The sequence below is a fragment of the Oryctolagus cuniculus genome, chromosome 10 (assembly GCF_964237555.1).
Source record: "Oryctolagus cuniculus chromosome 10, mOryCun1.1, whole genome shotgun sequence".
NCBI lineage: Eukaryota > Metazoa > Chordata > Mammalia > Lagomorpha > Leporidae > Oryctolagus > Oryctolagus cuniculus.
The window spans coordinates 112,988,519-113,050,286 of NC_091441.1; the positions used below are offsets into that span (position 1 = coordinate 112,988,519).

Genomic DNA, 61,768 nt, shown 5'->3' on the forward strand with positions numbered 1-61,768 from the left:
CTCCACTCGTACCCCGCACACTCTCTCTGCGCTCGGCGGCTTCCACAAATCATGGCCTAGCTCACGTTTCTGCTACCGGTTTAGTTTTCAGTCTAAGTTCCCCGGGCTAACCTGACGAATTCCAACCTAGCTTACATCTCCGCTTCCGGTTTAGTTTTTCGCCTTTTGCTCCCCGGGCTGACTTGATGGATCCCAACCTAGCTTACGTCTCCACTTCGGCCTACCCCCACGGCTTCACTTTCCCTAGCTTATATTTTTCTCTACCCAGTACTTTTCCAACAATATTTCTCTCTCATTTCTCCTAGCTTCTCCCCACAGTCCGTATCCGAGTCTATGTTTCTTCTAGCTTTCACTTTCACTTTCAACCTTAGATTTCTCCTAGCTTCTCCCCATAGTCTGTATCCGAGTCTATGCCTAGGCTTTCACTAGCTTCTTCCGGCACTTTTTCCATCCGGCTTTTCCCTAGGCTCTTCCCTATTCTCTCTCTCCAGTATTTGCCCGCTTCTTCCCTCCTAGGTTTCATATCCGAGTCACGGCACCATTATGTCACTCCCCCATTCGCTGAGGAACGACACCAGACCCTGCGCTGTTCTTTTGTCCAGCCCTTCCCGGGTTAGCTGCCGTTTGTTCCCTCACTCATGGAGGAATGACGCCATCCTGGGTTAGCTGCCGGCCCCCCGCCTCCGCAGAGGGGCGGCACCCCCCACCGCTTTCCCTGCTTCCACGGAGGAGCAGCACACCGCCGGCCGGCTCTCTCGGGGGCTGCTCAGATGTTCCTCAGATGTTCCCCGGTGCATGTTGTCTCTCTCTTCCTTTATAGTCCTCTTCCACCAATCCTTGCTCTGCTGCCCACACGCCGAGCACGCTGCTCTCCTCCAATCAGGAGCAGGATCAACTCCTGCAGTTTATCAGTGGAATTGGTGAGGCAGCTGCGTAGAAGTTGTTTGGTCTCTCTCAGCGCCATATTGTGGGAGATCAGATGCATAGAACAAGTCTTAATTCCAATAACTTAGTCTAGTCTCAGTTGCTCCCCACAGCCAACTGAATCCAACTACACATCAGAAAGATCATTCGCCTGGACCAAGTAGGATGTATCCCTGGTATGCATGGATGGTTCAACATTCAAAAATCAATCAATGTGATACATCACATTAACAAATTGAGAAACAAAAATCATATGATTATCTCAATAGATGCAGAGAAAGCATTTGATAAAATACAACACCCTTTCATGATGAAAACTGTAAGCAAATTGGATTTAGAAGGAACATTCATCAACACAATTAAGGCAATTGATGACAAACCCATGGCCAGCATTATATTGAATGGAGAAAAGTTGGAGGCATTTCCATTGAAAACTTGCACCAGACAGGGATACCCACTCTCACCATTGCTATTCAATATAGTCCTAGAAGTTTTAGCAGAGCCATCAGGCAACAAAAAGAAATTAAAGAGATACAAATGGGAAAGGAGGAAGTTAAACTATACCTATTTGCAGATGACATGATACTATATATAGGGGATCCAATAGATCCCTCTAAGAGACTATTGGAACTCATAGAAGAATCAACAAACAACAAATGCTGGCGAGGAGGTGGGGAAAAGAGCACCCTAGCCCACTGTGGGTGGGAATGTAAACTGGTAAAGCCACTGTGGAAAACAGTATGGAGATACCTCAAAGACCTGAATACAGACCTGCCGTGTGACCCAGCCATTCCACTACTAGGATTTACCCAAGGGAAATGAAATCAGTAAACAAAAGTACTATTTGCACCACCATGTTTATTGCAGCTCAATTCACAATAGCTAAGACATAGAAGCAACCTAAATGTCCATCAACCAAAGATTGGATAAAGAAATTGTGGGATATGTACACTATGGAATACTACACAGCAGTAAAAAAGGATGAAATCTGGTGCTTTGCAACAAAATGGAGCAAGCTGGAAAACCTCACACTTAGTGAAATAACCCAGCCCCAAAGAGACAAACATCATATGTTCTCCCTGATTCAGGAGAATTAACAGCCCAGCTAAAATTAAAGCTATAGAAGCGAAATAGTCACTTTCAGAACTAACGTCCTCAAGAATCCTTGACCTGATTGTTGAGAGACAGTCAACCATTGTACTTTTTACTGTGTATATCCTCTTCATTTTGTTTTGTCGTTTTCTCTGTTTTCTCTCTCTCTCTCTCATCTCTCTACTTCACACTATATGCTGAACTCTCTAACACAGAGTTAACTACATGTATTTTAAAGCAATTGGAAAAAGATCTCAGTTAAAAACAAGGGAGGGAATAAGAGATGGAGGAGGTAGTCTAAAACTGTAAAGCAGTATGGTTCTGCATACAGGCATACAGACTTACCTCTCAGGGTACACCCCAAGAACTAGTCATGGGGCTCCAAACCCATAAGGATCGGTGGTATAAACACCATCTTCACCATTACAGTGATCAACTTAAATGTTAAAAGCAACAGATAGACTGGTTTAAATTTAAAAGGGATGACATAAATAACATCAAATACCTGGTAAAAATAATGGAATTGAAGGGGGGCACAGTCAGCCTGGCAGACTCCCAGAATGACTTTCGTGGTGGATGGCACTCTGACCTCAGAGTCAGCCCATGGGGCTTCCTGGTTGGGCTGAAGGGCCTGCAGGAGCATCCTGAGCACGGAAAGACAAGATTCTGGGGGTGGGAGGAACCTACACGAAGGATCTCTTTAAGACCTCGGGAGGTGGGGAAGGTAATCGGGGAAGGGGACGCTCTTCTCTGAGGGGAGGGGAGAACATCCTCTTTGCTTATGGCTGTGTCCAGGTGACGATGGAGTCTGTGATCACAGGGGGCCTCCGTGGCCCTGGTGGCCCACGGCCGGAGCCTCGGATGATCGCCAGCGTCATAGAACAAGAGTGTTAATTGTTAAATGAACAACAGTAGTCACTGTGCACTTGCTCCTCAGGTAGGACCTCTGTCCCTATTGAACTACAAAATGAGAATTGACTGTAAATTCTCTCCCCAAACTGTACTCTATATGTTGTGTGTGGGTGTGGAGGCAAATTGTTGAAATCTATGATTAGCATAGAGATGGTCCTCTATATATTAAGTCATATTAAAAAGGATCCATAATGAAGAAGGAGATGGGAGAGGGAATGGGAGGCAGGAAGGGAGTGGGGTGGGAGGCATGGGGGAAAGAACCACTCTATTCCTAAATTTGTATTTATGTAAAAATGCATTTATTAAATAAAAAAAAAACACAGGATTTTACATTTTTCTATGCAGGAAATTCCTGAGTTGGAACTGGAAAACCTTATTCCCTTTCAATACTACTGGTCAGGAAATGATACAGTTAGATGTATTCAGGAGTTCCCACCCACGGGAGCTCCCTTGGAGAGAACAGAGGCCCTGACTCCAAACCCCCAGCTGTCTCCACGCTGTGCAGACCACACACAATTCTATCAGTGGAGTACACGCTCCACCTCTGTGTGCTGTGAATTCAGGAGAGGAGTAGCACAGCTGCTCCAGGCAGCCATCACTTCACACACTCAGCATCCTGCCATTATCCATGCCACAGGCAATGCTGTGACCACGGTACCATCCAATGGGCATGGAACTTCTGAGAGATGCTCAGATCCATATGTAAGTGCCAGGAGAGCAGTGGAGGGTGTGCCAAAATGGGTGCTCATGGCCTTGTGCGTAGACAGAGCTCCAGCTTACAGGAGGTGCTAAGTGATGAATAAAGTAATTGGCTCCCTGACATCCATGTGGGAGACTGGGCTGAATTCCAGACACCTGGCTTCAGACTGCCCCAGCCCTGGCTGTTGTGGGCATCTGGGGAATGAACCAGTGGATAGAAAATCTATTTCTGTCTCTCTGTCTCTCTCCCTTTCAAATAAAAACAAAAAACATTTCTGACAATAAAACCACCATTTAAATTGATTTCACTTTTATGTGGAATGTAATAAAGTTGAAATGAGCAAAGAATAGAATAGTAGGATGGTTGCTGGGGATAGCATGGGGTTGACATGGGGAGCTGCTGGTCAGAGGGAAAGATTTCATTCTAAGTTGAGTACAACCTAGGGATCGCTATACAGCACGGTGGCCATGATTAACACTGTATCATACATTTGAATTGGGTGAGAGAATAGATCCTCAAGATTATCAACACACATAGAAGCAAACAAAGTTCTTCAAAAACTTCACAAAAACCCATGTTATGATTTTAAAAACTAGGCAAGGATTTAAAAAATGTTTTTGCACCCATAAAAATTTATCTTTCAGTTCCATTTTCCCACAATCTTTTTGAAGTACCATCATATGTGAATGAGGGGAAGTGTCAACAGGTTTGATTATGGTACCTACTTTACAATGCTTGTCTATCTTTGTGTACATAAAATCTACATGATATATCTTCAAATTATACTGTCATATCAATTATCTCACAAAGCTGGAGGATGGTACAAAGTAACAGAATGTTTATATTGCTGAGGGTGGGTGAAGTAAACTATTTTGTTTGCATTTTATATGTTTAAAATTTTCTATTATTATTATGGAGATATTAACAAAATGTTAATATGAAGAAACATTTTCATAAAAGAAGAAAACTCAAGAGTGACTTTTCTTTTGTCCAAGGCATACCATTGGACTTTCCTTGGACAATAGAGAAAGGTACTGGTGAAGAAATTAAGGGGAAAAATAAGGATGTTCACATAGAAAAGGAAAGAGTTAAGGGCTGGCACTGTGGCACAGTGGGTTAATCTTCCACCTGCAGTGCTGGCATGCCATATGGGCGCCGGTTCTGGTCCTGGCTGCTCCACTTCCTATCCAGCTCTTTATGATGGCCTGGGGAAGCAGTGGAAGATGGCCCAAATCCTTGGGCACCTGCACCCTCATGGGAGACCGGGAAGAAGCACCTGGCTCCTGCCTTCGGATATTGGCACAATTCCGGACATTGCGGCCCGTTGGGGAGTGAACCAACGGACGAAAGACCTCTCTCTCTGTCTCTCCCTCTCACTGTCTGTAACTCTACCTCTCAAATAAATAAATAAAATCTTTAAAAAAAGAAAAGGAAAGAGTTAAATTGTCACCATTTGCAGATGATATGACCTCAAATATAGAAAACCCTAAGGACTCGGCCAAAAGGAGTTAAAATTAATAAACACATTCAGCCAGGCATGGAAAGCCAAGACACTCTGGCAAAAGATCTCTGCGAGTGAGATCCCAGTGGAAAGAACAGGTCATCAAAGAAGGAGGTACCTTTCTCTGAAGGGAGGAGAGAACCTCCACTTTGACTATGACCTTGTCTAAACAAGATAAGAGTCGGAGAACTCAGAGGGCTTCCATAGCCTTGGAAACTCATGACTGGAGCATAGGGAGATTACTGATGCCATAGACAGGAGTGTCAATTGGTAAAGTCAACAACAGGAGTCACTGTGCACTTACTCCTCATGTAGGATCTCTATCCTTAATGTGCTGTACATTGAGATTTAATGCTATAACGAGTACTCAAACAATATATTTCACTTTGTGTTTCTATGGGGGTGCAAACTGTTGAAATCCTTACTTAATGCATACTAAACTGATCCTCTGTAAAAAAAAAAAAAAAAAAAAAAAAAAAAAAAAAAAAGAAATTATCAATTCCCAACTTTACTCTCACTGGGATTAAACATGACAATAGGTCTGATCTGATTTCATCATTTAAAAAAAATCATCTATTATTTTTCACTTTATGTTTCTGTGTGGGAGCAAACTGTTGAAATCCTTACTTAATGTATACTAAGCTGATCTTCTGTATATTAAGATAATCGAAAATGAATCTTTATGTGAATGGAAGGGGAGAGGGAGTGGGAAAGGGGAGGGTTGTGGGTGGGAGGGACGGTATGGGGGGGAAGCCATTGTAATCCATAAGTCGTACTTTGGAAAATTATATGCATTAAATAAAAGTTTAAAAAAAAAACAAAAAACAAAAAAAAATAAACACATTCAGCAAAGTTGCAAAATATGAAGTCACTTACAAAAATCAATAGCACTATTATACATCAACAGCAAGTTATCTGAAAAAGAAATCAAGGAAGCAATGCCATTTGTAGTAACTACAAAAACAACACAATAAAGTACATTTACTCAAGGAAGAAAATGATCTCTACAATGAAAACTATAAAGCACTGAAGAAAGAAACAGAAGATGATGTAAAGACATAAAAGATTTTCCATGTGGATAGAATGGAAAAGTAATTATCAGTACAATGTCCATACCACACAAACTGATTGTTACAGGATCTTTGCAATCCCCATCAAAATACCAATGATATTTTTCAGAGAACCAGACACAACTACTGAATTCTTACAGAAGCATCAAAGATCCCAATAGCCAATGCAATTTTGAACAAGAAGGACAAAATTGACCATAGAGTAGATTGCAAAGCTACAATAATTAAAACAGTACAAAAACAGACAAGTGGAACAGTGGAACAGAATACAGACCCTACAATTGAACATAAGCACCTGAAGCGAACTGATCTTTTCACAAAGGTGCTAAAAATATACTTTGGCAAAATAACAGTCTTTTCAATAAATAATGTTGGGAAATCGGATATCCAGATACAGATAATGTCAGACCCTATTCCTCACGATGGAAAACATTAGCATAAAATGGATCAAAGATATACATGTAACACCTGACACTTGGAGCTACATGGAAACAACAGAGGAAATTTTACAGGACATTGGAATGGGCAAGGATTTGTTAGATCAGACCCTGGAAGAATGGGAAAAAAGGCAATAGTATTTCATCAAACTAAAGAGCTTTATGGGGCCAGCGCTGTGGCGTAGTGGGTAAAGCCACCACCTGCAGTGCTGGCATTCCATATGGCCACCAGTTCAAGTCCTGGATGCTCCACTTCCAATCCAGCTCTCTGCTGTGGCCTGGGAAAGCAGAAGAAGATGGCCCAAGTCCTTGGGTCCCTGCACCCATGTGGGAGACCCGGAAGAAGCCTCTGGCTTTGGATGGGTGCAGCTCCGGCCATTGCAGCCAACTGGGGAGTGAACCAGCAGATGGAAGACCTCTCCCTCTCCCTCTCTACCTCTCTTTCCCTCTGTGTGTTAACTCTGCCTTTCGAATAAATAGATAAATCTTTAAAAAATGGGAGAAGATATTTTTAAAGCATTCACATGACAAAGGATTAATAACCATAATCTCTAATGCCCGATGGCAAAACAGCCAAATAATCCAATTTTAAAATGGGCAGTAGCTATAAAGAGGCCTTGTTCAAAGGAAGGTATGTGAATTGCCAGGTTAACAGAATTTCTTAACATCACTAATCAACAGGGAAATGGAAATAAAAACCATCACAGATAACACCTAACTCCTGTTACACTGGCTGCTATCAACAACACAAAGATTACAAGTGCTGGCAAGAATGTGGGGAGAAGAGAACCATTGTATACTGATGAGACTGTTCAGCCACTATGGGAAATAGTATGAACTTGCCTCAGAAAACTAAAAATGGAACTGCCAGATGACCCAGCAACTCCACCTCCAGGCACATATCCAAGGAAAAGGGAACCACTGTCGAAGAAACACCAACATGCCCCCGTTTATTACAGCCATCTTCATAGCAGCCAGGATATGGAAACTGACGTATGGATAAGGAAAACGTCCTTGTACACACTGTAGTGCTATTCAGTCAAACAAAGCTCAAAGTTTATCAATGGCAACAAGCGGATGGGACTAGAGACCACTCTGTTAAATAAAATAAGCCAATCACAAGAAGATAATTTCCATACCACTTCACCTGTATCTGGAATTGAAAAACAGCTTAGCTCCTAACAGCTGAAGTATAATGTGGCGACAAGAGGCTGGGGAGAACAGAGGTGAGGGGACAGGCTGCAGAATAGGTGCTAACTACAGTTAGATAGGAATGAGCACTGTGCTGTTCTATTCTCAGAGGGTTTCTACAAGAGAATTTCAAACAATTTTCACCACGAAGAATTGATCAGAGGTTTCTACATCTCCTTCAGTCTGAGAAAGAGTTTAATTTTAAACTAAGAACTTGAACATCACAGCATATACCACTAATGACACATGGAAACCAGGTGCGGCATGTGAGTGGATCCAGGGACAAAGTTGCCCCTCACATTCCAGGGCGAGGTCCCTCAGCCCCTGGGAACTCATGGAGGACACCAGGCGTCTCAGCCTGAGGCAGGGTCACTGCACAGTGTGGAGTGGGTTGGGACTCTGGTGCTCTCAGGATCAAGATCAGAGAACTAGATGTTGTTTACCCAGCCAGAACCCTTCTGCCCCTCACACAGGTGTCAGGGAACTCAGAGAAAAGTTTTGAGCTCAGCTCTCCCCAGACTGCCATTATCCAGGAGAGAGTAAGGGCAAATGCAGAGACAGGTGACCTGTTCCACAGGGAACCGCGTGTCCCATGTCCCCTGCGGCATCTTGTCAGGTTTGTGCAGACACTACAATGAGATCCTGCAGAGAGATGAGCTCAGGAAGCCTTCCCTTAAAACCCTGCAGGTTCCTCTCAGGTGCATGGACTCCCTCAGCTGTCGTCCTGGGTAAGTGGCTCTTTACTCCACAGATGGGCCATCAGGGCGGGTGGGTTCCTAGGCAGGGTGTGATGGGGGACAGATTGTTACTACAGTGAGGTTTGTGGCAGCCTCAGAAGAGACTGGGCTCCAACAGTCCTCCACAGCTCAGGGGTGTTCTCTGTGTAGTACAGTTGGGAAATCTTTTAGGATATTTTGGTCTTTTGACAAGTCATAAAATAGTACATTTTTCATATAAAACTCAACTAGTTAATTTTAGTTTCCTATTCATTTCTTTGGATGAAGCGACTTTCATTGGTTTGATAGATCAACCCCATGTGGGTGCAGGGGCTCAAGGACTTGGGCCACCCTCCTCTGCTTTTCCAGGCTATTAAGAGGCAGCTTGATAGGAAATTCAACAGTCCAAACTCAAACCAGCACCCATACAGGATGCTGGCATTGCAGGCAGCAGCTTAACCTATTATGTGACAATACCAGCCCCTTATAAAATAATTTAAACTCAATGAAGTAAACAACGCTGCTGCTATAAACACCACCATGTACAGTTAACCCTCCCCTTCCTACACAATGTCTCCCAGTATTTTCCTACAAAAATATTTCTAGTCTGGGCTTCAACATCACACATTTCCAATTGCGTGAGTCAGCTCCTAAGCCATGAGCAAATTCCCAACTCCAGGATGCAGTAATGATGCTGAACTTACATGAAAATTAAAGAAATGGTGGTAGGGATCTCTCTCCCTCTCTCCAAATGATGGAAGAACATAATCTCAGAAATATGTCTCCAAATGTCTGTCTTTATCCATTAAAAAAAATCTCTCCTTCTGTGGCTAACAAATATTCAAGAAACCTTACATTAGGAGGAGATTCTAGAATAAGATGAATTTCATATGCCTTGATCCCTATGGTTGAGTTTTACACTTTTTTATGCCAAACTTCATGTATTGATGATGCAAGATATACCATGCCTGTACACGTGTCATGCACTTAATAGAAGAGATCAATGTGAAATAATCTCCTGTTACTCAGATGCAAAGACTGCACTGTGATGACAGCTGCCAGCGGCATCCGTTTAGGCAGGAAGTCCAGCCACTCTCACGTCTTTGTTCAATGGACCAGGGAAGCTGGTCTGATAGGATTTTCTTGTTAGTATCTGTGACTTATCGTCCTTGTTTGTTATGATGCAGCCCCTCTGGACTTTCCTGGACTTGGCTTTGGAATGGTAACTACTCACTCTTGAGTGTTCTCAGACTACATGTAAAATTATTAGTTCTACAAATACCCAAGTGTAGGGAGGCACCATGAGCTGTACTGTACAATCATTCCACCTTGTGACACCAGTATATAATTCCCATCTAGACTGCTTGAGGAACAGCTGAGGCCCACTTACCTAAACACTCCTCAAGTTTTTTCTTCATTCTCCCAGAATTCATGTATCTCACTGCATCTCTGCACATGGCACTAACATCCACCTGCCTGTGCTGACTCTGCCAGCTCTTTTTCCATAGTTCCCTTCATTGTGTTCCAGCCAGGGTTATGCCAAAAGATTGAACCTGTGGCTCAAAATAGTTATAGATCTTAATATACATCCCTTGGGTATGGTCAGTTTCACCTCTTGGATCACATTTTTATCAACCGTGATGGGGAAACTGACCTACGTGGAAATGACCAACCAAAGAATGCACTTTCATGTATCTAAGCACATCACAACATGCTGGGCAGAAACCCCAGTACTCACACATCATGTCAGCCCTAAGAGATGACACAAAATGCTCACGCTACAGAACACATGACAGAGCTGGTATGTCCTCTCTTCCTCCCTTCACCTGGTGTCTGTCTACCCACAAGGTCATAAGCACCCAAGGCTGTAATGGGTTCTGCTGAAGGTGTTCCTCCCTACACTTCCCTCCTGACTGACGGTGGTGCACTGATCGTGGTGTTTTCCACTGTCTCTGGCCCTCTTGATGGTGCCATGTAGCATAGGACTGGCTGTGACTTGGGTCCGTGCAGCACACAGCTGTCTGAAGTGAGTGCTGTCTTGATCAGGTGGTAGGAGGAGTCTTCACAGTGTTCATTTGCTCCTGGCTGAACTCAGCCTGCAGCATCAGATCTAAGAGCTCCTGGAGGTCAGTGCTCAAGCAGATGCTGATTTCTCTCAGACACTTCTTAGTCCTGTTCTCTCATTCTCCTAACCTTCCCACTCAGCCCTTCCTTCCTCTCCTGTGATACCAACAGTCCTCATGAGACCTCTTTAAGATCCTCAAATTGTAAGCACTGTGATCTTTTGACATGTGTTAGCATCTCCAGTCTCTCTGAGGGCCGTCTGCTTTCTCCAGTGTGGAGAAGGTGACTTGGGGGCTTGGTCCATCAGCAGAGTCAGGTGCCACCTCGCACTGTCACTCCTCGGAGCTGTATCTGAGAGGGTCTCCTGGCTCCTCCTGCTGTCTTATGATCTCCTAGTCTGTGCTGTGCTTGTCAGCAGTGTGTGTGAAGAGCATGGCTGGGGAGGACATGCTAAGAGAAGAGCACTGCTTCTAACTTTTCAGAATGCTTTATAGTAAAATATCAGCAAAGAAATAGCTAACCTCTTAATTTCTATTTCTTTATTTCTAACATGCACACATATAAATATAAAACGTACAGAAATGGTGTCTGCATTCCACTGGTGGCATGGCGTGTGCTCAGCAAGTGGAGCTAGCGGGGTGAGTGGACTCGACTTTGGGCATCTCTCCTGATCCTCACAGCAGCCACTCTCAACGGGTGCCCTTCAGTGTGCCACCTGTGTGGTTTTCCTTGATCACCATCCTGAGAAAAAGGGAAAGTTTTCCAGCTCCTTCTTGGGCATTTCCCCTTCAGTGCTTCTGAAGAAGGTTCCACCAAACATGAGGCTTCCTGATCTGACCCCGAGTTCAAGGCATCGCACTTCCCGCCTTTCCTGACAACCCTCTGAGAAACACTGCACATACGTGGTCCCACCCATAACTTATCAAAGGTAAGACATGGTACTTCATCAGTTTATACTGTTATGTATTTGTGCTTAGGAGATTCCATTTTATTTTAAAATCTCAATTAAAGCAAAGCCTGCACATGAGAACTTCAAAAAATTCATGGAAAATGTAATTAAAAGCTAAGTTTATATTGGCACAAAACATTTTTGAAATATATGCATAGTGTTTTCATAATATGCATTTAAATGAAAAATTCAGACTCTCCATATACACAAACTTCAAATCTTTTCACAAAATGATTCTATTTTTTGACTTGATGTTCCCATATACTTCATTAACAGGCAAGAAATCACATGTATTTCAAACAATCTTAAAAATAGAAATTTACAATTCTAATTTTTATTTCAATCTCTTGAAGTGTTGTCTATACTCTTGAACAATGGTTTTCCTACTTGATGAATTATTTGGTTGAAATTAGAAGTATGTCATTTTAAAAATTAAAAGAAAAATAAGAGGAGGAGGGAGGGCAGGAATGGGGAGGAATTTGGGAAGTAGCATTATGCTCATAAAACTATATATCAAATGGATGAAATGTGTTCCTTTCCTATAAAGTTTGATATTATATATATGCATATATATACATATTTATGTTCAATGTTCTGTTGTTAAAGCATTATCAGTCCTATCTCCTAGCTTAGGTGAAACAGATGCACAGTAGAGGGCTGAGTGTCGCTGTAAGTACAGGAAATACAGAGCCAGCTGCTCAGTGCTGCTTGATTAATGGTCACACAGGACACGTAACATGCAGAGATGGATGGACCACAAGACAAACACTTCTGTTCTGTCTCGAGCACATCACATGATCAAACCTTATCTTCCTAAGCGTATGAACAGAGTTGTCATTTATTTGATCAATATTTTGAGAAAAGGTCAACATTTAAAAACACTACTATGGCATTTCTCTTGAGGAAAATTGGCAATTTTCCAAGACTATCCCAGATAATTTTTTTTTAAATATTTGTTTATTTGAAAGTCGGAGTTAGGACAGAAAGACAGAGGTCTTCCATTAAGTGGTCATCCCAAGTGGGTGCAGTGGCCGGGGCTGAGCCATGCCAGAGTCAGGAGCTTCATCTGGGTTTCCCGCATGGATGACGGGGGCCCAAGCACCTGGGCAATGCCTGTCACTTTTCTCAGGCCATTAGCTGGGAGCAGGATTGGAAATGGAGCAGTGAGGATACAAACCAGCATCCACATGTGATGCTGGGGACACAGGCAATGACAAAACCTGCTACACCACAGCACCAACCCTGTCTGTATTCTTAAATGCTAAAGGCAATGGGGCTGAAACAGTTCAGCTTCTCCTTAGCAAGTCATAGAATCACAACACTCTGATTTGCTGTGGATGAAATTCAGTCTGACACTCCTGATTATCTGATGATTAATATGTGGAAATGTATTACTGGATTATTTGTTTCTGAGTTATATGCTGCATATTTATAAGTAGATAGCTACATTTATTGTGGAAATAGCCCACACGTAGGTCATAACTGAGTTCTCCAGCGTAAATTAAACACTTAAGTCGCATACACCTCTTGACAGGGGAAGACAGGAAGGCTCAGGCCTCATGGAGAACACATTCCTGGTGGAGGAGGAGGATCTGTCTAATCATTTCTGTAGAAAGGAATCAGCCATCTACATTACTATGAACATATCCACTGCAGTTTCCACAAGCCAGGAATGCAGAGGGAAGGAACCATGGAACAGAGGGTGTTCAGCGCCTGCTACTCTGGTGCTCACGTCCTCCTGCCCCTCTAGGCATGGACAGGGCTGGCAAATTAGGAGAGGACGGCGCTCTGTCAAGGGAGCTCATGAGGAAAAACTCACAGGGACAGCCGTGGCTGCAGTTCCTGCAGAGACCACTGTCCCCCAGCCAGTACACCTGCTCATACATTTGCACACACAGCATCTCTAGTAAGTGACATGCCTACCTATAGTTACAAATGAGCTAACTGGGGCTCATGTGTTAATTGACAGCTAATGGTCACACATTTAGTAAACGTCAGATCATAGATTTAAATTCAGAGTTTATATCAACAAACATTAGGTCTCTTACATATTAAGAGAATTTCTCGGGGCCAGCACCGTGGTGTAGCGGGTACAGCTGCTGCCTGTGGCACCAGCATCCCATATGGGTTTCAGTTCGAGTCCCAGCTGCTCCACTTCTGATTCAGCTCACTGCTATGGCCTGAAAAAGCAGCACAAGACAGCCCAAGAGCTTGGGCCCTGCACCCACGGGGAAGACCAGGAGGAAGCTCCTGGCTCCTGGTTTAGGATCAGTTGAACTCCAGCCTTTGTGGCCATCTGGGGATTCAACTAGCAGATGGAAGACCCCTCTGTGTGTGCGTGTGTGTGTGTGTGTGTCTCCTTCTCTGTAACACTTTCAAAATAGTTTTAAGAGAAAGAAAATTTCTCTGGATATAAACCAAAATAAACATAGCAGTGACATAAGAGAATACTACATGGATATATACTTGACACTTAATACATATGGGGTCTAATAACTGCGTTCCTAAAATTCTCATTAGAATTCACCAGAAATTACAGCACTCTTACTACGTAGCCAGAATTTTTATCAGATTTTGCATATTCAAAGGGAAAAATTCATCATCCCTGACTTTGAAAAAGTAAAATAAGGTAAAGCTCAGGAAACAATTTTCACATACTGATCATTTTACTGTCCAGGTCCTGTGGGAGCCCAGCAATGGGATGCAGTACCCAACCAAGACTGGCAGGTGTGCAGCTGGGAACAGAGTGGCTTCCAGGAGAGGGTGGGGGGGTGCAGTATTCCCAGGTTAAGAGGGTGCACTGGGATTCAGCCACACAACTTCATGAAGGAGTGGCTGTGGCTTAGACTGATAAATGAGGTAAAATGTGTGATAAATGATATTTCTTACTTTGTCCTCAGACATTAACTGTATGAATTTCTCACCAAAAAGATGAGTCAAAACATTGTACTTTCCAGTATCGCTGCTGCACGAAATGCTGTTTTCTCGGAAGTCAGCATTGGGATCACAGACAACGCCTTCCTTCTTCTCTTCCACATCCTCTGGTTCTTTCTCAAGCACAGGCCCAGGCCCACTGACCTGACCATAGGACACCTGGCCCTCATCCACCTGGTGATGCTGATCACTGTGGGGGTCATAGCCACAGACATTTTTGAGTCTCAGGAGTTATGGGATGACATCACATGTAAAGCTGTCATCTACTTGCACCAGGTGACACGGGGCCTCTCCTTGGGTACCACCTGCCTGCTGAGTGTCCTCCAGGCCATCACCCTCAGCCCCAGGAGCTCCTGGTTGGCAAATTTCAAGCACACAGCATCACACCACATCATTTGTGGATTTCTCTTCCTATGGGTCTTCAATTTGTCCATCAGTGCTCGTCTCCTAATCTCCACTGTTGCCACCAAAAATCGTACATCCCACAGTCTTATGTCTGTCACTAAATCCTGCTCTCTCTTGTCCCTGAGTCACGTGTTCAGACACACATTCTCTATGTTGGGGATCTTCAGGGATGTCTCCCTTGTAGGGCTCATGGCCGTCTCAAGTGGGTACATGGTGACTCTCCTGTGCAGGCACAAGAGGCGGTCCCAGCATCTTCACAGCACCAGCCTCTCTCCAAGAGCCTCCCCAGAGCACAGGGCCACCCAGACCATCCTGCTGCTCCTGGGTTTCTTTGTGCTCATCTACTTGATGGACTGCATGGTGTCTTTCTTCTCAGGGATATGGTTGAACAGTGACCCAGTTCTCCTGTGCATCCATTTGTTGGTGGGCAATGGTTATGCCACCCTTGGTCCCTTGGTGTTAATCAGCAGTGAGAAACGAATGATCACCATTTTCAAATGTGTATCTCAGAAGGAGAATAGTGTTCACTTGTTCAGGAATAAACAACATGTCTTTAGATGAGCAAATACTTTGACTTCAAAATCAATTATGATTGCCTGCATAGTATTCTCTCTGGATTCACTGAAATATTGGATGTAAGAATTTTTATTTTCAACTACCTATGTTGGCACATGTTCACAAGTAAATAATGGATCATTTAACCCTTCAATAACTCTTGGGCAAACCCAAGGACCCAATTCAAATCAGACACTTAATAACTGGACCTTGTACTGAGTTTCAAACTTTAGGTAACAAAACAGAGGTGAGTTTTTGGACTGAAGTGGTGTCTAAGGAGATGCATGGGGACAGGATATTGAAGAGACACAGGGAACACTGTGGAGGTGATGGTGGGTACAGTATCACCTCTGGCTTATGTGTTCAGATTTATCATTCACATGCTTTAAACATGCACACGTTACCTCATGTCACTCACACCTCAGGAAAGCTAATACAAGAGAAAGTTGAACTACACACAAAACCAGTGAAGAGATGCACTTTGTCATCCAAAATTTATTAAGAAAATCCAGAACCAAAGTCACTAACTCCATTAAATGTTTACAGAAGGATTTACAACGTCAGTTCACTCATCGGTCTGTCTTCCAATGATTACAAAATTCCAAGCACTGCACGCTCACTAAAAGGAACAGGTTTATTTGTCTCATGGGATTGGAGTTTTGAGAGCCTTTCACCAGCATCAGCTCAATGCTGGTGAGGGCCAAATACTGGATGGTAGCACAGTGGTCTGAATACACACAGGAGGCAGACAAAAAGTGGTGAAACAGGGAGCCACAGAAACCTGGGGGCTGCTCCTGTACTGTCATTATCACTCACTCCCCCTAGAACAAGTCACTCACTTACAGAGACCCTTCCAAGGGCAGCACTCACCATGACTCAATGACCTCCCCTGAGAGCCTACCACCTCTTACATCCACACACTAAGGATCAACGTCTGACACATCAATCTTTGAAGAATACACATCAGCTACATACAAACCACAGCACCAATCCTTCACACACTTTTCCAAAAAGTTTCAAATAATGGGAAGGGATACTCTACAGTTCACTCTATGAAACTGATTATGTCATGTCCCTGATTCCAAAAGACAAACATATTTCTAGAGAAAATCCACAGATGTAACTATTTTCAACACATTACTATCAAATCAAATACAGCAGCATGTTAAAAGGAAAATACGCCATGACCAAATGGAATTTATCTCAGCAATGCAAGGATGGTTCTACATGAAAAATCAGATGAGGCAATAACTCACAAAGATAGAATGGGATACAACCACATAGCTACTTCAAAAGATTCAAAAAACTTCTCAAACTCAACACATCCCCTTTTTTTTATTTATTTATTTGGGAGCTAGAGTTAGAGAGAAGGAGAGACACAGGGAAAGTTCTTCCATCCACTAGTTCACTCCCTAAATGGCTGCAAAGACTGGAACTGTGCCGATCCGAAGCAAGGAGCTTCTTTCAGGTCTCCCATGTAGGTGCAGGGGCCCAAGGACTTGGGCCATCTTCTACTGCTTTCCAGGCCACAGCAGAGAGCTGAATCAGAAGTGGACAGTAGCTGGGACATGAACCGGCACTGATATGGAATGCCGGCAGAGCAGGCGGAGACTTAGCCTATCATGCTATAGCGCCAAGCCCCACATTTTGTATATTAAAAGACCACTTGACAAACTAGGAATAAAAAGGAACTCATTTACTGACAGGAGCCATACAAAGAAAATTACAGTTAACAAAGTACTTGTGAAAGACTGAAAGATTTCCTCATAAGATCATAAATATGAACAAGGCAACAATGTTAACTTTCGCCACTTCTCTTCCACATTGTTCTAGAAGACTTAGGATATTTATGCAAGGAAAAGAAACAAAATTCACAGGGACTGAAAGGCCTCACCAGATGCCTGGAGCAATGGGGCTGCCCAAACTTGAACTGTGAACCTACAAACTATGAGCTGAAATAAATCTCCTTCCCTTCTAAGATGCCCCTCTCCAGTATTTTGGTTGCAGTAATGAACAGTTGCAAGCATACCCAAATCCTCAGAGCACAGGCTACAGCACTGTGATGTCATATTGACAAAGGGGTCACAGTTGGAACCCATCCAACCCCCAGAGCACTGAACCCCATGTAAATGTTCATCCTGGGGTCAGCACTGTGGCATAGTGGGTAAAGCTGGGTCGGCACTGTGGCATAGTGGGTAAAGCTGACACCTGCAGTGCCGGCATCCCATATGGGCACCAGTTCAAGTCCCAGCTGCTCCACTTCTGATCGAGCTCTCTGCTCTGGCCTGGAAAAGCAGTTGAAGATGGCTAATGTCCTTGGTCCCCTGCACCCATGTGGGAGACCTGGAAGAAGCTCCTGGCTCCTGGTTTCAGATCTGTGCAGTTCTGTCCGTTGCGGCTACCTGGAAGGTGGACCAGTGGATGGAAGATATCTTTCTCTCTCTTTCTCTCTTTCTTTAACTCTGGTTGTCAAATAAATAACTAAATCTTAAAAAAAAAAAAAGTCCATCCCTAGGACCCCACTGATATTCCATCCCAGTAATAGGAAGTACTTCAGCTTGACAAACCAAGCTAGGACCAGAGGTAGCAGGGAATCTATCACCTTATTACAAGCAGTGCCATTCACTATGTGGGCAGCTGGTTTGCAGGCACAAGGAAAAGTCTACATCTAGAACTTTACAACCTGCATTGACAGCCTCTCCAGTCTTGGAGCCATCCCCCTACAACACCCACCCTCTCACTTCACCATGGACCCTCCTCAACTAGGGCCAGATCTACAGTGGCCTCCTTTTACAGCCCCCTCTACTTGGGTTGAACTGGGAAATCCTCTAACATTGATGAATGAAACAGTGCACTTCTAAAGGATACATGAGTCAGGGAACCACATAGGAAATTAGAGAAATGTTTTAAGGGAGTGAGAACGGAAACACACATTTCACAATGTGTGTGATTAAGCTCAAGCACTGCCTATAGGGAAAAGTATAATATTAATGGTATTATAAGAAAGAGTGGTCCCCAGTTATGATTTTCTACTTTCAGAAAATAAAAAAGAACAAATTAAGAAAATCTTAAATAAAATGATAACGTTCTAGCTAGGGTCAATAACGTAGAAGAAGGGCCCAGATCATCAGTTAGGAGTACAGAGGAGATATCACTATAAAGGACACATTGCCATAATCTTTAAAAGAATGCAAGAAAATATTAGCAAAGTATGCAAATGATAAAGGATTTATTTCCATAATCTATGAAGAGCTCAAGAAACTCAACAACAAAATAAACAATCCAATCAAGAAGCAGGAAAGGACTTGAACATTTTTCAAGAAAGGAAACTCAAATGGCCAACAGACACATGAAAAATGCTCAGAATCACTAGCCATCAGGGAGATGCAAATCAAAACCACGATGAGGTTTCACCTCACCCAGTTAGAACAGCTTTCATACAGAAATCAACAAGCAACAAATGCTGGTGAGGATATGGGGAAAAAGGTACCCTCATCCAATGTTGGTGGGAATGTAAACCGGTGCAGCCACTGTGGAAGACAGGATGGAGATACCTCAAAAATCTGAATACAGACCCACCAAATGAACCAGCCATGCCACTCCTGGGGATTGATCCTAAGGAAATGAAACCAGCGTATGAAACAGTGATCTGTACCATCATGTTTACTGCAGCTCAGTTCACAATAGCTGAGACATGGAATCAACCCAGATGTCCATCAGCTGAAGACTGGGTAAAGAAATATGCATTATGTACACCATGGAATACTACACAGCAGTAAAAAATGAAATTCTGTCATTTGCAACAAAATGGATGCAAATAGAAACCATTATACTTAGTGAAATAAGCCAGGCACAAAAAGACAAATGCCCTATGTTTTTGTTTTTTCTTCTATATTCTTCTATATTTGTTGACCTCTCTACTTAGTGTAGGGTTAATCTTATGAATATAAAGTTAACTGAAATAGATCTTTGTAAAAAATAAGAATGGAAATGGGAGAGGAAGGAGAGGGTGGGTTGGAGGGAAGAGGGGAGGGAGGAAGAATCACTACATTCCTAAATCTGTATATATGAAATGCATCAAGTTTGTATTCCTTAAATAGAAATTTTTAAAAAGATAATTAAGAATTTAACAAATATCACTTAATCTAGAAAAAAATGCTTTTAAAAAAATTTCTACTGAAATAGCAGGATATCCACTTGATATACAAAATGAACTCAAAGTGGATCCTAAGCTTACAAATATCTCAAAACTGAAAGTATAAATCTAGAGGGAAACAGTAAATCTTCATGATGTGGGGTTAAGCAAAGCCTCTTACACACAACACAAAACGTAGGAATGACTAAAGACATGGATAAATTGGACTTAAAATGAAAAACTTTGTGCTTTAATGGAGTTACCAAAACAGTAAAAAGAACCCAAGGTATGGTGGAAAACATTTCCATATCATACGTCTGATGAGGTACTTGTACTTCTGGTACATGAAGAAGAGTGTTTATGAATCAACACAATGACCATAAACCAGCTTCAAAAATGGGCGGAGAATCTCAGTCTACTATTACTGCTGAAATATGACTCCACAGACGACTGGGTGGAAGAAGCCTTTTTTTACTCACGTTCCTGAAAATGCAATTTCCAGGAGAGGACTATGTCAGAAGATTTAGTGTGTGCTTCATGTACAGGCATCTTCTCACCATGTCATGTGGCAGAAGGGCTGAGGGAGTTCTCTGGGGTGCCTTTTATAAGGATACTAACCCCATTCATGATGGCTTCACCTTAACGACCTATTAAGGTAACAAAAACTCCTACCATCACACTGTGGTTAGGGTGTCAATATACAAATTTGGGGGAGCAGAGATCTTCCGTCTATAGCGATTGCTGGCGCACCCAATTTTGCTTCGGGCCCCGGTGTGCTGGGGCCCCTCTCTTGTTTTTTGACTCTTGGGGAATGGGGTTTCCTGCTGTATCAGTCTTAGAATAACAGTCACTGGCCCAATGATTACCTTTCCCACATTTAGGGAATAATCCTGGCTGCCGTTTGTTGGGCTTGTGTTGTCTACATTCCTTTTTTACATGTCCGGGTTTGCCGCAAGCAAAACATTTGCGGTCACTCGCTCTACTGGCCTTAGCCATTGCCATAGCAGCATGAGCCCCAGAGGCAACATCATCCATGATATCTCTGCAAATTTTCATAAAGGTAGGGATGTCCTTATGTTGCCAAGGCCTTAGCGCGGAGCGACATGTCTTATTAGCATTTTCATATGCCAGTCATCTCAGCAAGGGTGCGGCCTCTTCAGGAGACTCAAACAGATTGCCCGCAGCTTCATAAAGGTGGTTAATAAAATCTGCATAAGGCTCAGTCGGTCCTAGTATTATCTTAGTAAGACTGTGTTTAACTTCCCTTTTTTTGGCACTACCTTCCAGGCCCTCAAGGCTATATCTCTTATTTGTTGTAATACCTCCCGGGGACACCGAGCTTGCACCGCTTCTGCATGGAATGCTCCCTCTCCGTTTAACATGTCCTCATTCCAGGCAGGTTGTCCATCAGCTCGGTTTTGCGCCGCCTGAGTACGAGCTAGTTCCCTATAAGCGGCTGACCATAAGAGATAATCTCCCCCTGAAAGGACTGCCTTGCAGACATTTCTCCAATCTTCAGGGACTAGGCCCTGAGTGCCTAAGGTTCCTAGGATAGCTTTGGTGAAGTTAGCATGTGGCCCGTAGAGAGTCACTGCCTTTTGTAGCTCTTTTAATGCTGTAAAGTCGACCGGAGTCCACCCGCGATTTCCTTGGCGGTCTTCGGTCACTGGAAAGATCTGATGGGGGTTAAAGAACTCTGCCCAATTTGGTTTCAGGCGCCACGGTGGGTTGGGAGTTGATTCCCCAGTATTTATAAGAAAAGCGGCTTCATCGTCATTAAGAGCACTTTCATTTTCAAGTCTTTGCCTTCTAGTCTGTTTCTCCGGCCCAGACTCTAAAACTATGGGCCTCATCTCGCTGGAAGCATTGCCGGCAAAACAGCAACAGTGCATAGGATGAGGGGGTGGTTCGTAAGGAGGAGCGGAGGGCATTAAGGGCAACTCCGGGTATAGTGGAGGCAATTCCAGTGTCTGTGGATGTTTTGCTTTTGGTTGGGCTCCTCCACTTGCTTTCATCCTTTGTTCCTCTATATTGTCTCCTTTTTCGCTACTATCATGGGAGTCTTCGCTGAGCTCCTCCAGTAGTTCAGAGCCTTCATCTAAGAGTTCCCCAACCTGGTCATCCTCTGACTGACCGTAAGGCAGTATCTATCAGATACCACAAGCGGATCACTCCCTCCTCGACTCCAGTGTTTCGCAATTCACGTCCCACCCATCTCCACCAAACCTGTGATAAATCTCCTTCTTCAACAAACCAAGGGCAAGTTTTATATAGTATCCTAGTAAAATTGCACACAGCTACACTCTTTACGGGTGTCCCCGTTGCCTTTAAAAGGCGGCTAATCAATAGGTGCATTTTCGTGGTGGACTGTGTGTTCCCCATTGTACCGCGGTATTCCTAGGCTTTTTCCCCTAGACTCCCATCTATAGACTTTTTTTTTCTTACCTTCTTTCCGCGTCGCAGCGATCCAAGTCACGGCACCAGTTGCAGGCGTGCACCTTCCAGATAGGTTAACACCGGCAAGACCTCAGAGACACCAGACGCGTTTATCGGCTTTTCAGCTTCCACTTTATTTCTCAGCAGACTCGGGCTACGTGTCGCGTACGCCCGCCATCTTCGCCTCCTCCAACCCTCTTATATATCTCTCTCCCACCGTCCACCTGTTTATATATGATATGCGGAAAACATGTTAATCTTCAAATCATTGATGTAGTCCCTACTAAAAATTCTCTTCCCAATACTGGCTTCGGACTAGTGATTGGACGAGCCACCAATTTTCAGCGTGGACTCCAAATTCAGCCAGCAATAGTAACTTTCCCCACATGCAAACCTAAAGTTATCGTTCAAGCCACCTTAGGTGCAGCTATCGTAGATAATGACAGACCCCTAGCACAACTACTGTGCTGGGAAAAATTAGAGATCAGAGAGTTAAACAAGGAAGTAATTTTGCAGCACTCTCCTTATCATTGGAAAACAGACCACTTTGGCCTCTTGTCATTCAGGGAAAAACAATACAAGGCTTGTTAGATACTGGGGCTGATGTAAGTATTATAGCCGCAGATGACTGGCCTCCCCCTTGGCCAACACAAGAGTCAGAGAATACACTGGTAGGGTTGGGTACTACCCATGCTCCGCCTAGGAGTGCCAGCATCCTCACTTGGACCGACAATGAAGGCCATTCTGGACAGTTCCAACCATATATCTGTAAGCTGCCAGTTACCCTGTGGGGACGAGATGTCCTACAGGAATTAAGACTTACCTTGACTAATGAAAAGGGAAAACAACAAGGATCACAGGCTGCATGGAACATCACGACATGAATGGGATATAAAGGTGGAGGCCTGGGAGCTAGGGAACAGGGTATTACAACACCCATTAGTCCAAAAGGAGAAAAGGATAGGCATGGACTGGGTTTCCAGGAGGGGCCACCGCACGGCAGCCAGTCCCTATAACTTGGCTCTCCTCTAAGCCAGTGTGGATTTCGCAGTGGCCCCTTACAGGAGAAAAATTGACTGCTGTAAAAACCTTAGTAGAGGAACAATTAGGGGCAGGACATCTTCAGCCATCTACTTCTCCTTGGAATACTCCTATCTTTGTGATTAAAAAGAAATCAGGTAAATATCACCTACTTCATGATTTAAGAGCTATAAATAAACAAATGCAACCTATGGGAGCCACCCAACCCGGCCTCCCCGTTTTAGCCATGCTACCTAGAGAATGGAAACTAATAGTAGTTTATATAAATGATTGTTTTTTCTCTATCCCCCTAGCCAAGGAAGATAGACAACGTTTTGCCTTTACAATTCCCTCTGTAAATCATATAGGACCCAATGCTCATTTTGAATGGACGGTATTGCCACAAGGAATGACTAATAGTCCCACATTATGTCAAATATATGTTGCTAAGGCTATTGCACCTGTAAGAAAATTATTTCCACAAATGACAATAGTACACTACATGGATGATATCATATTGGCTGCTCTCAACCAGGAAGAATTAGATAAAGCCTTCTTTGCGTTAGAGCAATCCCTAAACAATTATAATCTTATCTTATCCCCTGAAAAGATTCAACGAGTTCCTGCAGTACAATATTTAGGACTATGGATTACCCCTACCACAGTAAAGCCTCTTGATTTTAATATCTCCACTCATCATGTTAAAACCTTAAATGACTTACAAAAATTGTGTGGAAATTTAAACTGGATTCGGCCTTATTGTAAAATGACTACTAAAGAAATGCACCCTTTTTTCCAACTTCTGGAAGGCGATGCATGCCTAAATTCACCCAGACAACTTACAAAGGAGGCAAAAGCAGTATTAAAAAATTTTGAACAGCACCTTAAAAGCACCACTATGCAGCGGTGTGACCCCACTATGCCCTTAAGTATTTTGGTGTTCATACAAAGTCATTATCCCTATGCTTTACTCTGGCAAGAAGGACCATTGTTGTTTATATACCCACATAACCATATGCCCAGATCTATTACCTCCTATGCGGAGGCTATGGGAAATTTAGTTTTACAAGCCATCCACCGAGTCGTAGAAATTGCAGGGAGAAGACCACAGTCCTGCATTCTTCCGTTAGAGTCTGTAGTCATTCAGGAACGGGCTAAGGAAACTTGGTAATGGTCCCACATCACCATCACCCTTGACATAAGTGTAGATAACCATTATCCCAATCATCCCTTTATTAGATTTTGTGACACGGTACCCTTACACTATTTTAAAAGAGTTTATTCTAATCCTATTCCCAAAGCACCCATAGCTTTTACTGATGGAGCAAAAGGAGGTACCAGGGTGGCTATTTTACAAGGTCAGGTGCATCATGCAGTTACTGCATCTCCCTCACCTCAACATGCAGAGCTAGCTGTAGTGGCTAAGTTATTAAATATGGTTGAGGGTCCTCTTAATATCGTTTCTGATAGCTTATATGTTGTTAATGCTGTTAAGAGGCTAGGCTCCCCTTCGTTAATATCCAAAAGTTCTACAGTGTTTCCTTATTTTGAGCTTGTTCAGCACACTTTATTTAAGAGATCGGATCCCATTTTTATCACCCATATTAGAGCACATACCTCCCTGCCAGGTCCTCTCACCATGGGAAATGCCCTTGCCGATCAACATTCCCGCTTCCTTTTAGCTTGCACTGCCATGGAACAGGCAACAGAATATCACAAACTTTGGCACATTAATAGTAAGACCTTAAGTATGAGGTTTAATATCCCTATTCGTAAAGCTAAATCTATTGTCCAAAATTGTGAAAAATGTGTTATCATCAGCCTGTTACTATGCCCATTGGAGCTAATCCCCGGGGCCTTTATCCATGTCACATTTGGCAAATGGATGTAATGCATATCCCTGCCTTTGGCAAGCTATCCTGTGTCCATGTTACGGTGGATACTTACTCAGGAGTAGTTATGGCTACTGCCACCGCCAAAGAGTCTGCCTCCCATGTAATGCAACATATGTTACAATGTTTTGCTTCTTGGGGAATTCCTAATATAATAAAAACTGATAATGGACCTGCTTATACCTCTAAGGCTTTTGCTGAGTTTTTAGCAACTTTTCATATCTCTCATTTAACCGGCATCCCATATAACCCTACTGGACAAGCCATTGTGGACCACACTAATCTGTATCTGAAAAATTTTGTATTAAAACAAAAAGGGGGAATAGGGGCACTATCCTGTTCCCCTAAAGACATTCTCAACCTCGCCTTACTTACCATAATTTTTTTAAATAAAAAAGCTGATGGTCTCACCCCAGCAGAACGTCATGTAATCTCTGAACAGACCCCCAATAGTAATAAACCCCATGAACCGACAGAAGCTCAGCCACCCATTAGAAAAATGATTATGTGGAAAGACCCACAAGATAACAAATGGAAAGGCCCATACCCATTAATAAGAAGGGTACGAGGCGCTGTTTGTTTTCTCCCACAGGAAGAAAAAAAATCCAATCTGGACTCCAGAAAGACAGACAAGAACAATAGAGTGGCAAGATGATCATGATCCTACTCCTACTAATAATGACGCCACTGTCACTGACGATGGCCAAGCTGGATGAGTATTGGGGTCTCTTGAGAGCCCTACCTCTCCCTCTACCTGTTTCTAATTCCTCTAACCTTCTGCCAGTTGTGTATTTGCATAACCTACCATAGGTGAAAGATTCGGAGTGCCTTACAACAGTCTTGTCAATTCTTCCCATCAGGGCCAGGTTAACTTATCCATCCACCTTTTGGGAGCACTATGCTTCCATAAGCCCAAGTATGGCGCAGATCTTTGTGGTTATAATCATACCAGCTTTCCTACGCCATGTATTAATTTGGCCACTTATTCCATGGGAGATGTTATCAACTGGAATGAGTCAGGTAGTTCGTATACAGCCAATATTACAGGGGAACTTATAGCCTTTTGATCTGAGTCGCTACCTCTCAGGTGCCAGGAGTGTCACAGACCATTTGCTCCTTACCCTCCTACCAATCCACTTCCTTCTTGCACTCCTCAGGTGCCCCCAATTCTCCAGATGCCTGTCCACCTCTAATCAATTCCCTGTTGCTCCTTAATGTTAATTTCTTTGCACCTTCTTGATTTGCCTTTTCATCACCCAACGAAACCCATGTATCATCCCCTGTTTGCCTTCAGCCTCCCTTCTTTTGGTATCGCTGTAATGCTACTAATAATACTTGCACTACAGGAGTTATTTCCTCATGTGTTAAAGGAAAATTAAATGAAGCGGAAACACTGGTGGTTGTGCGGATTCCTATTTGGGTTCCTGTACCAGTTGCGGTGTCTGAGAAGGACTTCTCTATGGCTGTTTGACACAGGAGAGACTTTGGAGTCACCACAGTCATCGTTGCAGTAATTGCGGCATTATCAGCTGGTGCAGCCGCTATTGGCATGGCCGTGAGCCAACCCTCCACACTGTCCACACTTGATAGCATCACAAGATCTACCACCCAGGAACTAGATAATATACTGCTATTCAGCTGTTAACGAACGGATTTATTGCAAGATCAGGCCTGGTTGGCATACTCTGTGTTATTCGATCTACTGCAGTTTGTGTTACCGCCTACCCCTACAACCACTTTTCATTTGCCACTAATCAGTCCCATCTCTTGGGTAGCATGTTAAATGGTAGTTGGAATCCAATTAAACAATGGGCCGCTATTATAGGGTTGGCTCTTGTTGTGCTTATAACAGGATCAATTATTGTTCGGATCTTGCAAGGGCTGTTCAGGAGTCAGCGTAATACGCAAATGGTGGTTAAACAAGCCATGCTAACATTCAATAACCAGTACCCCATGCAAAATGGACAGATTCAGGTGTGGCTGAATCTGCTGGACCGGTAGTCAAAGACGGGTAAGTTCTGAGAGGTCTTCAAGGCAACCTAAGACAGGGCATGAACGCTTCCTCCACACCTCATGTTCATGTGCCAATGACGGGTAAGCCCGATAGATGCTCTTGGTCACCTAAGACAGGCACGGTACCACTCCATTTTGCAAAGAAATAAGGGGGAGGTGTCGGGGAACGGGACAGCCTGGCCAGCTGTGCCCCTCCCGACATGTACAAGCTCGAGAAGTTTAGTGCTGGGCTTTTTCCACCCTGCCCGTTGCTAACCGCAAGATCCTGTTTTGACTTTAAGCATCCTGTTATTGCATGTTTCCCACATTTACTAAGTTTTGTTTCTTGCTGATTTGGTAACATGTTTTCCACATATCATATATAAACAGGTGGATGGTGGGAGGGAGATATATAAGAGGGTTGGAGGAGGCGAAGACAGCGGGCGTACGCGACACATATTCGAGTCTGCTGAGAAATAAAGTGGAAGCTGAAAAGCCAATAAACACATCTGGTGTCTCCGAGGTCTCACGGGCATTAACCTATCCGGAAGGTGCACGCCCGCAATGCACACTATCAAAGAAACAATGCATGTATTTCAAAATAGTCTTTGCCAAACCAAACCTAATTCCATTTTTTGTGACCTTTTAGAAGTATGTATACACACACAAACAAATACACTCACAGACATACACAAAGAAACAGTGCCATTTGCAACAACATGATTGAACCTACGGGACATTATATTAAGTCAGCCAGATACAGAAACTAAAAAAATTAAAAACACCATCCAGGTACAGGCATCTAGCACTGTAGTTAAGACACAGCTAAGGATGCTCAGAGTGCAGACAGCAGTGTCTGGATTTGAGTCCTTGCTCTGCTTCCCATGCCCCTATTAGGAGATGTAAGTGACGGACCAAGTAGTCGGGTCCCTGCCACCCATATGGGAGACCTAGGTTGAGTTCTGTGGGGAGCAACTGGGAGCAACTCGGACTAGACTAAGTTACTGGAATTAAGACTTATTCTATGCATCTGCTCTCCCACAATATGGCGCTGGGAGAGGAGGAAACAGCTTCTACACAGCTGCCTCCAGTTCAACCAATAAACAGCAGGACCTGCTTCTGATTGCAGGAGAGCAGCGTACTCGGCATGTGGGTAGCAGAGTTGGGATTGGTGGAAGAGGACTATAAAGGAGGAGAGAGACAACATGCACCAGGAACATCTATCTGAAGGAACACCTGTGCAGCCCCCGAGAGAGCCGGCCGGTGGTGTGCCGCTCCCCTGCGGAAGTGGGGAAAGTGGCAGGGGGCCCGCCCCTCCACGGAGGTGGAGGGACGGTAGCCAACCCGGGAAGAACCAGCAGCAAACCCGGGAAGGGCCGAGCAGACAAAAGAACAGCGCAGGGTCCTGTGTCGTTCCTCCACGAAGACGGGGAGCGACATAATGGTGCCGTGACTTGGATATGAAGCCTAGGCAGGGTTTAGTGTCATTCCTCCACGAAGAGGGGGAGCGACAAGTTCCAAACACCCGGTTTCAAACTGGCAAAGTTCTAGCCATTGTGGGCTAGGAGTGAACCCTTTCAAATAAAAAATTTTTAAAAACCACCATTTTGAGTGATTTCACTTTTATGTGGAATAAAACTGAACTGAGAAAAGCAAATAGAAGGATGGTTGCTGGAGGCAGCAGTGGTGCTGACCTGGGCAGATGCTGGTCCAAGGGTACACATTTCGTTCTACAATGACTAAGTTCCAGAGATCGCTACACATGGGCACTATGGCTAACACTACATCGTATACGTGAAACTGGGTCACAGTACATCTTCAAGATCCTTACTACACATACAAGGAAATTATGAGAGTTCTTCAAGAACTTCATGGAAAAGCATGTTATGATTTTAAAAACTACGCAAGGATTTCAAAAAGGTCTTTGCACAAACACGAACTTATCTTTGATTCCCATTTTCCCCACAATCTTTTTAAAGTACCATTATTTGTGAGTGGAGGGAGGTATTGACAGGTTTGATTACAGTACCCATTTTACAATGTATGTGTGTATAAAATGTACATAATATGTTCATATTGTACAGTTTTAATTTGTCAATTATACCACAAAGCCAGAGGGTGGTGAAAAGTAGAAGTATGTTTATATTGCTGAGGGTGGGAAACTGAGTATAAAAGTGAATTAAACTATTTTGTATGTATTGTATGTTTTAAATTTTTCATAGTATGTTATGATGAAATGTTAACAAAGTGTTAATATGAAGAAAAATTTTCTTAAAAGAAGATAACTCGAGTGATTTTTCCTCTGTCCAATGCATACCACTGGACTTGCCCTGGACAAAACCAGAATGATACTGATGAAGAAACTAGGCCAGCACTGCGGCTCACTAGGCTAATCCTCCACCTAGCGGTGTCGGCACGCCAGGTTCTAGTCCCAGTCGGGGTGCCAGATTCTGTCCCGGTTGCCCCTCTTCCAGTCCAACTCTCTGCTGTGGCCCAGGAAGGCAGTGGAGGATGGCCCAAGTCCTTGGGCCCTGCACCCCATGGGAGACCAGGAGAAGCACCTAGCTCCTGCCTTTGGATCAGCGTGGTGCACCAGCTGCAGTGTGCCAGCCGTGGCGGCCATTGGAGGGTGAACCAACAGCAATAGGAAGACCTTTCTCTCTGTCTCTCTCTCTCACTATCCACTCTGCCTGTCGAAAGAAAGAAAGAAAGAAAGAAAGAAAGAAAGAAAGAAAGAAAGAAAGAAAGAAAGAAAGAAAGAAAGAAAGAAAGAAAGAAAGAAACTAGGCAAAGCAAAGAAATAAAGGGTGCCCACATTGGATAATTTGACATGGGAGTCAAGTTATCACTACTTGCAGATGACACAATGTTATATAAAGAAAAATTGACATATTGGGATTTGATTATTGTTTATACTCTTGAGGAACACTGGTCTTTCTACTTACTATGTATTGAATTCTTTATTTAGTGAAAGATTAATTTTGTGATTATAAATTGAAAAATTCATCGCAAGAATTAAAAGAATAGAAAAAGGAGGAGGATGGAGTACTTGACATCAGTTCCCTTCATATAAATAATATATAAATGGTGAAATTCATTTTGAAAAAAAATAAAGAAAACTGGAAAGACTCTACAAAAAGAGTTAAATAAGCAAATTTAGTAAAGTTACAGGATATGAAGTCAACATACAAAACCCAACAGCATTGTTATGTGCCAATGGCCAAATATTTGAAAAAAATTAAGTAATGCATTTACCATAATGATAAAAATAAAACATGTTTAATTAAGGGAATTAAAGCTCTTTACAATGGAAATTATAAAACACTAAAGAATGAATTGAAGAAGAAGAAGACACAAATCAAAGATTTTCCATGTAGGTGGATTGGAACAATAAGTATCATTAAAATGTCCATACTATCCAAACTGATTTAAGAGACTGATATTTTGATGGAGGATTGTGTTCAATGACATTTTTTAAAGAACTAGAAAAAAACAATTTCAAAATCGGCACTGTGGTGCAGTGGGTTAATGCTCTGGCCAAAGCACCGGCATCCCATATGGGTGCTCCACTTCCAGTACAGCTCTCTGCTATGGCCTGGGAAAGCAGTAGAAGATGGTCCAAGTCCTTGGGCCCCTGCACCCATGTGGGAGACCTGGAAGAAGCTCCTGGCTCCTGGCTTTGGATCAGTCCAGCTCCAGCCATTGCAGCCAATTGAGGAGTGAACCAGTGGATAGAAGACCTCTCTCTCTCTCTCTCTCTCTCCTCTCTCTCTGTGTAACTCTGACTTTAAATAAATAAATCTTTAAAAAGAAAAAGAAAAAACAATTACTAAATTAGTACAGAAAGACCTTGATATCCAAGTAATACTGACAAAAAGAACAAAGCAGAGGCATGTCATCACTACCTGGCCATATAATATATAATATATAATATATAATATACTGTAAAGCCACAGTAATTAAAACAGCACAAAAACAGACCAGTGGAACAGAATACAGACCCTACAATTGATAATACACTTGTAGAGCAATTGCTCTTTGACACTGGTGGTAAACACATGCTTATGCTTTGCTGTTAGGATTACCATTTCAATAAATGGTGTTGGCAAACTGGATAATGCAGATAATGCAACTAGACCCTATTCTTTCTATGTGCAAAAACTAGCAAATGCAGATCAAAGATCTAGATGTTAGAACTGGCACTTTCAAACGACTAGCAGAAAACACAGAAATTGATTTCAGGCCGCAAAATGAACACTCAAAAGGGTAAGAAGACAAAGAACAGAATGGGAGAAGATATTTTCAAGGTATATCTCTGGGGGCCGGCGCCGCGGCTCACTAGGCTAATCCTCCGCCTAGCAGCGCCGGCACACCGGGTTCTAGTCCCGGTCAGGGCGCCGGATTCTGTCCCAGTTGCCCCTCTTCCAGGCCAGCTCTCTGCTGTGGCCAGGGAGTGCAGTGGAGGATGGCCCAGGTGCTTGGGCCCTGCACCCCATGGGAGACCAGGAAAAGCACCTGGCTCCTGGCTCCTGCCATCGGATCAGCGCGGTGTGCCGGCCGCAGCACGCCGGCCGCAGCGGCCATTGGAGGGTGAACCAACGGCAAAGGAAGACCTTTCTCTCTGTCTCTCTCTCTCACTGTCCACTCTGCCTGTTAAAAAAAAAAAAGGTATATTATCTCTGACAAGCAGGTGATAACCATCATCTCTAAATCTCAACAGCAAGATAGCCAAGTGATAAAAATTTGAAACAGAAAATTGCTATAAAGGGATATTTTTCAAAGAAACACATATACATAACCAGGTACATAAAATGCTCTACATCAATAAGCACCTGGGAAATGTCAATCAAGACAATAATGAAATAGCAGCTCAATCCAGTTACACTGGCTACTATCAGGAAGACCAAAGATAACCAGTCCTGGCAAGGAGTTAGGCAACAGGGAACCACTGCATACTGCTGGATGTTTTGATTTGTGCAGACAGTGTGGGAAACAGTATGGAAGTCCCTCTAAAAACTAACTACCAGATGATCCAACAATCCCTCCACTGAGCATATATCCAAACGGAAGGAATTCAGCCTGTTGAAGAGACATTTGCACTATCCCGTTCATTACAGCAATCTGTACAACAGCCATGATAAACAACTTACATGTCCATCAACTGATGAAAGAGTCAAGAAAACATTTGTTTACAACGGAATGTTATTCAAACATAAGAAGAGCTGGTTGATGGATCCCACCAACAGCCCAAGTGAGCCTGGGATACTTGGGGCCACTGCAGATTCAGTGCACTTCTGTGGTCATCAAAGAAGGATGTACTAGTCTTTGAATGGAGGAAGAGCTTCCACTTTTCTTATGGTCCTGTCTAAATACAGAAGGATTTTGCATTCAAAATGCTTCCTTAGCCTAAGAAGCTCATGTCAAGAGCCGCAGGTGATCACTAATGTTACACACAAGGGTGTTTATTGTTCAATTAACAACAGAAGTCACTGTGCACTGACTTCCCATGCAGGACATCTGTGCTCAAAGAGTTGGATTATGAGAGTTAATACTAAAACTTGCTCACAAATATTTACCTTGTTTTAAAGTGTTGAGAATTTTTGTATGTCTCATAAGCTACAGTAATGTCTAAGTGGTCGCCAAAGAATACCATTCTTTAGTTCTTCAATATTAATTAAGTTTCTCAAAAAATTATACAAATTAAACCTCAGAAAGGTTAACTTTTATTGAATTAAAAAGTAGGGTTTTTTCCTTACTGTAAAAATAATCCTTTTGGTGTTCTATTGCACCGTAGGGTAACAATAGTTAACAATAAATACTGTGTTTTTCTAAACAGCTAAAAGACTTTTTAATGTTAACACTACAAAGAATACTTGAAAATATGAAGTGATGGATGCTAATTATCTTAATTTTATCATTAAAATGTATGCATGTATCAACATATTACATTGTACACCATAAGTATTTGTTGATAAGTACAAATAATACTAATAAAATAAGTACTAATAAAAAAGCACCCCTGTTAAAAACAGACTCGGCTGTCTGCTTCACAGACAAGCTGGGTGAGAAACAGCATCCTCCTGGGCATTCTACTTTTATTTTATCGAAGTGCTCAACAGTCAGAAATGTTTGTCCTTTTAAGTAGTTTCCTTCCTAGTGAATTTAGTAACAATGAATACAGATTTGCTGCAGGCCTAATTGTGTGACTCCTCTACTTTGGGAGAACCGCTCTGCAGCATGGGCTCCCAACACTGCTCCATCATCACTCTGCTCATCTTCCTTGCCCCAGGGGGCTGAGGGCATGGATTTCTCAGTGCATCAGCCAGAGTGCACGGGTCCCTGTCTGTGCAGAGGTGCGAGCTACATCTCCTGAAGGGTCTGGACCATCGCCAGACAGGGGCTGAATATTTGTTATCACACGTGGGGACACAGGAGAGATCTCGAGAATAAAAACAATGAAATGGGCTCCAGAGGAGTTGGCTACCTTCACCCATGGTCATAAGAGGAATTTTTCTTTCTCATTTAATCTGAGACAGAGCTTGAAACTTTAAACTAAGCTTGGGCATCATAGAGTACGTGAATAATGCCACGTGGAAGCCAGGTGCAGTGTGAGGCAGTGGATGCAGGGACCAGTCCCCCTCACACTGTAGGGAGAGGGCCTTGGCGCCACTGAGAGCTCACGGATGGCACCCGGGCTCTCAAACAGAGCACGGCACTGCACAGTGTGGAGTGGGTTGGGACTAAGGTGCTCTCTGGATACAACTGGGAGAGCTCAGTGTTGTTGACGGGGGGGGTTGGGGCGGGGGGCTCTTCTGAACCTCACTCAAGTGCCAGGGAACTCTAAGTAAAGTTTGGAGCAAAGCTCTCCCCAGATCACAGTTACCCAGGAGAGAATGGAAGAACATGCAAAGACAGGTGACAGGTTCCACTGGGGACTCCATGCTCTGTGCTTTTCAGTGGGATCTGTCACCTTTCCCCAGACACCACAATGACAATCCAGAGAGAGATGAGCTGAGTCTTTTCCTTAAAACCTTGCAGGTTGCTCTCGGGTGCAAGGAATCCCCCAGCTGTCGTCCTGGGTAAGTGGCTCTTTATTCCATGGACGGGCAATCAGGGCGGGTGCAGAGTGTAAGGAAGCAAACTGGGACTAAGGTGAGGTTTGTAGCAGCCTCAGAAGAGACAGGGCTCCAACAGTCCTCCACAGCTCAGGAGTGCTCTCTGTGCAACACCATGGGGAAATGGTCTTCTCGCAGTACTTGGTCTTTTAATTAGGTAACTCATAAAAATTTTTTCACATAAAACAGGTAACTGATCAATTTTAGTTTCCCGTTCACTGTTTTGGATGAAATAATTCTCATTTGCTTGATATTTCAACTCTTACTCACTTAATCATTTTCTAATCACTGTTGACTAAAATGCGACTCATTCATAACCACACGTTATGAATTTTAATTGTTTTCATTTATTATCTTTGCTAATTGCATCTTTATCAGAGTGCTTGAACCATTATTTTAAAATACTTTTTAGATTTTTTTCATAAAATGAGAATGGATTTCTTGTATTTCATAGAAAATTCTAATGAGATAATTGACTTTATGCTTAATGTCTACCACTCACCATAATATTCGAGAAGTACAAAGACCACTGTTCCACTGGAGTATACACAAGGGATAGAAGTACTTCTAATATCTTTTTTAATAAATACTGTAACCCTTCAGAAGGAAAGGGGATCTCTGTTCATAGCCACGCAGTGAGCAGGAAATGCTCCCCTTCCTCCACAACGTCCACCCCCATTCTCTCATGAAGACCTCCCTTGTGCTGGCTTCAACTTCACACATTTCAGACTGGAGGAGTCAGCTCTTAGGGAGTGAGCAAAATTCCAATCTGGAAGAGAGGGAAATGAGGCTGAAATGACACTGAACACAGGAAAATGAAATGGGATGGGACTTTACCCTTCCTATCTTCTAGTGACAGAAGAATAGGACCTCAGAAATATACATCCAACTGCTTTACATCCATTAGAAAATAAATTCTCCAGAAACCTTTTAGGATGTTCTAGAACAAAATAAATGTCATATACCCTAATGTTTAAGCTTAGATTTATGCTTTTGCCCCCTAATTTGAGTATTGAAGAGAGAAGATTATGTCGTGCAGGCCTGCATATATCCTAACACATAAATGTGGAACAATCACTCTTTCTTGTCAGCGAGCTCCTAACCAGTCCATGCTGTGCAGGTCAGGAGTGTGGGAGGAGTCACGGCTGGGGAGGATTTGCTAAGAGTGTTGCTTTAAGCTTCTTTTATGAAATGTTCACATGTTTCAGAATAATTTCTAATAAAATAACAGCACAAAAATAGCCAATATAAAAAAAGGAATACAGAGCTCATCACCTAACACATGCACATCAATATAAAAAGTGGACTCTGGTCTTCAGCTGCCTCTCTGGTCCCCAACAGGAGCCACTATCAGTGGGTGCCCTGAGTGTGAACAGCTCTGTGGTTTTCCTTCATCACCATTCTGTCTAAAGGAGGAGAACTTTCCCAGCTCCTTCTGAGGAATTTCCCCTGTAGAAAAACAGACTTCTCCAGTGGCTCTGAAGGTGGCTCCACCTAAAATGGGATTTCCTGATCTGATCCCAAGTTCCTGCCTTTTCTCACACATGCCCCTGAGAAACACTGAACATCTGGAGCCCACACACTCACAACCTAGCTGAGGTAAACATACTACTAAATTAGTTTTATAACACCATGTATTCACAAAGTTCAATTTAGTTTTAAAATGTGAAGTAAAGCAAACTTGCACCAGAGAACTTCAAAAATTCATGGAAAATGGAATAAAAAGGTAAGTTTATTTTAATGCAAAAGTCTAGGTATATTTTTTCATATTTGTATGAATGAAAAATTAAAAGACCCTTCATATGCAAGGATTTTTAAATTTTTCTGAAAAATGGGCATCACAGAATTCTATAAAGTTCTCATATGTTTCAAAAAAGTAACAGAAGTTTACTTTCCATTTTATTTATTTTTATCAGAACTTTAGTTTTTACCTCAATCTTTTAAAGAGTTGTAATGTTACTTTATGTCCATTAAATGTCATTATGCTAAAATACTGTAATATTTCTGAACTTATGTGAAATAAATACACAAGAAATGGGTACGTGTCCCTTTAGACACAGGAAAGACAGTGAAGACTGTTCAGAGCTGTCTGCTTAATGCTGGTACAGGACCTATAAAATGCAGAGACAGGTAGATGAAGAGGCATGTATTATCCTGCTTTCACCTGAGCCTACAACAGGATCAAACGTTATCTTGTCAAATCTATCAATGCAACAGACTATGCCATATTTCATCAATACTTTACCTTTTAAAATGCCACTATGGAATTTCTGTTGTAGAGAACTGCAGATGTTCCAAAGTTCAGACCAAGTTCCCACATGGTCTCTGGATTCTTAAACGCTCAACAGCAATGGAGCTTAAACACTTCAGTTTCTCCTTAACAACTCAAATTATGGAACCACAAAGCTACCTGAGGACGCAATTCAAACTGATATCCTTGATTTTCAGATGATAAATACATGAAACCACGTTACTGGAATTTTACTGCGATGTTATAAACCTCATATTGATAGCTTTTGAATAAAAGTTAATAGCTATGTTGCATGGGGATGCATCCCCCAAGTAGGTCAGACCAAGTTCTCCAGCATAAACTTTACACTTAGGTCACATGCACTTTCCAACCTAACGGAGACAAAGTCCCAGGCTCCCATGTAGAACAACCTTCTTTGTAGAGGAAGAGGAAGTGTCCCACCCTTATTTCTATACAAAGGTATCATCCATCTACTTAGACTATGAACATACACACCGTCATTTCCACAAGCCAGGAATGGACAGAGAAGGAACAGAGGGTGTTCAGCGCCTGCTACTCTGGTGCTCACTTCCCCCTGCTCCTCCAGGCAGGGATGGAGCTGGCACATTGGGAGAGGAGGGCGCTCTCTCAAGGTGAGCTCAGGAGGAAAACCTCACAGGGACAGCAGTGGCTGCAGTTTCTGCAGAGACCACTGTCCCCCAGGCCCTACACCTGTTCACACGTCTACCCAATACCCTCACACACACAGAAGCTCTAACAAGTAACATGCTTACCTCTAGTTACACACAATTGGGGCTCAGACGTGTTAATCTACAGCTGAAGGTCACAGTAAATATCAGATCACAAACTTAAATGCAGAGTTCACACAAACAAATATTTAGTCTCTTAGGTAAGTTTTAAGAATATTTGTCTAAAAATAAATCAATATAAATTGTTAGACAACCATATGCATGGATACACAAATGACACTTATTGTATATAGGGGTCTAATTTCTCCTTTCCTTAAATTCTTATTTAAATTCATCTGAAATTGTAAAACTCATACTCTGTATCCAGAAATTTACCAAGAAATTCACAAATACAAAAGGAAATAACTCATTGTCCATGGTTTGAAAAACTACAATAAGGAAAAAAAATCAAGAAACAATTTTCACATGAAAATTTTATTGTCCAAGTCCTGTGGGAGCCCAGCAGTGAGATACAGTATCCAATCATGATTGACAGCTGTCAGCTAGGAACAGAATGGCTTCCAGGAGAGTGAGGGTGGCTGAAGTATTCCCTGGTAAAAAAAAAAAAAAAGGTACAGTGGGATTGATCCACACATCTACATGATGAGTATTTGTTCTAAAACTGATAAATGGGGTTATGATTATGATTATGATAAATAACATCTTACTTTTCCTCATTTACTACATGATTTTTCTCCAAAGATGAATAAAAATATACTTTCCAACTTTATTGCCATAAGAAATGCCTTTTTCTCAGAAGTCAGCATTGGGATCACAGCCAACGCCTTCCTTCTTCTCTTCCACATCCTCTGGTTCTTTCTCAAGCACAGGCCCAGGCCCACCGACCTGACCATAGGACACCTGGCCCTCATCCACCTGGTGATGCTGATCACTGTGGGGGTCATAGCTGCAGACATTTTTGAGTCTCAGGAGTCATGGGACGACATCACATGTAAAGCAGTCATCTACTCATACCAGGTGATGCGAAGCCTCTCCCTATGTAACACCTGTCTGCTGAGCATCCTCCAGGCCATCACCCTCAGCCCCAGGAGCTCCTGGTTGGCAAAGTTCAAGCACACATCCTCACAGCACATGTGTGGGTTTCTCTTCCTATGGGTCTTCAATTTGTCCATCAGTGCTCGTTTCTTAATCTCCACTGTTGCCACCACAAATCGTACGTCCAACAGTCTTATGTTTGTCACTAAATCCTGCTCTCTTTGGACCCTGAGCTATTTACCCAGGTATACTTTTTTTGTAACTGCTATCTTCAGGGATATCTCCCTGCTAGGGCTCATGGCCCTCTCAAGTGGGTACATGGTGACCCTCCTGTGCAGGCACAAGAGGCGGTCCCAGCACCTTCACAGCACCAGCCTCTCTCCAAGAGCCTCCCCAGAGCACAGGGCCACCCAGACCATCCTGCTGCTCATGAGCGTCTTTGTGCTCCTGTACTTGATCGACTGCATTGTGTTCTCATTCTCATGGATGTGGTGGAAGAGTGACCCAGTTCACTTTTGTGTCCAGATGTTGGTGGGCAATGGCTATGCCACCATTGGTCCAATGTTGCTCATAGGTAGTGAAAAACGAATGATCAAGTTTTTCAAATCCATGTGGGAGAAGGAAAGTGTTTACTTGTTCAGGAATAGATAACATGTCTTATACGAGTAAATACTTAGACTGCCTGCAGGACGTGCTCACTGGCTTACTTGAAATACTTGGGTTTAAAGGAAATCCAAGATGGCTGAATAGTGAGAAAACACACTGAACTTGGCTAAATAAAGTTATGAGGAAAATAGGAAGAACCACATTCTCAGGGGGCTGATTGAGAGAAATATTCAGTGGAGAATGGACAGAACAGAACAGAGAATCCACAGAGCAGCACATGGCCATCAGCCACTCTTGTATCTTCACCAGTGGCTCATGGCTGGGATTTGCCATCGTCACAGGGCTAGGTGACAGGCTGCTCTGATCCAGCTCCCTGCTAACCACCTGGGAAAAACAGCTGAAGATGGCCAAATCCTTGCAAACTATGCATCTGATAAAGGATTAATACCCAGCATATATGAGGAGTTCAAGAAACTCAACAACCCAAATTAGAGAAGAAATAGACAGGATATTTATGGGCATTTTTCAAAGGATGAAATACAAATATGCAACAAACATATGGAAGAATGTTCAGCTACAATAGTCATCAGGAAAATGCAAATTAAAACCACAATGAGGGATCACCTTACCCCAGTTAAAATGTCTACCATGTAAAAATGTACAAATAACAAATGCTATTAAGGATGTGGAGACAAAGCTACCTTAATACACAGTAGGTAGGAATGCAGACTGGTATAAGCATTATGGTAGGCAATATGGAGATTCCACAGGAAACTAACAATACATCTGCCATATGACCCAGCTATTTCACTTCTGGGACTGCATCCAAAGGAACTATAATCAGTGTTTGAAAAGGTTCCCTGCACTCCCACATTTGTAGCAGCTCTGATTCACAATACCCAATATATAGAATCAACCCACATGACCATTAACCTGTTACTAGGTAAAGAAAATGTAACATATATATACATACACAATGGACTACTACTCAGCCATAAGGAACAATGAAATCCTGACATGTTAACAAAATGGATGCAACTGAAAATCACTATGCTAAGTGAAGTAAGCCAGACCAAAAAGACAAATACCCCATGTAACTATTGTCTGTGGTAATTAATATTGTGTATTCAAAAAAGATGTTTAGAGCATATCTTTTGACATATAAATATTGCTTCACTGAATTATTCAGTGTAGATGACAACATACTCATATTTCACAAATTAAAAAAAAAGAAATGGTGAAGAAGGAATTTTGAGGGCTCTTGATGCATTAGTAATACTTTGTTTTTAAATTGGGTGCAGGTAAAGTACATTTGGATGACCAAAAACCTCATCTATCTGTATATTTATGTACATTTCTTGTTATGTACAATTTATTTCAATAAAATTCCTAAATTATATATATGAAGATTTTTTTCTGTTAACCCTATTGACTTTGGCACATGTTGACAGTAAATAATAGATAATTTAACCCTCTAACAACTACTAGGCAAACCCAAGGACCCAATTCAAATCAGAAACACCATAACTGGAACTCACTCTGAGTCTCAAAATTCAGGTGACAAAACACAGGTGAGTTATTAGGGATGGACATGGCATCTAAGGCCATGCAGGAGGAAAGGATACTACAGGGGAATAGAGAACATTGTGGATGTGATTGTGGTTACAGGATCACCAGTTACACATATGCTGCAATTTCTCATTCAGTAATGCAAGCATGGTTCTACATGTAAAATCAACTCATGGAGTATTTCACAGGAGTAGAATGGAAAATAAACACATAATTACCTTAACAGATTCAGAAACAGTCTTTGATAAATGCAACACGATTTGTAATTTTTTTTTAAAATTAATTAAACTAGGAATAGAAAGGAACTCAGTCAACCGACAAGAGACCCATGTGAAAAAAAAAATCACAGTTAGCATCATATTTATGAAAGAATGAAATATTTCCCTGAAAGATCATGAAGGAAAACAAGACAATGATATTAACTTTTGCCATTTCTCTTCTAATTTTACTAAAAGTTCTATACAAAATATTTACCCAAGGAAAAGACATGAAATTCACCCAGATTGGAAAGGTCTCAGCTGAAGCCTGCTCCAACAGGGTTACCCAATCTTAGACTGTGAACCTCTAAACTGTGGGATGAAATAAATCTCCTTGGTCTGGCCAGTGCCACGGCTCAATAGGCCAATCCTCCGCCTACGGCGCCGGCACACTGGGTTCTAGTCCTGGTCGGGGCGCCGGATTCTGTCCCGGTTGCCCCTCTTCCAGACCAGCTCTCTGCTGTGGCCTGGGAGTGCAGTGAAAGATGGCCCAAGTCCTTGGGCCCTGTACCCACATGGGAGACCAGAAGAAGCACCTGGCTCCTGCCTTCGGATCAATGCGGTGCACTGGCCGCAGCTAAAAAGCTTCTGTACTGCAAAGCAAACACTCAACAACGTGAAGAGGCAACTGACAGAATGGAAGAAAATATTTGAAAACTATGCAACTGATAAAAGTTGCATAGTTTAATATTCACAATTTATAAAGAGTTCAAGGAACTCAACAACAAAACAAACAATGAAATAAAAAAATGTTCAAAGAACTTGAACAGGCATTTTCCAAAAGAGGAAATCCAAATGGTCAACAGACACATAGAAAAATACTCAGGATCGGGGTCAGCACTGTGGCGCAGTGGGTTAACGCCCTGGCCTGAAGCGCTGGCGTCCCATATGGGCACTGGTTCTAGTCCCGGCTGCTCCACTTCCGATCCAGCTCTCTGCTATGGCCTGGGAAGGCAGTGGAGGATGGCCCAAGTCCTTGGGCCCCTGCACCTGTGTGGGAGATCTGGCTCCTGGCTTCAGGTCGGTGCAGTTCCGGCTGTTGCGGCCATCTGGGGAGTGAACCAGTGCATGAAAGACCTCTCTCTCTCTCTCTTCACTCTCTCTGTGTAACTCTGACTTTCAAATAAATAAATCTTTAAAAAAAAAAAAAAAGAAAAATACTCAGGATCACTAGCCATCAGGGAAATACAAATCAACACCACAATAGGTTTCATCTCACCCGTCAGAATGGCTCTCATACAGAAATCAACAATAAATGCTAGAGGGGATGTGGGGGGAAATGTACCCTAATCTTCTGTTAGTGGGAATATAATTAGTACAGCCATTGTGGAAGACAGTATGGAGGTATCTCAGGAACCTGAAAACAGATCTACCAGATGACCTAGCCATCCCACTCCTGAGAATTTACCCAAAAGAAATGAAATAAGCGTAACAGAGTTATCTGTACCCATGATTACTGCAGCTCAATTCACAACAGCTAAAACATGTAATCAACCCAGATTTCCATCAACCTACATCAGGATAAATAAATTTTATGTGTGTATGTGTGTGTGTAAACTATGGAATACTACTCAGCCATAATGAAGAATGAAATCCTGTATTTTGCAACAAAATGGATGCAACGGGAAACCATTACATTTAGTGAAATAAGCCAGTTCCCAAAAGACAAATACTATATGTTTTCCCTACCTGTGGTGACTAATAGAATTCCAAAAAATATACTGTATAGGAGTAAAATTGACATTTTTGAGATCCGGTGACTGCTTATAGCTCCTGTCTCTACTATTGAAGAACAGTGGTTTTTTTCTTCTTATCGTTTGTTGAACTCTTTATTCAGTATAGGGTTAATCTTATAAAAATAAAGTGTGGGGCTGGTGCTGTGGTGCAGTGGGTTAATGCCCTGGCCTGAAGTGCCAAAATCCCATATGGGTACCGGTTCTAGTCCCAGCTGCTCCACTTCAAATCTAGCTCTCTGCTATGGCCTAGGAAAGCAGTAGAAGACAGCCCAAGTCCTTGGTCCCCTGCACCTGCATGGGAGACCCAGAAGAAGCTCCTGGCTTCAGGTTGGTGCAGCTCCGGCCATTGTGGCCAATTGGAGAGTGAACCAATGGATGGAAGGCCTCTCTCTGTGTAACTCTTTCAAATAAATAAATATTTAAAAAAAGAAAATAAAGTGAAAGTATGTCATGGTAAAAATTAAGAGAAAGATTAAGTGAGAAAGGAGGAGGAAATGTGGGTGCATTGGCAAGAGTGAGGGTAGGGTGGGAAGTATCAGTATGTCCCTAAATCTATATACACATGAAATACATGAAACTTGTGTAACTTAAATAACATTTTAAAAGTAAGTAATATAAAAAAGAATTATATCTACATCATATTCTATCTGTTAAAAACTAATTAAAATTTAAGTAGGAATAAATTTTAAAAAACAAAAATCAATAAATCTCCTTCTTTTCTAAGGAATCCCTCCCATGTATTTCAGTTGTAGTCATGAAAAGCTAACACATCCCAAGGCCAGAGCACAGGGTCCAGCAGTGTGATACCACGGTGGGAAGGGGGTCACTATCAAAATCCATCACCGCTACCCACTTGGGAGATACAGGACTCAGGTGCAGCCCAGCCGTTTCAAACTCTGAAAGACTCTGTGTGTGTGTGTGTGTGTGTGTGTGTGTATGTGTGTGTGACTGTGTGTATACATGTATATATGGCATAAAGACATATCAAATAAAATCAAAGTAAGTCTGTTAAACAAAAATACTTATGTATAAAATCTACTTGCAATATTTATCTGTAAAATAAATACTCGGCATTGTCAAACTGATCGAGCAGCATGTTTTAATCACTCATAAATGGAAGGAATAGGACTTAATTATTTTCAGTGATTTTAGGAAATTGGAATCATGCCAATATTCATAAGCAAAGCAGAGAAACCACGGGCAGATGCCATCAATTTGCAATGACACTTAGGAAGTCATGTTTGACGTGGACTACTACATTAAAACCAATGGGATTTTACATTTTACTATGGAGTAAATTCCTGACTTTTAACTGGACAACCTTATCCCCTTTCCAGAATATTAGTCAGGAAAACAGTGCCTGAATGCATCAGGAGTGCCCACTCGTGAGAGCTCCTGTGGACAGAACAGAGGCCCTGACACCAACCCTCCAGCTGTCTCCACACTGTGCAGAGTGCACGCAATTTCATCTGGGCACACATTCCGGCTCTCTGTGTTGTGAATGGAAGGGAGGTAACAGAAAGTATGTGGCTACTTCTGTGCTAATCTGTCAGTTCTATGATAAAAGATATTTGGTGGATATGAACATTTTATAAAAACAAGTTTGAAAAATCCCCACAGTGGGTCCCTTCCCAGCTGTGCCTCATCACACACACCCCCTGACTAGCACAGCATGGTCCAGGAGATCAGGGAACTGCACAGAACTCTCCAGAGGCAGCATGAGCTTGGAGACCCTCCTCAAGTGCAGCTCTGAGGAACCACAATGCTGACACAGCACCTGCTTTCCCTGATGTACCAAGCCCCAAGATTTTATGCTCTTTAGAAAGCAAACAGCCTTAAGAGGTATTTAAGGTTGTCAATATGATCAGACAAGTCACAGGGAAAATAACATGGAAAAAAGTTCTAAGGTTTCCTCCTTAGAGTAGCACAGAGAAGACTCACTCCACACCCTGCTCAAGGCAGCCATCCCATCAGATGCTCTGTATCCTGCATTTCCACTCAACGGGCAACACTGTGACACATGACACCATAGAGTGGGCCAGGAACTCGTGACCAATGCCTAATTCCACACACCTGAAGCAGCATCAGGAGCTTAGGGGAGGCTGTGACAGCACCCAGCACCAGTGTGAGTATCCATGGCCTTGTGGGTGGACAGAGCAGAAGCTTAAACAAAGACAGTGCAGGCACATATGCTATCTAATTTGCAGCATAAGTTAAACTGTATGTATCGCTTGAGTTGATCTTACCCCTTCATGAATGAGCACATGCTTGGGTCTAAACCAGCTAAGGTGACACAGTGACTCGACTCACTTCAGTTTGAGGAACGGGAACCTAAAGGTATTTAACTAGTCATTTATTACCAGAAAATCAACTAGTTTTATGAGTTACCTAATTAATGGACTAAAAATACTCAGGGAAATTAATCCGTAGCATCCTAGAGACAAGAATCCTCCAATATTCCAATATATAGTGCACTGTTTGAGCTGGATGTCTAATCCAAGGCTACCCAAAACCTAACTGACCCAACTGACTCCCCGCCACAGTCCCTTGCCAGAAGCCCAGCTGTCCAGTGATTCCACATCTATGGAAAAAATATTCACCAGGCAGACCCAGGACATGCGATTCTGTGCACCTGAGAAGAACCTGCAGGGTTTTAAAGAACCCTGAGCTCATCTCTCTGTAAAATGTTATTTTGGTGTCTGGAAAAAGGTGACAAGATTCCACTGGGGAGTACAGAACATGAGGCCCTGCTAGAACATGTCACTCGTTTCTTCCTTTACCTCTATTCTCTCCTGGATAATAGCAATGTGGTGAGGGCTGTGCTTAAAACTTTCCTCTAGACCGGCGCCGCGGCTCACTAGGCTAATCCTCCGCCTTGCAGCACCAGCACACCGGGTTCTAGTCCCGGTCGGGGCGCCGGATTCTGTCCCGGTTACCCCTCTTCCAGGCCAGCTCTCTGCTGTGCCCAGGGAGTGCAGTGGAGGATGGCCCAAGTGCTTGGGCTCTGCACCCCAAGGGAGACCAGGATAAGTACCTGGCTCCTGCCATCGGATCAGCGCAGTGCACCGGCCGCGGCGGCCATTGGAGGGTGAACCAACGACAAAGGAAGACCTTTCTCTCTGTCTCTCTCTCTCACTGTCCACTCTGCCTGTCAAAAAAAAAGCCGGCGCCGTGGCTCAATAGGCTAATCCTCCACCTTGCGGCGCCGGCACACCGGGTTCTAGTCCTGGTCGGGGCGCCGGATTCTGTCCCGGTTGCCCCTCTTCCAGGCCAGCTCTCTGCTATGGCCAGGGAGTGCAGTGGAGGATGGCCCAGGTGCTTGGGCCCTGCACCCCATGGGAGACCAGGAAAAGCACCTGGATCCTGGCTCCTGCCATCGGATCAGCGCGGTGCGCCGGCTGCAGCGGCGGCCATTGGAGGGTGAACCAACGGCAAAAGGAAGACCTTTCTCTCTCTGTCTCTCTCTCTCACTGTCCACTCTGCCTGTCAAAAATAAAAAAAATAAAAAAAAATAAAAAAAAAAAAACTTTCCTCTAAGTTCCCTGACATAGGAGTGTGAGGGTCAGAAGGGGCCCAGCCCTGTAGACGACACTGAGCTCTCTTATTTTGATCCTGAGAGCACCTTAGTCCCATCCTACTCCATGCTGTGTGTGGGCTCAGCTACCCCTGGTGCCCTGAGCTCCCAGTGGCTCTGAGGTCCTCTTCCCACAGTGTGAGGGGTGCCCTCCTCCCCAGGTCTACTCACACTGACCATATGGTCTGGGGTATTATTGGACAAAAGTGCCATGATCTTAAAATTCATGCTCTAAGTTTAAATAATATAAAAATGTCCCTTGCAAAACAAAGAAAAAAATATGCCAACTCTTTTAATTTTCCAGAATTCCTCGGGTAGCCAGAGACGAGACACAAAGGTACAGCCTACATCCTGATGGCCCTGACATCTCAGGGGAACACACACCTCTGATCAGAGTTGGGATCCTTGACTTTCTGTGGCCAAGAAATCCAATCCCTGAGCCCTGCAGAGCAAAAGTGGACAAAGGTCTGTGGGGAGCAACTCGGACTAGACTAAGTTACTGGAATTAAGACTTATTCTATGCATCTGCTCTCCCACAATATGGCGCTGGGAGAGGAGGAAACAGCTTCTACGCAGCTGCCTCTTGCCAACTTGAGTGATGACCTCCAGGAGCTGATCCTGCTCCTGATTGGAGGAGAGCAGCGTACTCGGCGTGTGGGCAGCCGAGTTGGGATTGGCGGAAGAGGACTATAAAGGAGGAGAGAGACAACATGCACCAGGAACATCTAAGGGGAACATCTATCTGAAGGAACACCTGTGCAGCCCCCGAGAGAGCCGGCCGGCAGTGTGCCGCTCCCCCGCGGAAGTGGGGAAGGTGGCAGGGGGAACCACCCTTCCACGGAGGTGGAAGGACGGTAGCCAACCCGGGAAGAACCAGCAGCAAACCCGGGAAGGGCCGAGCAGACAAAAGAACAGCGCAGGGTCCTGTGTCGTTCCTCCACGAAGAGGGGGAGCGACATAATGGTGCCGTGACTCAGATAGGAAACCTAGGCAGGGTTTAGTGTCATTCCTCCACGAACACGGGGAGCGACAAGGTCAGGATGGATGAGTGTGCAGTGACCACAGGGTTCTCTGATGATAGAGGAATTCCAAGCTTCATATGGAACATTATTCAAAAGCCAAGACTGCAGACAATTTAGTCTTGGGAAACTCTCTAATTTCCATACCCTATTAAATTCATTTAGTTTCTGTCTGTTCAAACAGGTCTATAGAGCAAAGTAAAATGTTCAGGAACCTCCCTCATTGTACCACTCCAGGCTACCAACCCATCATCAAGGCCAGTGCCTAATACAAAGGGCCATAAACCACCATGTGTCCATCAGCAGCCTGGCTCTTCCAGGCTAGCATGTATAGGATTCACTGCCCTGGTCATCCCTGATCATGAATATGCAGCACTTGATCTTGGCTGCTGACAGACTGAGCAGCAAGTGGAAAGCCTGGTGGAGTGGTAACCACTATGCTAAGCAGGAAAGTTCTTTCTCACCCTTGCACAGCACCAGAGAGCTGCTATCTTACCAGTTCGTGTGTAAATGCCACAAAGGGATGTCACAAAAATGATGGACTGGCAGTCTCCAAAGCAGCACTCAAAAATTCAGTAGAAACTTTTTGAAAAAAAAAACTTTTTAAAAGCTATGGAAAAAATAATCAGCCAGAAGATTACAGCAATTAGGTAAACAACCAAGAAGACATCTTAAAAACCGTAGGAACATTCTCTGGCTTTTTCACTCAATCTTGTCCCAGCACCTTCCCAGTGTGGCAGCAGTCCTGGTGTTGAAGGGCTGACAGTCCAGATCCTCGCTACATCACATGAATGGGAGTGAACTGGCAGACCTTACCTTCAGTCAGAAGCATACTAGAAGCACTGATCCAAAGTGCTGCTCATAAAAAGTGATCATCAATTAAAGACTTACAGAAGTCTGCAGGAAGAGATTATAAATGGAGACATGTGACATTAGAAAGCATGGGGTAGAAGTTAGCCTGATACTGTTTGGGAAATTCAAAAACAATCAAGCATAATAAGGGATTCAGAAAACCATGGGCGTGCTCAGGGAAGTTGCAAAGCAACAAAGACCAGAGGAGAGCTTCGTGTTTCACTTCACACTGGTCCAGCAGCCCAGAGCAAGGCTAGCTCCAGCAGAGACACACCCTGCAAAGACTAGGGGAGCTCCTGGCATTCAATCAAATCTCAGTCAGAACAGGAACAGAGACTTCAGGAATATCATGCAAAAAGGAAAAGTCTGCAAAAACAGGCAAAGAAAAGGCAACTGTGACCTTAAACTATTATAAATTCATTTGTAAAAAAAAAAACTCCTGGGGAAGTGGAAGCATCAGATATCCAGACACATCACATTGTAGTCAACAAAAGATTAATTTTCCACTCAAAAATCACAAAACAGAAACAAGTGAGAAAACATGGGCCCTTCAAAAGAACAAGAATGCTGCAAAGAACCCATCCTTGAGGAATCCCAAATGACTTAATAATAATAGTCAACTGCCTTAAAGTATTCCAATAGCTAAAGGAAAAGCTAACCACACTAAATGACATCACGATAAGTATCTATGAAAAAAATGAGAATACTAGCGACAAGCACTGTGGCACAGTGGGTTCAACTGCAGCCTGCAGTGCCAATACCCTATATGCCTACGGGCACAGGCTTTACTCCCGGTCCCTCGACTTCTGATCCAGCTCGCCGCCCATTGGCCTGGAGAAGCAGTAGAGGGCAGCCCAAATGCTTGGGCCCCTGCACCCACACAGGAGACCCAGAAGAATCCCTTGGCTCCTGGCTTCCACCTGGGCCAGTCCTAGCTGTTGCAGTCATTTGGTAGTAAACCAGCAGATGAAAGATGTCTAGCTCTCCTTCTCTATTCAATTCCGCCTTTCAAATAAATGAATGAAATGTAGCATGGAACCAAACAAAAGCTCTGAAGAAAAAAACTACAATAACTGAAAGGAAATACTCCATAGAGGCGTTAACATCATCTTTGAGTGGTCAGAAGAAATAAGTGGCAAACATCCAGAAAGGACAACTGAAATTACTGAGTCTGATGAACAGAAACAAAGAATCAACATGGGATAGGCATTGTTAAGCAGCACGTTCAGTTGCTGCTTAGGACACACACATCCATATTAAGAGTGTCTGGGATCAAGTCCTACCTCTGCTTCTGATCCAGCTGCCTGCTTATGCACCTGGGAGGAGCCTAATGGCTCTGGCTGAACAGGCATTATTCAAGAGAGCAAATTCAAATGGCCAATAGACATGTGGAAAACTTCTCAGGATCACCAGCAATGAGGGAACTGGAAACCAAAAGCACAATGCGGTTTCACCTCACTCCAGTTAGAATGGCTCTCATACAGAAATCAACAAACAAAAAATGCTGGCACACATGTGGGGAAAATGGTACACTATTGGTGAGAACGTCAACTGTTAAAGTCACTGTGGAAGATAGTATGAAGATACCTTAGAAACACAATAATACCTTATGATCCAGCCATTCTACTCCTGGCAATCTACCCAAAAGAAATGCAATCAACCTATGAAACAATGACCTGTAACCCCATGTTTATTGCAGCTCATTTCACAGTATGTAACATATAGAATCAACCCAGATGTCTATCAACTGAAGACTGGATAAAGGAGTTGTGTATATATCACTATGGAAAATTACACAGCAGTAAGGAAAAATGAAATCCTGTTGTTTGCAATAAGTGGATGCAACTAGAAACCATTTTACTTAACAAAATATGCCAGTCCCAAAAAGACAAATACCACATATTTTCCCTGATCTGTGGGAATGAATAGAGTACGAAAAAAAGTAATGTATAGGAGTGAAACTGACTTTTTGAAAATTGATGATTGCTTACAGGTCTTGTCTACTGTTAAGGAACAGTGTTTTTCTTCATACTATTTGTTGAACTCTTAGTGAAGGGTTAATCTTATGAGCATTAAGTTAACTGAAAATATATCTTTGTAAAAATTAAGAACAGGAATAGGAGAGGGAGGAGGAAAAAGGGTGGAAGCATGGTGGCAGGGAGGGTAGAGTGGGAAAAATCACTATGTTCCTGAATCTATAACAGGAAATACAGGAAATATGTGTACCTTAAGTAAATTTTTTTAATATTTATTTTATTTATTTGAAAGACAGAGTTACAGAGAAGTAGAGACAGAGAGAGAGGTCTTCCATCCTCTGGTTCACTCCCCAGATGGCCACAACGGCCAGAGCTGCAGCGATTCGAAGCCAGGAGCCACGAGCCTCCTCCAGGATTCCCACATGGGTGCAGGGGCCCAAGGACTTGGGTCATCTTGTACTGCGTCCCTGGCCATAGCAGAGAGCTGGATCCGAAGAGGAGCAGCCAGGACTTGAACTGGCACCCATATGGGATGCCAGTGCTTCAGGCCAGAGTGTTAACTCACTGAGCCACAGCACCGGCCCCCCCCCATACATATTTTTTTTAAACTAATTTGTTTTTCTATTCATTAGTAATGAAAAATCTTAAGAGGATATTTTTAAAACTCTAGTTAGAATATCATACAGAATAAAATACCTAGAAATAAATTGAACCAATAAATTTAATGCCAAAAATATAAAATATTGTTCAAATAAAGTAAAATCATCCTTAATAGATATGACATCACATTTTTATGGATTAGAAGATTTAATTTTGTCAAGCAAGAAATACTAGTCAAAGCTATCTAAATATTCAATGTCATTGGTATCAAAATAACTACTACATTTTTTTTGCACAGATGGAAAAGCTGATCATCAGAGTTAAAGTAATTAAAAGTGAGCACAGACAGCCAAAAACAATTTTGAAAAAAAAAAAAAAAAAAACAAGATTAGAAGACTTAAACTTCCTGAATTCAAAACTTACTGCAAACCTGCAGTTACCAAAAAAATGTGGTATTGGTATAAGGACAAACATATAGACCACTGGAATACAGTTAAGGGTCCAAAAATAAATCCATACATCTGTGCTCAACTTATTTCAAAAAAGCACCAATATGCACAATGAGAAAAGGACAGCCTTGTCAACAGTGCCACTAGGACATCTATATTCACAAGTAAAAGAGCATTTCAGTCTTGGTCTCATACCACATACAAAAATAAATTGTTAACCACCTAAATAGAAGACTTATAAAACTTTTTGGAAGAAAATATGGTAGTAAATTTTCATGACCTTGAACTTGTTAATGAATTCTTATATCTTCACACACACACACACACACACACACACACGAGTAACCAAAGAAAAGTAGATAAATTGGACTTCATCAAAGACAGAAATTTTGAACCCTAAAGGACCTTATCAAGGAAGTTGGGGGAAGCATACAGATTAGGGGGAAATATTTGAAAAGCATGTATCTGGAAAGTGTCTAGTAGCCAGAATGTATAAAGAACTCTTACAACTTAAAATACACATAATTCAATTTACAGGTGGGCAAAGGACTTGAATAGATACTCTCCAAAGAAGATATAAAAGTGACCAAACTAGCACAGGTAACTGTGCTCATCATCTTTAGTCCTTAAGACAAATCAAAAGCACAATGAAGCCCAACTTCATATATCCTAGGATGACAACAAATCAACAAAAATAAGAATAACAAATATCAGCAGTAATGTGGAGAAGTTGGAACCATCTTACTTTTCAAGCAGGAACATTACATAGTACAGTAGGTATAGAAGACAGTTTGGTGGTTCCTCAAAATGTTAAACATAAAACTGCCCTATGACCTAGCAATTTCCCTCCTAGATATATGAGAGGGCTTCATAAAGTTCATGGAAATATGGAATTAAAACATCATGTTGGGGCTGGTGCTATGGTAGCAGGTAAAGCCACTGCTGCCACTGGCATCCCATATGGATGCTGCTTTGAGTCCTGGCTGCTCCACTTCCAATCCAGCTCCTTGCTAATTTGCCTGGAAATCAGTGGAGAATGGCCCAAGTGTTTGTGTCCCTGTGCCCATGTGAGAGACCTTGAAGAACTTCTTGTCTCTTGACTCTAATTTGGTCCACCCCTGCCATTGCAGCCATTTGGGGAGTGAACCAGCAGGTGTAAGGTTCTCTTTCTCTATAGCTGTTAACTCTGCCTTTTAAAATAAATAAATCTTAAGAGAAAAAGGTAATGTTAATTTTCGTGATATTCTTCAAAATGTTTGCAGAACTCCTGCCTCAGATCAACCCTTGGGGCATTCGGATCTGTCTAAAAGGTCCATGAGAGTCTCACAGGCATGGGAAGCCATGAAATCGCGGCAAAAAGCAATCTAAATGAAAGATCCTGATGAACAAGACCCCAGCAGAAGGAACAGGCCATCAAGGAGGGAGGCGCCTTTCTCTGAAGGAAGGAAGGAACCTCCACTGTGATATGGCCTTAACTAAACAAGTTCAGAGTCGGTGAACTCAAGGGGCTTCCATAGCCTAGACAGCTCATGGCAGGAGTCTCGGGTGATTGCTGATGTCATAAATAAGAGCGCCAATTGTTAAATCAACAATGGGAGTCACTGGGTACAGGCTCCCCATGTAGGATCTCTGTCCTTAATGTGTTTTACTATGAAACTTAAAAACAACACTCCTAGTCGAACAATGCCCTATACCTTGTGCAATTGTGTGAGTGCAGCCTGTTGAAATCCTTGCTTAGTGTATACTAAGTTGATCTTCTGTATATGAAGGTAATTGAAAATGAAACTCGATGAAGGGCGGGATGGGAGAGGGAGTGGGAGAGGGGAGGGCCGCGGGATGGAGGGAGGGAGGTTCGGAGGGGGAGAGCCACAACAATACAAAAGTTTCACTTTGTAAATTCACATTTATTAAATAAAAAAAGAAAAAAAAAGTTTGCAGAAAATATTCATGAATACAGGGATTCAATAAGTTCATGAAAATGCATATTATGAAAAAGCTATGCATATTTATTAAAATATTAACCTAAAATAAAGTTACTATAATTCTATTTTCTACAAACATTTAAGTGTCCTTAAATGTGTGTATACACACACACACACACACACGCACAATAGAATACTACTTGGTCTTAAAAAGGAATTGATTTATGCTACAACATGGATAAATTTCAAAAACATTAAACTAAACAAACAAAACCAGAATGAAAGAGCATATATTGTATAATACCAGTTATGCAAAACAGCCTGAATATGTAAACCCACAGTTAGAACAGCATGGTGGTTGTGACCAGCTGGGAGGGCACCATAGCGAGTGATTGCTCAAAGGATATGAGGGTTTCTTTTATGGTGATGGAATGTTTTGGAACAATGATTACTGTCACTAGATTGCACATCTTAAAATAGCTAATATGTGAGTGAAATCTCAAATTTTGGCAGGAAAAACGAAACACTGGAAATCTGTTCAATTAAACGGGATATCAACTCCATGGGATAATCCCTTAAACGCACTCTGGCACTCTGACTCAAAGCTTGGCATCCAGGGATTGAGAGCCTGCTCTGTGTCAGGCAGTGTTCTCGGCTCACCTTCCCTCCAGTGTCTGGGGTAGGTGGCGGAATCCCTATTCTACAGAAGAGGAAACCAAGACTGAGAGACACAGTGATTGTTCCAAGGTCACCCATCTACTAAGACAGCAGACTGGGGATCTGACTGATGACTGATCTGACTTCCTGACTACTGTTAACTAATAGATGAAGACAGAGAGCCAAGCAGTGGTGATTTCTGGACAGAGGGGGAAGCAAGAGGAAGGACTTAGAAAGTGGCACCAGGACTCCTTGGAGTGTGATGAAAATGTTCTCTATCTTGGTGGTGGTGATAGTTTTGTGGGTGTGTCTGTACATCAAAACTTAACAAACTGTACACCAAACAGGTGTAGTTTATCATACATGGAATGGTGAATAACCACGGTTACTGATGGAAGTAATGATTGCTGTAATGGATAGAACAGCAGTTTATTCAGAAAGGAAGCCACCTTAAAACTTATCTCCTTGTGCATTTGAAACAATAATATTAATCTTTAAAAATCTCACACATGCACATACACTTTTCTTTCTTCATGGCACAGGATATCCCAAATCACTCCGTTTTTCCTGCTCAAAATCAGGCATTTAGAAATCAGAAAGTATGGCGAATAGTACAGAGTTCCCTTGAAAAACAAACTAGGCCAGCGTTGTGGCACAGTGGGTTAACCTGCCACCTGCAATGCCAGATCCCGTCCAGTCCCAGCGGCTCCACTTGTGATCCAGCCCCCGATAAAGCACATGGAAAGCAGCAGAAGATGCTCCAAATGCTTGAGCCCCTGGGTGGAGCTCCAGGCTCCCCACTTCCAGGCCATTCTGGCCAACTGGAGAGTAATCCCATGGATGGAAGACCTTTCTCTCTCTCTCTCTCTCTCTCCCTCCCTTTGTCCCTTTCTCCCTTTCTCCTTCCCTCCCTCCCTCTAACTCTGCCTTTCAAATAAATACATCTTTAAAAAAAAAAAAAAGAAGGACTCTAAGGGAGAATCTAACTTAAAAAGAAAAAAAGACTAAAGCTAGATCTACCCAGTGATCCAGCTATACTACTTTGAGACTAGATCCACAGGAAAGGCAATCAGCATATGGGAGAGATACCCACACTCCCATGTTGGCTGTAACACTATTCACAATAGCTAAGATATAGAATCAACCTAAATGGATGGGTAGATAGATAGAGGAATGGACGGATGGAGAAATAAAATCTGGTATATATACATAGTGGAATATTGCTCAGCCATAAAAAAGAATGGAATCCATCAATTACAAAAAAAGGAGATTATTATGTTAAGTGCAATAGACCAGGCATAAAAATATAAGTCATGTTTTCTTTTATACATAAAAGTTAAATATGAATATGAATTTTAAAGGGTGATTACTGGGTTAGAAGTCTGGCATAGGGATTAAAACCCTGCTTTGGACATATCTATCCTATATCGGAGCTCCTGGGTTTCTTATCCCAGCTCCACTCTCAAGTCTACCTTATTAGTAATGTGTATCCCAGGAGCAAGCAAAGATGACTCCAGTACTGGGATCCCTGCCACCCATACAGGAGACCCGGATAGAGCTCCTGGCTCTCACCTATGTTGGGCGTACACTAGTGGATATGAGCTGCTCACTCTCCCTCCCTGATAAATAAATAAAATTTAAAAAAATAAAATAGGGACTACTAGAGGCTGGAAGTGTGAGGGTTGGGGGAGAATTGACAATGGGCATGAAAATGCAACTGGTTGAAGGTACTGGGTGTTGTGGTGTTGCACAGAACAGCAGGGTAGCTGCACTCTGCAAAAAAGGAGACGGAAGGGTTCCTCGTCCCATGTGATCATTTCTATGCTGTGTGTATGTGTTAAAATACTGTATCCCACTCTATAAAATGTATATATCCTGTTAACTCAAAATGCAAAAAAAAAAAAAAAGAAAAAGAAAAAATTACAAGAAAAAAGAAATTATCAATTCAAAGGAAATCAAACTTTGGCTGTGAGGTATGTTCACTGATGTTGGGGTCTCATGGCTTTCAGCTATCTGCAGAGGACAGATTTCAGAAAGATATATTTTTTTTAATTTCCACTTGCAGAACACTTCACTGCATCGCACACCAGGCCCTATCATCTTTGGATCAGCCTTTGGTTCCTTAAACTGACTGCCATCATTGGTATCCAGTGAACAATCCAGGCCCTCTGACTTTGGAAAATGGGAGCTCCACAGGCACACAAGATTCATCCAGACGTGACTTGTTTACCATCGTCTGAGGATGAAGGAAGTGTCTTTCCTTTCCTTGGGGATCCCTCTCTGCCTACCACAAGACAGGTGCTTTCAGATGACAGCAGCAACACCAAAATTACAGTCTTCAGAGAGATGGGCTGACAGCATCATCTCCATAAAATCCCACCCAGCAGCCTCAACTCGCAACCTAAGCAGCAGTGAGCACAAGAGGAAGCAGAGGCGGCGCCCAGGGAGGCACCGGCTTTCACTAAATCATAACCGGGACACAGGTATTTATTCCTAATGTGCTACAGGACTTCTTTGAACATTCACAGTATTTCTTGAACAATTGCATGATTTTTATTTCATGATATTACCATAACCTAAATATAAGTAAAGCATTACCTTAGATAGTGATTTCTCTAGGATAAAGTAATGATAATCCAAAAGACCAGCGAGTTCTACATTTTATTAGTTTACATTCAATTCTATGACTTAAAATTTTCCAGATAAAGGTTTGGTAATTTACAAGCTCAAAGATACTGCTACTAAAAAAATCTAATTTTTGGTATCAAGTTCACATAAAATATGTAACATATACTTGCAATAAACTAATGACATTGCATTTTTAAGATGGTGTTTTAAATCTTAATTTATTTGAGAGATAGAAGCCCAACACTCATTTGCTGTTTCATTCCTCAAATGCCTACAAAGGGAAGAGAAACCTGGAGCCAGGAACTCAACCCAGGTCCCCCATGTGAGTGACAGGGACCCAAATACTTGATCTATCAGCCACTGTTTTCCAAGGTATACACTAGGAGGCTGGAATTGGGAGCAGAGTCAAGACGTGAACACAGGTATTCTGATATGGGACATGGGTGTCCCAAGTGGCGTCTCTTAACCGGTTATAAGGCCAAATGCCAGTCCCCCTGATACTGCATTCTTTTAAAATGCTCTTGGCTACATGATACCTGAGTGATTCAGTCTTCCTTCCCAGTACCAGTATATATCGTTTCAGTCAAGCACCTTTTATGCTTCTTTAAAGTGCTCTAGGGATGCAAGAAGGCACTACAATAGAATAAATTCAAATGCGTGATGAAATAAAACATGGTATCTGTCATGGTTTTGCTGTGATATTATTGCTGACAACCACAGGGGTCCATGTATCCAGCAGTAAGTGATATTTCTTTAAATTAGAGAACTTCTGTCCTTGATATCTGCCTTCTGTGTGGAATCATCTTCTCCCAGCTAATGTTAGCTTTAGTGCCATCCCTTAGTAACTCATCACTGATGAAAGACACAGAATTCAATTCCAGACATTAAATTATTTAGTTTCACTCTATTACTAAAGCCTCTAGAACGAAGACAATAAATTGCTTTACTATCATTTCACTGAATTTCCTGTAATAAATAAAAGCAGCTGATAATAACTTAGAGGAAAAAGTCTTTCATCTTTTGATCAAACATGCTTAATATTCAGAAGGATTTTTCAGTGCTCTTCCCTCCCAAAATCTCAAATGGCGATGAACTAAATTGCAAAGTTGCTTCACAAAAACACTTTCCAAATAGAATTTCAGTGCAGTCTCTGAATTAGCACAATCCTCACATTTGGGGTACACATGTTACGTCAGTCATGCCTGTCCCCCAGTAACTGGTGGGGTTGCAGAAAAAATGATAGCTGTATCATCACCAGGCCACTTCCCCTTCCTGGTCCCCAAATAGTTAACAATACCATCTCGGGGAGCATGGGCAGTTTTAAAGAAGGAGACTCAAAGTCATGGTTGCCCACTCCTTTGCAGCCAGCTGTCTCCCAGGGCTCATGAATATCTTGTAAGGGATGTCTTAGGTGAAGAATTCAGTCAGTGGCCACGCAACTGAGAACACTTCCAGTGGTTCTTAAACTGACTCGTGGTAGACAATCCTCTTTTCCCCTTGGTGACGTGTGTGCCTGCCGCAGGATGACAGGGTGAAACTCACTGGGACTGCTCCAAACGCCTGGGCTCTACATCCAACATGCTTGGGTTTCTTGGAAATCGAATGCTTCATCGCACTTACTAAGAGTGAGTGTGTTCCCTTCTGCTGATTGCTGAGATGCCCAAGAACAGGCAAGTTGTTTGATCAAAGGTCCACTTTGTTCTTATCTACAGAAACACCTCCAGGCTTGCTGCTTGGGTTTCCAGCAGGTTGAGCATGTGTGTGTGATGAGAACATCTCCTGTTTCCCATCTCTGAAGTCTATGCAAATACCTTGGGGTAGTAAATATTCCAGCAGCAAACAGCTTCTACTGTCGTTTGTGGTTTAGATTTTTTTTTATTTGAAAGGCAAAGTTAGAGAGAAAGCGAGAGGGAGAGGCCGGGGCAAGAGGCGGGTGTTGAGATGGGGGGGTCAGTGTGGGAATCTTCCATCTGCTGGGTCTCCTCTTTTATTTATTGATGCCATCACAATATGCATCCTGTCAAGATTTCCCTGAAGTGAAAACATCTGTCCTACCTCCAGCCGCTCATCTGGAAGTTCTTCTTTCCTTGTAATTTCTTTTTTAAAAAAATTATTTGAAGGGCAGAGTTAGAGATGGAGAGGGACACAGAGAGGCAGTGAGAGAGGGAAAGAGGGCAAGAGGGAGAGAGAATCTTCTATCTGCTGGTTCACTTCCCAAATGGCTGCAACAGCTGGGGCTGGGCCAAGTCAAACTCAGGAGCAGGATCTTCATTCAAGTTCCGCACATGGGTTCAGGGTCCCAAGCACTTGGGCCATCTGCTGCCACCCATATGGGATGCCTGTGTCACGGGCAGCAGCTTAACCCGCTGTGCCACGGCACTGGCCTCACACTGTCATTTGTTTAATCCACAACTGTCTTGTGGTTTTATACCAACCACACTGAATTTTCCTGGTGCACAGAGAGAGTGTGGCTCCCTGTGAAGGAGCCAGTGTTTCCCTGCATTCCTTTCATGGTCTGGCCTTGCTCCTGTGAGCACCGTGTCAGCTGTACAATCACAACGAATCATTCAAGTCATTTTTTTCCATATTTTTACTACTGATATGGGGACTGTGAAAGAGATTTCACATGTCACACAGATCAAAGACTTGTAAGGCATGGAATATTTCAGAGCTTGAATAAAATGCCTGAATTCAGATCATGTCCCTGTTGCTCAATGCGATTTTTATTGTGCAGAACTCCAGGTAATGATGAAAGATCAATTAAAGGAGACTTGAGGAATTAGCTCCTACCTCTAAGCAGCAAATGTTTTTCAGGTCATGACTGAACAGCCTGCAATAGGCGTCTTGTATAGAGAGCGCCTTGTTATCATTGAACGAGATACCTGGGAGAGGCAGCTTCCCTAATACACAGGTCTGAGAAAAATGAGGGAATAAAAAGTTGTATGTACCACTTTACTGATAATTGAAAAGGAGACCCCCTCTGGCCAGCTTCCTGTTTTCCAGGAATTGGTTCTGAATGTCGGAAATATCTGGATTTCCTGGGGAAAATAGAAAAGCTAAAAAAAAAAAAAAAACACGCCACGACAACAGCTAGATTAGAATACCATCAGTGTCCAAGGGTGAAAGTTTGTCAAAGGAAGCTAGTGTTACGGTGGTCATTTCTTCTCTCGGCCATGAAATCGCCGCTACGCTGCAGTATCTGCTCTGAGCCGCAGTAAGGTGATGAGGTAATGCGTCAGTGAGGAACATCGCCACAGTGCTCCAGGTGTCAGGCAGTCTCTAAACGCTCTCCATTACTGACAAGCACTCTCCCAACAACGCCATCAGGCAAGTGCTTCCGCTACCGCCCTCTTGCGCTGATGCTGAGCTAAGAGTAGCAGGGTCTGGGTCTCGGGCTTGTTCTGCTAAGCCCTCATGACTTTGAACACCTGCGACTAAACCACGAGAACGGGCCTGTTGGGATTATTCAGCTAGAAGATTCTTACCTCCACTTGTCCAGAACTTACACCAGCGGACTGTGGGGAGCAATTTCTAGGTAAGCAGCTGTGTTTCAGGCACTGTAGATCCAAAGACTAGTAAGAAAGCATCTCTCGTGGGAAAGTCAGCAGAAGCTGCCCGTGAGAGTGTACAGGACTCAGGAGCAGATGAGGTAGAGGGGTCTCTGCTCACAGAGAAGGGGGTGACATGAGCACCACCAGATGGTAACTTCCTTGGAGGAATGAGTGGTGCGTGTTGTGCACTTACACGATGAGTAAGAGCTGATCGGAGCCATGTCGAATTATTTTGGATAAAGTGACGATTCTGGAGATGTTGATGTGGTGACTGGGAACCTGCCGGTGAGGACAGTGCTGTTGTCACACGCTCCTGCTTTTCTTCCTAGCCCTAACTACTTGGTTGAATGTCCTCATGAAGATGAACAAATGTTCCAGGTAATTGCCTTAAAAAATGCCTTTTATCCTCAAGCTGGCATTGGGATCTCGGCAAACTCAGTCCTTCTTTCCCTGCACATTTCAATGTTCTCCGTGGGCCCCAAGCCCAAGCTTACGGACCTGACCGTCACTCACCTGGCTGTGGTCCACATAGTGATGCTTCTCACCATGGGGCTCCTGCTGTCCATGGACCTGTGGGGAGCAAGCGACGCTCAGAGCGACATCTGGTGTAAAGTGATCGTCTTCCTGAACAAGCTCATGCGGGGGCTCTCCATTGCCACCACGGGCCTCCTGAGCACCCTTCAGGCCGTCACCATCAGCCCCGGTAGCTCCTGGTTGGCGCAGTTCAAATGTAGATCCCCACATTTCCTCCTCTGTTTCTCTCTCTTCATATGGGCCCTGACCTCATGCATCTGTAGCAACCTGCTCCTCTATACGGTGGCCGCACCCAATGAGACCCAGCCTGGACTTCTCTTCCTCACGGACCACTGCTCCTTCTTGCCCATGAGCTCTGTCCACAGGGCCCTGTTTTTCACCCTGATGACATTTAGAGATGTCTTCTTCATTGGGCTCATGGCTGTTTCGAGTGGCTACATGATACTCGTCTTGTACAGACATGCGCGGCGGTCCCAGCATCTCCACAGCATGAGCTGTTCTCCAAGGAGCTCCCCAGAGAAGAGGGCCACTAAGACAATCCTGCTGCTGGTGAGCTGCTTTGTGATTGGATACTGTGTGGACATCATCATTTCAGTTTCCACAGGCACGACATGGACCAATGACCCCATCCTGGTGTGCATCCAGATACTTGTGTCCCATGGCTACTGCACGGTCAGTCCTTTGGTGCTAATTAGGGCTGACAAGCACATAATAGAAATTATGCAAAACATATGGGAAAGGAACAGTAACTGGCTAAGGAAATTTATCTAAAGAGTGTTTTCCACTCTTGTTAGAATAATTTTACATACTTCACAGAAATTTTCTTTCTGAAAAAAAAAAAAAACAATTAATGTGGGATAACAAATTTTCTATCACAACAAAGGTATCTTGAGAAATATCGCCAGCAAGTACCTTGTAGATATTTCTGTACTATAGCCACATCAATTAGATTAATTTGTATCCTTATAAGTTTGCTGACTTTCCATTTCTTTTTGCATCTCAGATCTTCATTCTAAGATTGTTTTCTTCCTTCTTGTATTACATTCCATGAAACTGCCTTCAGTGAAGTTCTGTGAGGTACACTGTCCCTTTGTTCATCTAAAATAATCTTTACGTTGTACTGTTTCTTGAAAAAACTCCATAGCAAGACATCCAGTTGTAGTGCAATGATGTTTTCTGTACTTTGGAGAAATTATTTCTTATTGATGGAGGGGGAGGCTTACACTCTGACTTTGAGAATTACACTACCATCATGGAGATTTCCCTTTTGAGGAAAATTCCCTTGACTCTTGGCTAGTTTTAATATCTTGTAGTAGTTTTAAGTATTCTGATTTTTACTAAAATGTATGCATTGTGATATCCCTTCTACATTCACTTTGTCATATAATATCTATTTTTAAACTTCAATCCATGTCATGATTTTTTGGGGGGAAGTCCTGTTATTACCTCTTCCTAAATTTATTTGCTCCACTTACTATACTGAAATTCAACTTACTTTGTATTAAACCTCATAATGATGTTCTCTATATCTCTTAATTTTTTCATATTTTCCATCTCTGTTTTCTAATTTGTGTTCTGAATAATTTCTTCAGCACAATATTCTAATTTAATAAGTCTCTCTTTAGCCATGTTTAAACTATTATTTATTAGCCATTAATTGGGTGTTACTTTTTTTTATTAAGTTTCACTTTTTAATCTGCCTTAAAGCATATCTTGATGATTTTTACTCATTTTCATGTGGCTTTAAATTTTTAAAAATATTTTTCTTGGAACTGGTCATGAGTTAATCCTCCACCTGCAGCACCAGCATCCCATATGGGCAC

The 61,768-nt window shown here is 42.8% G+C and overlaps 3 protein-coding genes across 3 annotated transcripts; all 3 read left to right on the forward strand.

Annotated features, from left to right (window-relative positions):
* Nucleotides 1-14,487: 14,487 nt before the first annotated feature.
* Nucleotides 14,488-15,456, forward strand: ORYCUNV1R1541 (vomeronasal 1 receptor oryCunV1R1541). Its single transcript, NM_001167230.1, is given in 1 exon segment — nt 14,488-15,456. A coding segment is annotated over 1 exon segment (969 nt).
* A 22,265-nt stretch (nt 15,457-37,721) lies between these two features.
* Nucleotides 37,722-38,666, forward strand: ORYCUNV1R1632 (vomeronasal 1 receptor oryCunV1R1632). Its single transcript, NM_001167317.1, is given in 1 exon segment — nt 37,722-38,666. A coding segment is annotated over 1 exon segment (945 nt).
* A 21,114-nt stretch (nt 38,667-59,780) lies between these two features.
* Nucleotides 59,781-60,716, forward strand: ORYCUNV1R1524 (vomeronasal 1 receptor oryCunV1R1524). Its single transcript, NM_001167213.1, is given in 1 exon segment — nt 59,781-60,716. A coding segment is annotated over 1 exon segment (936 nt).
* Nucleotides 60,717-61,768: the final 1,052 nt, after the last annotated feature.